The following is a 72,089-nucleotide window of genomic DNA, read 5'->3' as shown; positions in this document are numbered from 1 at the left end:
TGTGTCCCGGGGATGATTCATGAGGACCAGACGGGATTTGTGAAGGGTTGGCAGCTAAATACAAATGTACGGAGGCTCCTCAATGTGATTATGGTGCCCTCGGTGGAGGGGGAAGCGGAGGTAGTGGCAGCTATGGACGCGGAGAAGGCCTTTGATCGGGTGGAGTGGGAGTATCTTTGGGAAGTGTTGCGGAGGTTTGGGTTCGGGGAGAGGTTCATCAGTTGGGTCAGGCTGTTATATAGAGCCCCGGTGGCGACTGTGGCTATGAACCGGCGGAGGTCGGAGTACTTTCGGCTGTACCGGGGAACGAGGCAGGGGTGCCCCTTATCCCCCTTGTTGTGTGCACTGGCAATTGAGCCGCTGGCCATGGCACTGAGGGAGTCTAGGAAATGGGGGGGATTGGTTCGGGGGGGAGAGGAACACCGGGTGTCGTTGTATGCCGATGACCTGTTGTTGTATGTTGCGGATCCAGTGGAGGGGATGGCGGAGGTCATGCGGATCCTTAGGGAGTTTGGGGACTTTTCAGGGTATAAGTTCAACGTAGGGAAGAGTGAGCTCTTTGTGGTGCATTCAGGGGACCAGGGAAGGGGGATAGACGACCTACCGTTGAAGAGGGCGGAAAGGAGCTTTCGGTACTTAGGGATCCAAGTAGCTAGGAGTTGGGGGGCCCTGCACAAGCTCAATTTGACGCGGTTGGTGGAGCAGATGGAGGAGGATTTTAAAAGATGGGATATGCTGCCACTCTCACTACCGGGTAGGGTGCAGTCGGTCAAAATGACGGTCCTTCCGAGGTTTCTCTTTGTGTTCCAGTGCCTTCCCATTTTGATCCCTAAGGCCTTTTTCAAACGGGTAAGCAGGAGCATCATGGGATTTGTGTGCGAATAAGACCCTGAGGGTGAAGAGGGTGTTTCTGGAGCGTAGCAGGGACAGGGGGGTGCTGGCGCTGCCGAATTTGTATGGCTATTAATAGGCAACCAATGTGGCGATGATCCGTAAGTGGGTAATGGAGGGAGAGGGAGCGGCGTGGAAGAGGCTAGAGATGGCGTCCTGTGTGGGCACGAGCCTGAGGGCGCTGGTGACGGCACCGCTGCCGCTCTCGCCTACAAGGTACACCACAAGTCCGGTGGTGGCGGCGACGCTGAAGATCTGGGGGCAGTGGAGGCGACACAGGGGCGAGGTGGGAGCCTCTGTTTGGTCCCCGATTCTGGAAAACCATCGGTTCGTCCCGCGAAGGATGGATGGGAGGTTTCGGAGCTGGCATCGGGCAGGGATTAGAAGAATGGGGGACCTGTTCATCGATCGGACGTATGCGAGCCTAGGGGCGCTGGAGGAGAAGTTTGGGCTACCCCCGGGAAATGCTTTCAGGTACATGCAAGTGAGGGCGTTTGTGATGCGGCAGGTGAGGGAATTCCCGCTGCTTCCAGCACGTGGGGTTCAGGACAGGGAGATTTCGGGTGTATGGGTTGGAGAAGGCAAGGTTTCGGCGATTTACCAGCAGCTGCAGGAAGGCCTCGGTGGAGGGCTTAAAGGGCAAGTGGGAGGAGGAGCTTGGGAAGGAGATAGATGGGGGTCTGTGGGCTGATGCCCTGAGTTGGGTTAACTCTTCCTCCTCTTGCGCCAGGCTCAGCCTAATACAGTTCAAAGTTACTCACAGAGCGCATATGACAGGGGCGAGGTTGAGTAGGTTCTTTGGGGTGGAGGACAGATGTGGGAGGTGCTCGGGGAGCCCGGTAAATCACTTCCATATGTTCTGGTCGTGCCCGGCGCTGGATGGGTTTTGGAGGGGTTTTGCGAGGACTATGTCCAAGGTGGTGAATGCCCGGGTCAAGCCGAGCTGGGGATTGACATTATTTGGGGTATCGGACGAGCCGGGAGGGCATGAGGCGAAAGAGGCCGGTATTCTGGCCTTTGCGTCCCTGGTAGCCCGGCGGAGGATTTTGCTACTATGGAAAGATGCGAAGCCCCCTAGTGAGGAAGCTTGGATCAATGACATGGCAGGGTTCATCAAGCTGGAGAGGATAAAGTTTGCCTTGCGAGGCTCTGTGCAAGGGTTCCTCAGGCGGTGGCAACCTTTCCTAGATTATCTTGCGGAGCGTTAGGAGGAGGTCAGCAGCAGCAGCAGCCTAGGGGCGGAGGGGTGGGGGGGGCGGGGGCGGGGGGGGGGGGGAATGGGAGGGAGGGGGGGGGGGTTCTTTTGGGGGTGGCGCTTGGGTTAAGGTGGGGGGTTTTCCTTATTTGTGTTTTGTGTTATATGGGGGGTTATTGTACATGGGGGAAATCCAATGTATAATTTCTGCTTGTTGTGTTCTTGTTTCTTTCTTCTTGTTGTGGGGGGGGTTTGTTGAAAAATTTGAATAAATATATATATTTTTTTAAAAGATAAGAGTGGAACCGAGTAAGAACAGTCGTACTGAGTTGAACCACGAACAGGAGGAGGAATGTCTGGTGAACCATTGTCAAAGGACATGAGAAGGGATAATGTATCATGGTTAGAGTTCCTGAGGATGTCATTTATGACTTTGATCAGGATGATTTAAGTGCCATGACAGGCGAACGCACAATTAGAAAGATCCAAACATGGAACTATTGGTTTGTAAAGGCAGGAGGAGGGGACGCAATGAGGGGGAAACACTCACAGCTTGGCGGCCAGGAAGAGAAGTTGATTGGCCAGCAGCTCAGCGGGAAAGGGATTCAGGGGCCAGGAACGAGGTTGGCTTATAGAAGGCATGAGAGGCAAAAAAAGAGAAAGAGGTGGTAGGGGTGGGGGCGATCTGGGTCTAGGGCAGAGGAAAGCTGGAGGGCGAATGATTTAGTGAACAAGAGAAGGGGAGAAGCAGTGGAGGCAAGAAAATAGAAATCAACTCATTCCATATATTAAATGGAGAGTTCAGATTTAAACCCGGACTTCACTTTCAGTTTTAGTGACGCTTCAGAGATAAGCTGTTGCGCAAAGACCCAAGAGTTGTGTGCCTACTGAAATTCCATTTGACACCAATGGCTGCAGAGTCTAGTAACTGAGTCATTGCACAATTGTGGGCAACTATCCAATCAGGTGTTGTGTTTCACATCAGTTACTTACGTTTTCTTAGAATAGGTCTCAACTTCATTTCCAGGAAAGGATCAATGGGCGTTATTTCATTTCGCAATTCACATTCCAAAAGTTTTGTTTGTGTGGGCATATCTGTTTTTGTTTTTTTTTCATTTGTTTAGCCGGTGCACATGGCATTGTGCAACATAACCTGTTAGCCCCAAATCCTAAATTACTAATAGTAAAAATTAGATCTTGGTTCAAACTTTAGGGTCATCAAATATGCAATATTAGCGCAGATCCTGCACAAAGCTGGGAAAAGAAACAACAGGCAGCTTTGCAGTGAATGAAACATTCAACAATTTCTAACAGAGTCATCCTGGGATTGGCACTTGTTGCATTAGATCTTGTCAAAAGGGAGTGGGAGATTGCACATGCTGGCAACCATTAATGAGAAAAATCAAAGGGGAGTGTCATGATATGCAAACGTGCAGCTAATGAACACATAGAATAGGACACGACCAATGAACAGTAAGGACACTCAGGGGTGGTATCTCACTGTAAAAGAGATGAGGCACTCACACCCCGCCTCTTTCCACAGACCAATATCTACAGAGTGAGACAGGGTGTATCCTCAGCATCACACCCCAGCACGTGGCTTAGAGCAAAGCTGGTTCAGTTAGACTGAGTTACTACATTTAGATTAGCAGAGAGTCAAACTCATTGAGAACTGTGCTAATAGTTCAATAAAACACATTGAACTCACTTCAAAGGCTGGAGCGTCTTTTACTCAAAACTGCATCAAGTAGCAGCTTGTGTTATTCCAAATTACATTACACGACATGATACCAGGAGTCTGTTCAATCTAGATCAACTCAGCAAGATCCGTGACGACCAGCGAATGTATACCGGCACAATGGAAAAGATTCCGGCTCCTCACCAGCTCAGCACCTCCGGCAATCTCCGTGCCAACTGGCAGACATTCAAGCAGAAATTTCAGCTTTACGCTGAAGCATCAGACCTCAATGGTGCGTCTGATGCACGGAAGATAGCTCCTTTCCTCACCGCAGCGGGTGATCACGCCTTTGAAATATTCAACTCCTTTCACTTCGCCGAAGACCAGGACAAGACAAAGTTTCAGACTGTCCTGGACAAGTTTGACAGCCACTGTGAGGTGGACACCAACGAAATCTTCGAGCGCAACATATTTAAGCAGCGATTGCAAGGTAAAGACGAATCCTTCAACTCATATTTAACTAACCTTAGACTGCTAGCGCAATTCTGCAACTTCGGTGATATCACTGACTCCATGATCAGAGACCAAATGGTTTTTGGAGTTTACTCTGATCCTCTGAGAGAGCAGTTACTGAAGATCAAGCATATGACCCTGCCAGTCGCGATTGAAACATGCACAGTGCATGAGCACGCTAAAAATCGCTATTCCCAGGATAAAACGGCAGAAAATGATCGACTAGCCTCCCACGAGGTGAAGAGTGTGCAGGCCATCGCCCGGATGCAACGCCTCAACATTGACGAAAGCGGCCATTTCACGGGCTCTTCCCAGGGCCTAATGCATGCGCGATGCGAACGGGATAACGAAGCGGCCGAAACCCGCACTGCGCAGGTGCAGACGTCTGAGAACCGCACTGCGCATGTGCAACGACGCACGGAGCGTCAGGACGCCGCTGTCATGACGTGTTCGAACTGTGGCACTGCCCATTTAAAGAAACACTGCCCTGCAAGAGGCAGATGCTGTTTAAACTGCGGGAAGCCAGGCCACTATACTGCCCTGTGCAAATCTGCACCACCAGTCAGGGGCCAGCGCTCCCAATTCCGACGACGGCGCATCCGAAGTGTGCAACAACGCCTACAGGATTCTGACCCGGCAGTGCAACGGATCCAGATGATGAATGCCTGGATAACGCCTTCCGTGTGGGCATTATTACAACGTGTAAATATGCCACACGAGACTCATCGCAACTCCAGTCAATCCTAGCTGTGGATTCCGAGGACGAATGAAATGAAATGAAAATCGCTTATTGTCACAAGTAGGCTTCAAATGAAGTTACTGTGAAAAGCCCCTAGTCGCCACATTCCGGCGCCTGTTCGGGAAGGCTGGTACAGGAATTGAACCGTGCTGCTGGACTGCCTTGGTCTGCTTTAAAAGTCAGCGATTTAGCCCAGTGTGCTAAACCAGCCCGTGATGAAGGTCAACCACTGCCCCATCCAGTTCAAGCTGGACACAGGTGCCTCTGCCAACCTCCTCTCACAGGCAGACTTCAGACGCATTAAGAAGCCCCCCATGGTCCTTCCAGCTGCCTGCAAGCTCCTGGATTACAACGGGAATGCCATCACGGCACTGGGATCCTGCCATCTGCACGTATCCAACCGACACACACAAGCACAGTTACGCTTTGAAATTGTTAAGCCGGACAGGGCATCCCTACTAGGTGCGCACGCCTGCAAGCAGCTAAACCTCATTCAAAGGGTTTACACCACAATATCCTCCCATGTGGATCTTCAGGCCGGCATCGATGACATCCTCGCCCAGTATCCAGATGTGTTCAACGGGATGGGCACGCTGCCGTATCGATACAAGATTCTGCTACGACCTGATGCCAAGCCAGTGGTCCACGCACCAGGACGAGTCCCTGCTCCACTGAGAGAGAGCCTGAAGGCAGAGCTCAAGGATCTTCAGCAAAAAGGCATCATATCCAAGGTCACCGAACCGACTGACTGGGTCAGCTCGATGGTGTGCGTAAAGAAGCCTTCGGGGGACCTGCGCATCTGCATTGATCCCAAGGATCTCAATAAGAATATCATGCGGGAACACTACCCCATCCCGAAGCGGGAGGAACCCACGAGTGAGATGGCACACGCGCTTCTTCACCAAATTGTATGCATCACAGGGATTTTGGCAAATCCAGCTGGAAGAGTCCAGCAGAAAGCTCTGCACCTTCAACACACCTTTCGGCAGATACTGCTACAATCGCATGCCATTTGGCATCATCTCGGCATCGGAGATATTTCATCGCATCATGGAGCAGATGATGGAAGGCATTGAAGGGGTTCGTGTGTACATGGACGACATCATCATATGGTCCACGACCCCTGAAGAACGTATCCCATCTCCAGCAGGTATTCCGCCGTATACATGCCAATGGCCTAAAGTTAAACAGGTCCAAATGTTGTTTTGGCACATCGACGCTCAAGTTCCTCGGCGACCAGACCTCACAGCACGGTGTGCGCCCAGACACAGACAAATCAAGGCCATCGAGGCGATGAAGGTCCCTGAGGACAAAGAGGCGCTGCTGCGCTTCTTGGGTATGGTCAATTTTCTGGGCAAGTTAATTCCAAACATGACCACACACACCACGGCCCTACGCAACCTGGTGAAAAAGTCAACTGCCTTTGAGTGGAAGGCGGCACACCAGATAGACTGACTGGAGCTGAAAGCCAAGCTCACCACTGCACCAGTCCTGGCATTCGTCGACCTGGACCGGGAGACAAAGATATCCACAGATGCGAGTCAGGATGGCATCGGTGCGGTGTTGCTTCAATGAGATGACACGTCATCCTGGGCACCAGTAGCCTACACATCAAAGGCGATGACGCCCACTGAAACCAGATATGCACAGATTGAGAAGGAGTGCTTGGGTCTTCTCACCGGCATCCTCAAGTTTCATGATTATGTCTACGTCACTGTCGAGACGGATCATAGGCCTCTGGTCCACATCATCCACAAGGACCTGAACGACATGACGCCTCGGTTGCAGAGAATCCTGCTCAAACTTAGGAGGTATGACTTCAACTTGGTGTACACACCTGGCAAGGAGCCCAACATCGCTGATGCATTGTCCCGCTCCGTCACCTCGCCCAGTGAGCCGCTGGAGAACATCCAGCCCATCGAATCGCAGGTGCAGCTGTGTGCTAGCACTCTCCTGGCAACAGATGAGAAGGTAGTTCTCATCCGTGATGAGACAGCCAAAGACCCCCTCTTGCAGCGCGCCATCGACAACCTCACCAATGGCTGGCAGAAAGGGCAGTGCCCACAATTTAATAATGTGAAGGATGACCTGACGGTGATTGATGGTATCCTCCTCAAGTGCAAACGCAGAGCCGGGCACGCTGTCTACTGGCCTGGCATCAGCCAGGACATCACAAACATGGTCCTGAACTGTGCTACCTGTCAACAGTTCCAGCCAGCACAGAGCAAGGAGACGCTCCAACAGCATGACATAGTGACCTCTCCGTGGTCCAAGGTTGGCATCGACATCTTTCATGCGAATGGTCGCGTGTTGATCATCGACTATTTCTCGAATTACCCTGAGGTGCTGAAGCTCCCGGACCTCACCTCTCGGACAGTCATCAAAGCCTGCAAGGAGACGTTCTCAAGGTATGGCATTCCAATCACCGTCATTAGCGACAATGGCCCGTGCTTTAGCAGTCGAGAATGGTCCATGTTTGCTAGGTCATACAATTTCTAGCATGTCACCTCCAGTCCGCACTATCCGCAGTCCAATGGAAAAGTTGAGATAGGGGTGCACATTGTGAAACAGCTCATCTGCAAGGCCGCGGACTCTGCTTCCGACATACACCTTGCGCTGCTCGCGTACAGGGCGACTCCTTTGTCCACTGGCATGTCGAAGGCTCAACTCCTGATGAACAGGGACCTGCGGACGACGCTTCCAGCCATACACCTGCCCAACCTGGATCACCTCCCGGACAAGGTGCTGGAAGAAGGAGCAGAAGGCAATCCCTATCCACGATGTTCAGAGAGCATTCTCCTACTTGAACCTCACTGATGAACAATGTATGAAACATCTGCACTTCATCAAGGACATCCTCACTGTAATCTATCACTGGTTGCAGCCAGGTGAGCAACTTCAGAGCAGAGCAAGGACGACATTGCCAGCGGCTGTGAAGCTGACTGATGAACATCTATGTATCTCACCCCTTCCATGTTGGAGCTGGAAATAACTGCAAAGGCTTGAGGTTTGCTGCCCATTGTTACATAAGTGAAGTCACTGACACCATCTATTCACAAGCATTAAATAAATGTCATTCTTTCTTGCCGAAGGTAGCAAGTGGAGGAATTCCAGAGTGTCACTCAGATTGCAGGCTTCCTCAAGGCACAATTTACCATTGACTGCACACACAGGACGTTCTGGGTACAGCATGTCCACTTTGGCCTCTACCAGAGCCAAAATGGATTCCAGTCCCTCAACATCCACCTGATATGTGGCCATAGACAGTGAATCATGCAGACCAAGGTCCGGTATACTGGCTAAAGCCATGATGCCTTCATTCTATGGCGGCCCACTGTACCAGCTGTATTTGAGGCACTATGACAAGCCATAGAGTGCTTATTGACTAACAAGGGCTATCTGCTAATAACATGGCTGATATCTTGAGTGCCTAGCCCATGCACAGGTACGACCATAGTGGGCTGGATCTCGAATAACGATGAGTCCGAATACAGGCGGGAGATTGAGAACCTAGTGGAGTGGTGCAGCGACAACAATCTCTCCCTCAATGCCAGCAAAACTAAAGAGCTGGTCATTGACTTCAGGAAGCAAAGTACTGTACACACCCCTGTCAGCATCAACGGGGCTGAGGTGGAGATGGTTAGCAGTTTCAAATTCCTAGGGGTACACATCACCAAGAATCTGTCCTGGTCCACCCACGTCTACGCTACCACCAAGAAAGTACAACAGCGCCTATACTTCCTCAGGAGAATAAAGAAATTCAGCATGTCACATTAACTCTTACCAACTTTTACAGATGCACCATAGAAAGCATCCTATCTGGCTGCATCACAGCCTGGTATGGAAATTGCTCGGCTCAGGACCGCAAGAAACTTCAGAGAGTCGTGAACACAGCCCAGTCCATCACACAAACCTGCCACCCATCCATTGACTCCATCTACACCTCCCGCTGCCTGGGGAAAGCAGGCAGCATAATCAAAGACGCCTACCACCCGGCTTACTCACTCTTCCATCGGGCAGGTGATACAGAAGTCTGAGAACACACACGAACAGACTCAAAAACAGCTTCTTCCCCACTGTCACCAGACTCCTAAATGTCCCTCTTAAGGACTGACCTCATTAACACTACACCCGATGCTTCACCCGATGCCGGTGTTTATATAGTTACACGCAGGGGCTGTTTAGCACAGGGCTAAATCGCTGGCTTTGAAAGCAGACCAAGGCAGGCCAGCAGCACGGTTCAAACCCCGTAACAGGCTCCCTGAACAGGCGGTGGAATGTGGCAACTAGGGGCTTTTCACAGTAACTTCATTTGAAGCCTACTTGTGGCAATAAGCGATTTTCATTTCATTTCATATCACATTGTGTACCTTGTGTTGCCCTATTATGTATTTTCTTTTATTTCCTTTTCTATTCATGTACTGAATGATCTGTTGAGCTGCCTGCAGAAAAATACTTTTCACTGTACCTCGGTACACGTGAGAATAAACAAATCCTATCCAATCCAGGTGAGCAGTGTGCATACATTGAAAGCCATGCTGCCACATTGCCGTGCTGGGACAATACTTGCGTTGCCTAGACAGCTCTGAAGGAGCACTCGCCGTTTTTGGCAGAGCAGGTGTTAAGATTCATGGTGGTCTGCTTCATCTTGGACAGCCTCACCATCACAAGGGGTGACCCTGTCAGCAACTGTATGAAGGCCCAGCTGAGAAACAGGATCATGAGCTAAAGGAGGAGATGGAGGGACAAGAGATAACCTGGACAGCCCTTTCTAGGCTGGGGTGCCTGGGAAGAATCAATCCCAATACAATACCTGAAACGTCAATTCCAATTCCATGTTTATCAACAGTCCCACACTTATCTGACTTTCCTTCTGCCAATTAACAGTCAACTTGGTTAAAATACGAATATGAAAGCCACCATAAAATGACCATTCCAAACGCAATTTTTGAAATGAAATTATTCCTTGCCGCATTGCAAATATCATCTGGTGACCCTTTTGCAATCCCATAGTGGCTGTTCTAGTGCTGTTATGCAGTGCTACCTCACTGGCTGCCGCATAGCTGGTGGGAAGATGATATCATTCAGTGGCGGGGACTTCAGATATCCGGGGATATAACCTCCAGCATTTCTGCACCTAGAAAACCCACCTATGAACTGTACCCATCTCAGCATGGGTGGCACAGATTGGGCTGGCTGATCAGCAAGCAACAGCCCATCCAGTCTGCTCCACCATTCAATCATGGCTGACATGTTTCTGATCTCCATTCTCCAGCCTTTGCAAAGAGAAAAAATGTTTGGTGTACTGCAATTAACAGGGTAATAGCTTTCAGACGCCATGTGCTTAGAGATTTTATTTTCATTTCCCTTCACGCTTAAATGCATCTTAAGCACCGTGCTTTGAACCTAACGTCAATGTTTATAAACATCTCGCTAGGACTGGCAGCTATGACCACATCAAAAGCAGTTAAGTACTTTCTGCTGGGAAAAAGAGAAAGCGAAAGCACTTAACTCCTGGAAGTCAATTGACACCCATACACTGCCCCAGCTAACAATCTTCTTTGCTTTGATCTGGAGGTCAACACAGAAGCTGCAGCAGAATCTCTAGCACTTCTGAAGCTGCAGAAGATGAGGATGTCGTGTCTCCATATTCTCAGTAGTTCTTTCATTGCCCAATGTGTAGCAATCGCGGACATAGAGAGGACGATCCTCCTGAAAATCATTGGAAAATCAGGTCTTCCTCTTTTCATGACAGTAAGAAGTCTTACAAAACCAGGTTCAAGTCCAACAGGTTTGTTTCGAACACTAGCTTTCGGAGCACTGCTCCTTCCTCAGGTGAATGAAGCATTATGTTCCAGAAACATATATATAGACAAATTCAAAGATGCAAGACAATGCTTAGAATGCGAGCATTTGCAGGTAATTAAATCTTTACAGATCCAGAGATAGGGGTAACCCCAGGTTAAAGAGGTGTGAATTGTCTCAAGCCAGGACAGTTGGTAGGATTTCGCAAGCCTAGTCCAGATGGTGGGGGATGAATGTAATGCGACATGAATCCCAGGACCCGGTTGAGGCCGTATTCATGTGTACGGAACTTGGCTATAAGTTTCTGCTCGGCGATTCTGCGTTGTCGCGCGTCCTGAAGGCGGCCTTGGAGAATGCTTACCCGGAGATCAGAGGCTGATTGCCCTTGACTGCTGAAGTGTTCCTCGACTGGAAGGGAACATTCCTGCCTGGTGATTGTCACGCGATGTCCGTTCATTCGTTGTCGCAGCGTCTGCATGGTCTCGCCAATGTACCACGCTTCAGGACATCCTTTCCTGCAGTGTATGAGGTAGACAACATTTGTCTTTTCATGACACTCTTTTCATGACAATCTTAGAGGAAATTTGGTGTTCTTTCTTTCATCATTGTTTTACCATTCTATAAAGAGCGAAAGGATAGTTAAGGAAAAAGTGGGACCTACCAGAGATGAAGGGAACTTGTGTGAAGATGCAAATTGTTTGGCTCCATATTCACAAAGGAAAAGGAGGGTAAGGATATCGCAATCCAAGATGAGCGATGCGAAATATTGGACAAAACTATCAGAACGAGAGAGGAAGTGTTAGAGGAATTGGAATCCTTGAAAATGAATAACTCACCAGGGCCAGATGGATTGTTTCCTTGGATTTTGAAGCAGGTCAGGGAGGAAATAGCAGAGGATTATTTTCCAATTGTCACTAGACACAGGGGGGTTGCCAGAGGACTAGAGGAATGCAAATGTGGTTCCATTGTTTAAAAAGGGTATAAAAGAAATGGCAAACAATTATAGGCCGACGTGTCTTACTTCGGTGGTGGGCAAATTGTTAGAATCAATGCTGAGAGATCAGATGAACTCTCACTGAGAAAAGCATGGACGAGTCAGGGATAGTCAGCATGGCTTTGTTGAGGGAAAGTCATGCCTTACACATTTGTTTGAATTCTTTGAGGAAGTAGCAAGGAGGATTGATGAGGGTAGTGCAGTAGATGTTGTCTGCATGGAGTTTGGTAAGGCATTTGACAAGGTCCCACATGGTAGGCTTGTCAAAAAAAGTAAAAGCCCATGGGATTCAAGGTAATTTGGCAAATTGAATCCAAAGTTGGCTTTGTAACAGGAAGCAAAGGGTAATGGTCGATGGCTGCCTTGCGAATGGAAAGCTAATTCAAGAGCTGTTCCACAGGGCTTGGTGTTGAGACCCCTGCTGTTTGTTTTATATATTAATGGTTTGGACATGGGGGAATGATTGGGTAATTTGAAGATGACGCAAAAATTGGCCATGTAGTGGATGGTGTAGAGGATAGCTGTAGGTTCCAAAATGATATAGATGGGTTGGTGGAGTAGGCAGGAAAGTGGCAGATGGAGTTCAACTTTGATAAATGTTAGGTAATGCAGTCAAGGAAGTCAAACAATAAAGGGAGTACACATTAAATGAGAATATACTGAAAGTGGTAGATAAAATGAGACATCTTGGCGTGAAAGTGCACAGGTCCTTAAAGGTAGTGGTACAGGTAGATACGTTTGTAAAGATGGCATGTGGAATGCTCTCCTTCATTGGCAGAGGTATAGAACACAAAAGTAGGGATATAATGATGGAACTGTATAAGACACTGGTGAGGCCACAACTGGAGTATTGTGTGCAGTTCTGGTCACCACGTTACAGGAAGGACATAATTCCCCTGGAGAGAGTGCAGAGAGGATTTACTAGAATGTTGCCAGGGCTGGAGAATTGTTGCTATGAGGAGAGATTGGAAAGGTTGGGATTGTTTTCCTTGGAACAGAGAAGGCTGAGGGGGTGACATGATTAAAGTATACAAAATTGTGAGGGATACAGATAGAGTAAACAGAAGGAACCTGTTTCCCTTGGCAGAGAGTTCAAACACCAGAGATCATAGCTTGATGGTCAGTGGCAGAAGGATTAGAGGGGAAATTAGGAAAATCCTTTTTACATAGAGGTTGATGGGTGTCTGCAATTCACTGCCTGAGTTGGTGATTGAAGCAGAGATCCTAAATTCTTTTAACAGGTGCCTGGATCTGCACGTTAGGTGCTGTAAGCTTCATGGCTATGGGACCTATACAGGAAGAAGGGAAAGGACACCTGAGTATCTTTGGGTTAGCATGGACAAGGTGGGTTGAATGACACCCTTCTGTGCTGTATAATTTCCAGGGTTCAAGCATCTAAGTTCATTGAAGTCTCAGCTCTTCAATACCTTTTCAGACTTTGATACAACAGTAGATGATGCAGCCGTGATGGTCTTCCCAGGGTTTGAAGATCATTCCTCGACCGAACCTTCTTCCCAGAGTCCTTTGGGGAGTGGCAATTTCCTCAGAGTATCCTGACTTCTTCGCTTCCAGTCTCAGAGGGTAAAAAGATTGATTCCTTCTGTTTTCTCTTTTGAATCAGTCTTTTGATGAGAAGTCTTCATTGGCTTTCAGTTCAGTCATTCTGAAACCTACATTCAGCTTCCCAGCTACGCTGGACTTAGTCCTCAGCCTCCACCCCGAGTTCCCGAAAAGAAATACCACACGCGATCGTCGCCGTCGGGAACTCGGCCCATCAGGGGCGGAGCATCGAGGGGATGGCCTCAGATAACGTCCTGAGGCCGTCCCGATGGCGTGTGGCGTACTCCGAGAGTATGCCGTTTTGAAGGGGGTGGAGAATCGCAAATGCGGCACCGCCACCGATTTCCGGAGAGGTAAACAAAAGCGGAGATGGTGGACACCCCTTTCTTGTACACCTGTTCAACAAAAAATTCCCGAGCTCAAGGCCTTAGTGCGGATACCAGTCAAGGGGGCTTTATACATAATCAAACTGACAAAATTAATATTTTGCCTCAAACTGAACCTCCCAAGGATCTCAAACAGATACCCCACTCCACCCTATCAAACACTTTCTCATTATTTGTTGGCAGGGCAGTGGATTGTTTTTTTTTACAGTTGGGCAAGTGGGATTTTTGGATGCAACCTATACTGTTGGTTGTCCTTTTATACTGTAACTTGCAGCATCCGGTTTTATATGGTCATATTGTTAAATATGTAAATCCTTCAATAAAAGTATATATGTTCAAAAGTTGGATAGCATATTTTGGGGCGGGGGGGTGGTACCAGGTTATGTCCACCGTCTGCCTAAGAACCAAGTCTCACACCTGCGCCGGGATTCTCCCAGAATCGGCCGGGCGGCCCGTACCTGCGCGAAGAGCGACGTGAACCATTTCGGCGCGGGCCGCCCGGAAGTTGTGGAATCCTCAGCACTTCCGGGGGCTAGGCCGACGCTGGAGAGGTTGGTGCCCCGCCAACTGTCGCCGAAGGGCCTCCGCCGGCCGGAGCGAGTTGGCACATGCGCAGAACCGCTGCCGTGTTTCCTGCACATGTGCAGGGGGTTTCTTCCCTGTGCCGGCCATGGCGGTGCCTTACACAGGCCGGCGCGGAGGGAAAGAGTGCCCCCACGGCACAGGTCCCTCCCGCAGATCGGTGGGCCCCGATCGCGGGCTAGATCCCCCGCGACTCCCCGAGGATCCCGCTAGACGACCAACAAGCCAGGTCCTGCCGGTATGGACCATGTCTAATCCACTCCGCTCGGCCCATCGGGGCCCGGAGAATTGGCGGGGGGGGGGCACTGCCAACGGCCCCCAACCGGTGCGGCGCGATCCCCGCCCCCGCCCGAAAACCGGCACCGGAGAATTCAGCAGCCGGCGTCGGAGCGGCGGGGCGGCGGGGCGGGTTCACGCCGCCCCCCCCGGCGATTCTCCGACCCGGCGGGGGGTCGTAGAATCCCGCCCCTGGAGTCTAAGACAGAAGCAATCTCAGAACATCCGTGTTTTGGGGTGTGTATGCATCTCGCAAATAAAGGATTGGATTCAGCTATGATGACCTTTATTCGGCACACTCAATATGATGACTCACACATGAAGAATGGCTGTACCTCATTATGAATTGACACCTTCTATAAGGAGGAAAACTGTCAACTTATTATCCACTGAAGTAGTACAATGGAATTTGATTAAATGAAGGAATATACTCGTTTACTGTTTTGTTTTAAGCTTTGTGTTTTGCAATGGGAACTAGTTATGTGAGAACAAAGTTATCTACACAAATCATTAGTAACAGCTCATAATGTGTAATCTGGAAAAAGCAAATACCTCAACCAGGATATATCTTTGATAAAAGGACAGATTTGGCGTATATTATTCCAGTCTAATCCCATGATAATAAAGCTATTGTTACGGAAAGACCTGTATTTCTGATCAAAGAACATTACTGTGCCAGTGAGAAGTTACAAAAGCTGGTTGTTCCATTATATTTTCTATCTTTTAACATCGTGGGAGGGATATTCCAGTCCTCCAGCTGTGTGTTTCTTGGTGGCGCAGTGCTTGCCGGCAGAGGGATTCTCTATTCCCACCACTTGTCAATGGGATTTCCCATTCAGGCCACTCACGCTGCTGGGAAACCCACGATCGGGGGGGCACTGCCGGCAAGAATAAGGAATCCCAGTGACCGGAAATTTGCGGCCCATATTATGTCAAGGCAGTTAAAGATCTTTCATAAGATTAGAAACAAATACACAAACTAACCATACATTTCACAATTTCTGTTACTCCCCCCTGGGCTAGTGCGGGGTGATTTCCAGCCCCACTTTTCCCGGTGGACAACACAATTGAATTAACCAATAATGCTTAGAAAAACACACAAAGTCCTTGGCCCTGAGCTGCCCAGTAACTACAGTCAGCAGGTTTGTAAATTTGAGCACAATTAAGTTTATTAATAACAGTAAGTATAATAAAAATGCAGCAAATGCAACAAATTAATTCTTATCTAATTCCTACCCCGCCCCCCCCCCCCCAAACTTGAACTCATCCCACCCTCTATACACACACACAAGGCAGACACAAACAGAAGGACTGAGAGTAAAAATATGACAATGATAGTACAAGATAAGAGTCTTTGGGGTGGATTCTCCATTTCTGCAGCTAAGTGCCGGCACCAATGGGGACAATTGGCTTAAATTCCTCACCGATTCCGGTGAGGGGCTAACACCGGTGCCGCATGGAGCGCACGAAGATCACGCAGAAAGCAGCCAGAGAATCGGCAGGCCTCGGGTCGTGCCTGCGCAAGGCTGACAATCTGTAGCCGTGCCCGCCTACGCCCCTACCGGACGCACAGGGAAACATGGCGCCGGCCATGCCGGACAATGTACCCGCTCACCCTGACCCCACACCGCACTCCCTTGCCATCCCCCACCACTAGCAGAAGCCTCCCTCGGCCAGCACCATGGATCCCGGCCGAGTGTAATGGCGCTGGACACTGTCTGCAGCCGGCACGCCAGGTTCCCGACCACTGGGACCACACATGGCCCGCGCCGTCGGGAGCTCAGCCCATCAGGGGCGGAGCATCGTGGGTGCGTCGGCTGATGATGCGCCAACGGCGTTGCAATCGCGCGCAGCCCAATGTTTTTCCATGGCCAATCCACCTAACCTGCACATCTTTGGACGGTGGGCCGAAACCGGATCACCCGAAGGAAACCCACACAGACACGGTGAGAAAGTGCAAATTCCACACAGACAATATCCCGAGATTGTAATCGAACCCGGTTCCCTAGCGCTGTGAGACAGCAGTGCTAACCACTGTGCCGCATGGTTCAAGGTTTTCCCTGCAAATTCATCCAGATTCTGTGTACAGCTATACAGATCTTCTGGGAGAGAGAGAGAAAAAGAGAGAACAGGTCCTTGTCTTTCAGTGTCCAGATCTCCAACTTGTCCCCTTGGCTCTCAGAAATGGGCAGGATCCAATCATCGCCTGTTGCCAGGTAGAATACGGCATTTTTCCAATCCATTGGCTACCAACCAACCAATCGAACTAAATCCCTCTCATCTTTCCCAGGTGCCACAAAGTCTGAGTTCTGCTGCCCGAAGGCTAGCATAGTGTACTCTTTTGTAACTTGTGAATTCCTTTCTTTCCCTGTTTGCCTTTTAGGCATATGTACATTAAGCATCCATGGATTATGATAATGGCAAAAATAAAGAAAGGGGTGAAAAAAAGGAATCAACAGGAAGGAGCCTTACATTTCTGACAGTTCCGACCTTCTTTGTTGAGACTCTATCTAAAATGTTCACCACCGCAAGGCTATAATTTGAATTATACAGCTAAAATAATGAAACATCCCTTTTTTCTTGTGATCTATTCTGCCTAGTTAATGTTCAACTCTTATTGATGTTAGTGGAAGCAGAGGAAGCCTAAATGTCATGCCTGAATCGAACGTAAACTGATGTTGAACATTTCAAAAGATTGAAGATGATCATTTCAAAATAGTGTTAATTCTCCAAACCCTGATTAGGGTTTCAAACACTTTTAATACTTTTGATTCAGGACGTGCCTTGAAATAACCTTTTCCGATCACCCCCGATATTTGAGATAGATTTCACTATCACTTGCTTCTTGCGCCCTTTCCTGCACGTCAGTGCTGAACAATTCTGAGTTTGACTGTATTTCTCGAATAAGTAATTCCTTTGTAATAATGAGATTTTCTTGTGCATAAAGGGGATTTTCTGTGACCTGAAATAACATCAAGAAATATTTCTCCTCTTTCAAAAGGTTGTGATTGTCCTTTTACGTAAAAGAACTTACCGCTGAAACCTTCATCTCTGCTCTGTAGCCTCGAGCCTTGAATTTTCTAAATCTCTCCTGGCCAGCCTCCATAAACTTGAGAGCATCCAAGGCTCTGCTGTCTGTATTTTAACTTGCACCAAGTCGTGTCTACCCATCAATCATTTGCTCACGGGGCCTCATCCGTACCCCTCCCCCCCCGCCGCCCCCCCCCCCCCCCCCCCCACCCCCCCCCCCCCCCCCACCCCAGCCCCAAGTCTGGCAACACTTCGATTTCATAATTCTCGTCCTTATTTGTGAATGCCCTCCATGGCCTCACCCCTCCCGATCTCCAAAATCGGCTCCAGCCGACAAACCGGACAAGTTCTCTGCGCCCCTCCAATTCTGACTTCTTGCCATTCCTGTCGATTTCTTAAATTCATTTGCGGGATGTGGACGTCGCTGGTTAGGCCAGCATTTATTGCCCATCCCTATTGCCCTTCAGAAGGTGGTGGTGAGTTGCCCCCTTTGAACCGGTGCAGTTCTTGAGGTGTAGGTACACCCACAGTGCTGTTAGGGAGGGAATTCCAGGATGTTGCCCCAGCGACAGTGAAGGAACGGCGATATATTTCCAAGTTAGGGTGGTGAGCGACTTGGAGGTGAACCTCCAGGTGGTGGTGTTCCCAGGTATCTGCTGCTCTTGTCTTTCTAGGTGGTAATGTTTGTGGGTTTGGAAAGTGCTGACTGAGAAACCTTGGTGAGTCACTACAGTGCATCTTGAAGATGGTACACATGGCTTCCTCTGTTTGTTGGTGGTGGAGGGTTTGAATGTTTGGGGAAGGGGGAGCAATCAAGCGGGCTGCTTTGTCCTGGATGGTGTTGAGCTTCACCACTGGCAGCCGAGACTCCAGCTGCCGAGACCCGAGGTCCTCAGAGTTTCCTCCTTAAACCCCTGAGCCTCTCAATCTCTCCCACCTCCATTCCATGCTTGTTAAAACCTAACTCTTTGGGGGCGGATGTTTGAGGGCAAATCAACATCTGACATGTGGGAGGCTTTCAAGTGTCAGTTGAAAGGAATTCAGGACCGGCATGTTCCTGTGAGGAAGAAGGATAAATACGGCAATTTTCGGGAACCTTGGATAACGAGAGATATTGTAGGCCTCGTCAAAAAGAAAAAGGAGGCATTTGTCAGGGCTAAAAGGCTGGGAACAGACGAAGCCTGCGTGGAATATAAAGAAAGTAGGAAGGAACTTAAGCAAGGAGTCAGGAGGGCTAGAAGGGGTTACGAAAAGTCATTGGCAAATAGGGTTAAGGAAAATCCCAAGGCTTTTTACACGTACATAAAAAGCAAGAGGGTAGCCAGGGAAAGGGTTGGCCCACTGAAGGATAGGCAAGGGAATCTGTGTGTGGAGCCAGAGGAAATGGGCGAGGTACTAAATGAATACTTTGCATCAGTATTCACCAAAGAGAAGGAATTGGTAGATGTTGAGTCTGGAGAAGGGTGTGTAGATAGCCTGGGTCACATTGAGATCCAAAAAGACGAGGTGTTGGGTGTCTTAAAAAATATTAAGGTAGATAAGTCCCAAGGGCCTGATGGGATCTATCCCAGAATACTGAAGGAGGCTGGAGAGGAAATTGCTGAGGCCTTGACAGAAATCTTTGGATCCTCACTGTCTTCAGGGGATGTCCCGGAGGACTGGAGAATAGCCAATGTTGTTCCTCTGTTTAAGAAGGGTAGCAAGGATAATCCAGGGAACTACAGGCCGGTGAGCCTTACTTCAGTGGTAGGGAAATTACTGGAGAGAGTTCTTCGAGACAGGATCTACTCCCATTTGGAAGCAAATGGACGTATTAGTGAGAGGCAGCATGGTTTTGTGAAGGGGAGGTCGTGTCTCACTAACTTGATAGAGTTTTTCGAGGAGGTCACTAAGATGATTGATGCAGGTAGGGCAGTGGATGTTGTCAATATGGACTTCAGTAAGGCCTTTGACAAGGTCCCTCATGGTAGACTAGTACAAAAGGTGAAGTCACACGGGATCAGGGGTTAGCTGGCAAGGTGGATACAGAACTGGCTAGGTCATAGAAGGCAGAGAGTAGCAATGGAAGGATGCTTTTCTAATTGGAGGGCTGTGACCAGTGGTGTTCCACAGGGATCAGTGTTGGGATCTTTGTTCTTTGTAGTATATATAAATGATTTGGAGGAAAATGTAACTGGTCTGATTAGTAAGTTTGCAGACGACACAAAGGTTGGTGGAATTGCGGATAGCGATGAGGACTGTCAGAGGATACAGCAGGATTTAGATTGTTTGGAGACTTGGGCGGAGAGATGGCAGATGGAGTTTAATCCGGACAAAGGTGAGGTAATGCATTTTGGAAGGTCTAATGCAGGTAGGGAATATACAGTGAATGGTAGAACCCTCAAGAGTATTGAAAGTCAAAGAGATCCAGGAGTACAGGTCCACAGGTCATTGAAAGGGGTAACACAGGTGGAGAAGGTAGTCAAGAAGGCATACGGCATGCTTGCCTTCATTGGCTGGGGCATTGAGTATAAGAATTGGCAAGTCATGTTGCAGCTGTATAGAACCTTAGTTAGGCCATACTTGGAGTATAGTGTTCAATTCTGGTCGCCACACTACCAGAAGGATGTGGAGGCTTTAGAGAGGGTGCAGAAGAGATTTACCAGAATGTTGCCTGGTATGGAGGGCATTAGCTATGAGGAGCGGTTGAATAAACTCGGTTTGTTCTCACTGGAACGAAGGAGGTTGAGGGGAGACCTGATAGAGGTATACAAAATTATGAGGGGCATAGACAGAGTGGATAGTCAGAGGCTTTTCCCCAGGGTAGAGGGGTCAATTACTAGGGGGCATAGGTTTAAGGTGAGAGGGGCAAGGTTGAGAGTAGATGTACGAGGCAAGTTTTTTACGCAGAGGGTAGTGGGTGCCTGGAACTCGCTACCGGAGGAGGTGGTGGAAGCAGGGACGATAGTGACATTTAAGGGGCATCTTGACAAATACATGAATAGGATGGGAATAGAGGGATACGGACCCAGGAAGTGTAGAAGATTGTAGTTTAGTCGGGCAGCATGGTCGGCATGGGCTTGGAGGGCCGAAGGGCCTGTTCCTGTGCTGTACATTTCTTTGTTCTTTGTTCTTTAATATCCCCCCTTGCAGTTCAATGTAAAACTTTGTTCGCAACGCTCCTGAGAAGAGCCTTGGGATGTTTTACTCCATTAAGGTTGCTACACAAATGGAAATCCTTTCTGTTGGATGACTTGCTGTAAAATATAAAAAGTTGTTTTTATCTAACTAGATTATTTAAATGTAGTTCTAGTCTCAATAAGCCAGTTATGTCCTCTATCAGGTAGTCCCATATAGCTGATTAGTTCACAAGCTTAGAAGGAAAATTGGCTGGGGAGCTGGGCAAGAAGCAATTGTTGACTTGCAAGGCCAGATCAGACTACATTGCCATTATGTCTATGTCAGGATTTACATGTATGACATTACAAGGCTCGAAGGCTCCCTTTCCTCGAATAAACTAGAGATCCTTTTGGCATTTTACAACAGTCACGAAACTGTTATTGTCATTTAAGATTTAGTGCATTCACTTTCCTAACTAGCCAGAGGTGGGATTCAAACCCTCAATGATGCAGTGACATAATGTATGGACAGGATTTTCCACTCCCCCCTCAGGCAGGTATCAAAGTGGGCTGGAGCGGAAAATATCACAAGTGCATGAAAATCCATTTTATGTCGACAGGAAAACAGGGCCCAATTGTCCATTCCCGAGTTCAATGGCAGACCGCGTCTCCCCACACGCAATGTTGGGAAGGCAATTTGGATATATTTAACTGTTACGGATATCTATTATAAATCCTGCTTACTGGTATCGCGACCAGGGGATTTTCACAGTAAATTTGTTGCAGTGTAATGTAAGCCTACTTGTGACACTAATAAAGATTATTTTCATCCGCCAAGCTGGGTCAAGAGGTCACATGGCATCTAATTAGCCTGGTGTGTTTCGCAATAAGTGGGGTGCACCTGGCAAGCTGCATTTCGCTCGTGAGTTGGAGGGTTGTTTAGCTGCACTTTATCATGCGGCGCTCGCGGACTCAGCGCCAGGCTTTCTAAGCAGCACTACATCATTCGCAGGGGGGTATCACAGGCAAGGCTCTACCTACCAGACAAACCATCAGGTGGGGTGCTGTGGGAGAGGCCACAGAGCAAGGCCTCCACCGACAAGGGGGCAAAAGTGGGCAGAGGTTGCGCAAAGAGTTGCGATGAAAGTGGCAAAGGTGCACGTCAACACATGACTGGGGTGCTAGCATTGCGAATTGCGGACTGTGTGCCGGGAGTGATGGGAAGGACCAGGCGGGATTTGTGAAGGGAAGGCAGTTGTCGACAAATGTGCAGAGGCTAGTTAATCTAATTATGATGCCCTCAGAGGGGCAGGAGGCAGAAGTAGTGGTGGTGATGGACGCGGATAAGGCTTTTGATCGGGTGGAGTGGGCGTACTTGTTGGAGGTGCTGGGGTGGTTTAGGTTTGGGCAAGGGTTTGTGGATTGGGTCCGGCTGCTATACAGGGTGCCAGTGGAGAGCGTTCGAACAAATTGGCCAAGTTTGGGGTACTTTGGGTTACATCGTGTGACGAGACGGGGGGGTGCGCTCTCCCCATTGCTATTTGCTTTGGCAATAGAGCCATTGGCAATGGTGCTTTGGGCGTCAAGGGATTGGACAGTGATTGAGTGGTGGGGGAGTGGGGGAAATTCCAAGCATAGGGTTTCGCTATACGCAGATGATTTGGTATTATAAATCTTGGACTCGGTGGGTTGCATTGGAGGGATTATGGAGATTTTGGGGGACATTGGCCGGTTTTCGAGGTATAAATTAAACATGGGAAGGAGCAAGGTGTTCCCGATCAATGCCAGAGGGCAAGAGAGGAGATTAGGGCAGCTGTCGTTTAGGGTGATGGGGCGAGCTTTAGGTATTTAGGAATGCAGATGGCACGGAGCTGGGCCCAGTTAGATAGTTAGATAGATTGAACTTGGCACAATTGGTGGAGGGAATGAAGTCGGATTTTAAGAGGTGGGACGAGTTGCGGCTGTCCACTTCCTGGGCAGGTGGTGAAAATGAGGGTGCTGCCGAGGTTCTAGTTTGTGTTCCAGAACCTTCTTATCTTTGTTCCCAAGTGCTTTTTTAGGAAGGTTAACGGGATAATTTCAGGGTTTGTGTGGCGGGGATGACCCTGTGGGTGAGGCAGGTGTTCTTGGAGTGGGGGAGAGGGTGGTGGGGAGAGGGGGGGGGGGGGGGGGGGGGCGGCTGGCGTTGCCGAATTTGATAAATTACTATTGGGTGGTAAATATTGCTATGGTGAGGAAATGGGCTGTGGAGGAGAGGTCGATCTGGGGGCGGGTGGAGGTGGAGTTGTGTCGGGGGACATGCTTGAGGGCTCTGTTGTTGGCACCGTTTCCGTTCTCACCGGCCAGGTACTCCTTGAGCCCAGCGGTGGTGTCGGTGTTAAGGGTATGGAGACAGTGCAGGCAACATTTTGGCCCGGAGGGCAAGTCGTTGTGGACACCGATATGTGAGAACGATAAGTTTGTGCCGGCTGGACGCGGGGTTTCGGGGCTGGCAGCAGGTGGGGCTCGAGTATCTCAGGTACATGTTTATAGGAGGCAAATTCGCAGGGCTGGAGGAGTTGGAGGAATGATATGAGTTGCCCAAAGGGAATGGCTTTAGGTACCTGCAGGCGAGGGACTTCGAGAGGAGAGAGGTGTTGTCCTTCCCGGGGCTGCCACCTCCAGTGTTGCAAGATAGGCTACTGTTGGATGATGAAATAGGGGAGGGGAGGGTGTCGGATATATGAGGAATTGATGGAGAGGGAGGACGCTCCGGTGGAGGTGATAAAGCGCAAGTGGAAGGAGGAGCTGGGAGGAGAGATGCGGGCCAGGACGTGGGTGGAGACCTTGCGGAGGGTGAACGTGTCCTCGTCGTGTGTGAGGTTAAGCCTCATCCAGTTTAAAGTGACGCCCACATGACGGTGGCGAGGCTGAGCAGGTACTTTGCGGAGGTGGAAAGAGTGGCGCGCGGGAGGGCCTGTAAATCACTTCCACATGTTCTGGGCGTGTGTAAGACTGAGGGAGTTCTGACAGGGGTTCTCGGGTATTCTGTCCGAAGTTCTGGGTGTGGGTGAATGACCTGGCAGAATTCCTGAGCTTGGAGAAAATCAAGTTGGCTTCGTGGAGGTTGGTAGACGGGCTCACCCAGAGGTAGAAACCCTTCAGTGATTTCTTCAAGGAGGATTGAGGGGTCAGCAAAGTTGTGGGGGGGGGGGGCAAAGGGGGGCAAAGGGGGATAAAATTGGGAAGCGGTGGGGTGTTGGTATCAGGGGAGGATGGGGAATCTGTGGTTGTTGTTTAGGTTCATGTGTCGTTCTTCTGATGTTTTGTGTATATATGTAAAAAGCTTGAATCAAAATATATATTTTGATTAAGCGCCTCAGTCCAGTGGAATTCTGGCTCAATAATGGGCCAGGGTTGGCACACACACAGTCCAGGTGGGGGCTGTAGATGGTTTAAAGGAACAGTAGGGCCATTCAAAGATTTCATACGGGTTGGGTGGGGGTGGCACTGAAAAGCTCGCTACACAATAGGGCTCAAGGAGCGGTGGGCCAATCTGCCAATGGGACAGAGGCACACATCTGCCTCAGTGCCTTCAGGGGTTACACGCGGGATCTTCCACAATCAAAATGGCAGAAAGCTTTGGGGGGGGTAGGCGGAAGGCTTGAAAAGGGAGGGATACCGGAGCACAATGCACCCCCAGGGCTAAGGCAGGGATTGCCACATTCAGGGTATGGTAGACTAAGCACCCCATCTTGCAACCTGAAGGGATAATGCAGCACAGAATTGCTCTCAGGAATAGCTCACCTGGTTAGGACTCTGACAGCCATTTGAGGACTGGTGCACTACACTGAGGGGTCACCTGAAGCGTCACACAACTGAATTGTGCATTGCCTAATGAGGGTAGACGCACACCTGAGCCTCCTCAGGAGCCTTTCAATGATAATGCAGGGAATCAGGAGTCGAAACAATGAAGCGCATTCAGGTGAGATTTGTCATAATATACACACAAGTATATGATGGTGCACAGACAGACAGTGAGTGACACAAAGGATGACCAATGAACATACAGAACACAGCAGCCAATCACCAGACAGGACACAGCCACTATATAACCAGGGGGCACTAGTTTTCCCGCTCTCTCGGGATGCTGCCGCTGAGACAGTCAGAGCCTGTGAGCAACAACTAGAACATCCACCATGTGGTAGTAAGATAGTCTGGTCAGGTTAGCCTCAGGTCTCCAGTCAACTCAGCATAGTGTCAACCCACAGTTCAAGCATGCTTAATAGTTAAGAGTTTAATAAAATAGAGTTGCATTTCTTCAAGTGTTGGAAGCCTGTCTCTCTCTCTGCTACAGTAAACGCAGTCCTCGCAAACCCAGCTTACCCAACACATCAAGATTAATGGCCAATCATGGCAGTAATAGAACCCCTTGTTCTTCACGTGCTAATTGTCTGCAGTGATAACGGGGTCTGGACCATTTAGGCGACTGGGAAAACTCCAGATGCGTTTTTTAAGCAGGAGCTCAGTCTTGGCACTGACAACCTCACAGATGAGAAGTCTCAGAGCCACCTCCAATAGTAAATAGTTCCTCAATGAACATTAGACTCATGATAATCACAAAAAGTGTAGTGTGGCAGTGCAGTGATTGAGGATCCCAGCGCCTGACCAAACCAATCACAGAGCAGCTGATTATGTCGGTGGGAGGGGCATGGGGGAAGTGTTCCATCAAACGTTCCTGGCGCTGGCTAGGACCTCAATGTCGACTAGGTGCTGCCACTGGATCCAAGCGCTTGAACTCACAGTCACATGCCAGAAACATACAGAAACTGGAGCTTTGCAGGCTCATTCTGACTCCTTTTTTTTCCTCATTGATGCCACAAAGAGAGAAACATTAGGAAGATTGAGGCCAGATTAGTTTGCTGCATGCATTCTCGCATACAGTCAGGAGAGAGGGTCGAGGTGATTACGATTGTGGCGCTTGGCTCACTAGAGGGAGGAGCTAAACCCTCAAAAGCACGGGGCAGCAGTGCCCCCTCCGGACGCAGAGGATGAGGCTAACAGAATCGTGGAGCTTAGGTGTCACTCGAGACCAAGGGTGTACAGTCCTTGCATGTCTTATCTGCAGATGAGCGAGACACAGTGTCACCAATGCATGAACGGGGACACCGACACCCTGTTTTTTGAAGACCCACAATTATGTGCACTTCACAAGAGATTAAGAGGCAGGCGAGAGCAGCTTTGCTGAGATTGCTGAATTCCCACATGTGCAGAGTGCTATTGATGGCACTCCTCTGACTATCAAAGCTCATTAGCGGGAAAGGACTCCACTCACTCAGTATTCAGCTGGTCTGTGACCATAAGAAGAAAATAATGGGCGAAATTCTCCGGAATCGGCGCGATGTCCACAGACTGGCGCCCAAAACGGCGCAAATCAGTCGGGCATCGCGCCGCCCCAAAGGTGCGGAATGCTCCGCACCTTGGGGGGCCGAGCCCTAACCTTAAGGGGCTAGGCCCGCGTCGGACAAATTTCCGCCCCGCCAGCTGGCGGAAAAGGCCTTTGGTGCCCCGCCAGCTGACGCGGAAATGACATCTCCGGGCGGCGCATGCGCGGGAGCGTCAGCAGCCGCCCACGGCATTCCCGTGCATGCTCAGTGGAGGGAGTCTCTTCTGCCTCCGCCATGGTGGAGACCGTGGCGGAGGCGGAAGGAAAAGAGTGCCCCCACGGCACAGGCCCGCCCGCAGATCGGTGGGCCCGATCACGGGCCAGGCCACCGTGGGGGCACCCCCCGGGGCCAGATCGCCCCGCGCCCACCCCCCCCAGGACCCCGGAGCCCGCCCGCGCCGCCTTGTCCTGCTGGTAAGGTAGGTGGTTTAATCTATGCCGGCGGGACAGGCATTTTAGCGGCGGGACTTCGGCCCATCCGGGCCGGAGAATCGCTGAGGGAGGGGGGGGGGCCCGCCAACCAGCGCGGCGCGATTCCCGCCCCCGCCGAATATGTGGTGCCGGAGAATTCGGCAACCGGCGGGGGCGGGATTCACGTCAGCCCCCGGCGATTCTCCGACCCGGCGGGAGGTCGGAGAATCTCGCCCAATGTGTGTGAGATTCCCAGGAAGCTACCACGACTCATACATCTTGAGTAGATTGCAGATCTTCGGTAGACTAAACAGAATTCAGGGTTGGATCCTCGGTGACAAAGGATATCCACAAAGGACCTGGCTGATGGTGACTATGCAGCAACCACAAAATTCTAGAGAGAGAAAGTGCACAATGCTCATATCACTACACAAACATGGCACAATGAAGACTTGGTTGGATGCATCAACATATCTGGTAAAGCACTCCAGTGCATTCCCCAGAGGACCATCACCATCTGCTGCAGATTTGCCCACCTGGCGTCAAAGGGGTTGTGGGGCGTGGCCGTGCCATGAAGGGGCTGCACACCTTGTCCGATGAGGAGGACATTGAAGGGGATGGGCGCAAAGACTTTGAGAAAGCTGAGGCTGAAGGGTACGAGACTATAGCATAGGCCAGACGAGGTAGACATGCACCTGAGGCCCTCATAGCCACCAGATTCCAAGAGGGGGTTGGCAAGTAGTCATCCGCATCCTCTGGGACAAATGTCTTTTTACATGGGCCCACATAGATACCAGCATTCTTAACCCTCTCCTTGCAATCACGCACTCCAATCTGAGAATGAATTCTAAATAATTTGCCAACCATTGTGCTGGTCCTTGGAAGGACGATGAAGGGTGAGTAACATGTGTCCCTGTTGAGAGGAGGTCCAGCCTGGACAAGGGCATTCTGTGATCATATGTCAGAATGCACAGCCTCTTGTAACATCTCTGCAGCATCGCAGTCACCACGGAAGCCTAGAAGAGGCAGGAGTAGCTACACAATTCTCAGTGCCATTGTAGCTGTATACCTTCAGTCTGTCAAAGTCCCTCAAGGAGATTCAAAATAGCACAATGTTTCTGTGCCATCTCAATGGTGTATCAGAGAGCTCACACTTGGGCTGAGGCAGCGAGGGATGTTACACAGGTCCAACTCCGTTTTGACATCACCTAGTCCTTTGCCCACTCCCCCTTCTCCTTTTTCTCTATCACATTGACATCTGTCAATCTCAGTTAGGGACGCGGGAGTGCATTCACGCTGACCTTTCCATGGATTCAGAGCATCTAAGGATCGAAAGATTCACAGTCAGTCTGCCCTCATGGCCAGCCCTGGGCCTCGCCAGCTGCAAAATGCAAAGATACCATGGAGCACTCAAGATAATGCTTGTTTGATAATAAAAATTCATTACATTCTGGGTTGCTTCCCACTGGTATTCAAAAGTGTCAAAATCTACCATACATGTTTCCAGAGCATGCTCCATACATGTTTCCAGAGCATGCTCCATACATGTGTCCAGAGCATGCTCCATACATGTGTCCAGAGCATGCTCCATACATGTTTCCAGAGTATACTCCAAGGCTGCTTTGATCACACCACATGACCGTTTGTATTTATCATCAATGACCTCGGCAAGGGTATATGTGAGGGGAAGCTACTCGGAGATGCGCAAGGCAAACAGGATCACACAAATCTGAGTCAGGTCTCATTGATAGGGACTCCAGCCAGATGTCAGTAAGTCAATGAAGTGTGAGGATCTATCATCATTCTCCATGCATTTGGACACATCTCGGTGGACGCAACACCTTCACCTTACAATAATGCAGGTCAGACAGGTGAACAACATAGCCTCAACCTTAAAAGGAATGAATGAAGAATACATCAAGAAGCACATCATGTGAACAAGGATTCTTACATGAACAGACTTGACATTAAGAACAAAGCTTCATTGATATTGGAAATCATATGAATGCGCACACACTGTGGTTGTGTGGATTCATAGAAGGAGACCATTTGGCCTATCGAGCCTGCATGACCCTCTGAAAGAACACCCTACCTAGGCCCAATCCCCATCCACTCCCCGTAACCCCACCTAACCTTTCGACAATAAGGGCAATTTAGCTTAGCCAATCCATCTCACCTGCGCATCTTTGGACTGCGGGAGGAAACCAGAGCACCCGGAGGAAACCAGATACGGGAGAATGTGTAAACTCCACATAAATAGTTGCTCGAGGTCGGAATTGTACCCGGGTCCCTGGCGCTGTGAAGCAGCAGTGCTAACCACTGTGCCACCGTGCTGCCCTTAACATCGTCCTGGGCTCCTGGTGTCAACTTCTGCAATAAGCTGTTTAGGGAGCTTTTGTGTCACACCTGATGGTCAACAACACAGGTGATCATAAAGAGGACGCATACACCGAAGTTGTGAAATAGCTGGTATGCTCGTCACAGTAGTGCAAAGTATACAACATGTGGTTCACATGTGTGCCACCATTGTGCTCCTAGTATTTCATAATTTTCCTAATCCTACCGCTACGTCTTGATTCATCCCCAACATCCGCAGCTGAGGTGGAGGCAGCCTGCTGACTGCTACACCCTGTTGACTGAAGACTTTGGCAGGGGTCCTCTGGAGGGCCAGGACCTGGAGGGCCCCAGCCAACTTTGGGCGTCCTGCAGTGGGGCAGATGCACCCTCCTCGGCCTGTGGAGCTGGAGGTGATGGGGGTCACAGGAAGAGGAGACTGAGATTGGCTGAACTCTCTCAAAGTCAGCCGAGTGGATGGTTCCGGATTTTCAGATTCTGGCCACCCTCTCTCTGGGTGCCCAAGATCTCCTGGCTGACTCTGTGAGGAGAAGGGTAAGCGGGAGTAAGATCAAGTTGCCCTGAACCCCCCTTGCATAGCATCTGATGGATACGATCAGTGTCTTCACTGATGCTCCTGGCACAGTGCAGGACCTGTGTTCTGGACCAAGGCCTCCCTCCATGCTGGTGGTATAATCTCTGACTGGTTGCAGATGGACTCATCCAATGTCTGTTGTAATCTGTGCAAAATAGCTGACAGCCCTTCCTGATATTCCCAAGACTGTCTCTGAAGCTCCAACAACAAAGTTAGAACTGGGTCCAGAAGCTCACCATCAGACCGGGATCCTAGCCTCCAGCAGTCCTCCAAGCACTGGCTACCTTGATGCCCCTGCACCCATCTATTGTGCACCAGATTGTGTGCTGTGCTCACCAGATTCTGACCCCGAGTCTGCTCCACAGCTAGACCCCGCCAATGTGTTTGTCTCTGCGCTGGTGGAGAGTGTGGGTGAGTGCTGGATTGGGTCTTTAACGGTGCCATCCTCAGGCTTCTCATCTAAGCTGTGGCTGGGGCTCAAACTGGGGGCCTGGTTGGTTGAGGGCCTCGGGTGCTTGCCAGAGGTTCCTATGGAAGAAAGTATCGATGATTAGTGCGTGGCAGGCAACTCAAAAAACAGTCACTGAACTCACAATATGGTTGCCTAACGGATGAGCTGGTGCGAGATCCTCACTTGGGTGACTATCGCTGATCTCACACTGCCGCCACAGGATCAGTCCACACCCTCTCCGGTCAGCGTGATAGCTCAGTGCTCATAGAGAGTGAGGACTTTGATCTCTGTCACTCCAGTCTCCGGTCGGGACTCTCCCTCCGATCGTGGGCAAGCTTGTCCTATACAAAGACAAATGGAGAGAGTGTGAACAGGATGCTTGGCATGTTTGGGTGCTGAGTGGAGCCATGGATGGGAGGAGGACCTCTTTAGAGGGTATGAGGCCAGATGGAGATGTGAAGATGCGTGTGAAAGAGTGAGTGGTGAGGTCCATTAAACTGGCAGTCTGTTAGATGCCATTGAATGTCTGACAGGCTGTGAGCATGCAAGTTGAGAGTTTTCAAGTAATTGACTTACCCTGGCCTAATGGATGAGACAATTCATCCTCTTTCTATGCTGGATGACTAAACCCCTCTTTGCAACATTGGCACTGACCACCTCTGCCAGTGCCTTCCAAACCAGAGTGGTGTTGTTGATGGACCCCCTGCAGCCAGAGCAGGAGGAGAGGACATCATAGCGAATCTCCACAGCATCCAGTAGGTGGCCCATGGAGGGGTCAATGTACTTGGGGACTGCCACCTTCTTGCCTTTCAGGACCGTGTCTTCAATGAAGTAGTCTTGCGTTTTATGCAGTGCGACAGCGGGGTGCCCTGAGTGATATACCAGTGAGCTCACAGCGGGGCAGGCGAATCAGAGGCCATCCGCCCACAATCCGATATTTTCTCATGAGTGCATAATTGTTGGGGAGTGTAGCGGATGATCCGGCATTTCGACCCCCATTGCAACCAGCGGGAAAAACTCTGATTATTGCACTTACAGCATGGACGGGAAAATCCAGCAGGAAAAAATAGTTAGAACGTTTCAATTGAAAGAGGGAGAGAGACCAAACTGAAGGCTGAGAGATTAAATAGAATGAAGAAAATGACATCTGGGATTGGAAAGTTGTTGCTTTCTGAAGGTTTTACGGAGGATATGTGGTAAGGTCGCAGAATAGCCATGATCTCATTGAATGGATGAAGAAACTCAAGCGGCTAAATGGCCTATTTCTGTTCCCAGGCTCGTCAGCTCCTGTTTTAATCAAACTGAAAATAATTGAAATGTGCCAGAATTTGAAATCTAACATACCTGGAGAGAGAACGATATGGTGTCAAGGCATCTGTGAAACAGTTCGCAAATATGGCACTAAAAACCGAGATAATGCTTTTTTGTAAATCTGCCTGTTTTCCTTGTTTGGCATCTATACTTTCACAATTAATGTGCTGAAATGCAGACTGGAGAACTGAATAGGTCTGTGGCATAAACCGATTCAAAATAAATATATTTAAGTCGCACCACTTCACTCGCCTCAAAACAGAAGTCTGACAACATCTATGGTTCCCAGTATCACGTAACACCCAATATTCTCTCTGCCACCCTGGCAGCAAGTTGTTGATCTAAGACACAAACAGCGCTACAATATTTTGTAAATATTGGTCACATGATCAGTGTTTGTGCATTAAAGATCTGATTTTCTGAGGCTCCTGTTAGGAGCAAGAGTATGTAATTTACCCCACTGAGCCGGCCCATCATTCAATGAGATCATGGTCAATCTGTACCTTGACACTATCCACTGGCTTTGACACAGTGGGCGGGATTCTCCAACAATGGGACCATGTCCCCACGCTCCTGTTTATTAAGTTCCTTCAATCTTTTACAGCCATTGGAAAATGAAAAGGACCACTTAGCTCTCCAACCATCCCATATAGGAATATAAGAACAGGAGTAGGCCATTCAGCCCCTCGAGCATGTTGCGCCATTCAATTAAATCATAGCTGACCTTTGGCCTAACACCACAGTAACTTCATTTGAAGCCTACTTGTGACAATAAGCGATTTTCATTTTTTCATTTCATACCTGCCTTTAGCCCATCTCTTAATATCTTTGCTGAACAAAAATCTATCTCAGATCTAAAATTAACAATTGTTCTAACTTCAACTGCTGTTTGTGGGAGAGAGTTCCAAACCTCTATCGCCGTCTGAGTGAAGGAGTTCTTTTCAATTTCATTTACGGGATGTGGGTGTTGCTGGTTAGGTCAGCATTTATTGACCATCCCAAGTTGCCCTTCAGAAGTCGGTGGTGAGTTGCCTTCTTGAACCACTGCAGTCCCTGAGGTGTAGGCACACCCACTGTGCTGTTAGGGAGAGAATTCCAGGATTTTGCCCCAGCGACAGTGAAGGAACGGCATATATTTCCAAGTCAAGGTGGTGAGTGATTTGGAGGGGAACCTCCAGCTGGTGGGGTTCCCAGGTATCTGCTGCTCTTGTCCTTCTAGATGGTAGTGGTCATGGGTTTGGAGTGCTACCTCTCCTGTATGGTCTGGTCCTAATATTTCGACTATGCCCCCGAGTTTTAGAATCTCCAACCAGTGGAAATAGTTTATCTTCATCTACCCTGTCTTTTCATGTTAGCATCTTGATCAGATCACCCCTTATCCTTCTAAATTCTAGCGAAAACAGGCTTAATTTGTGTAATCTCTCCTTGTAACTTAACCCCTATAGTCCAGGTACCAGGCAAGAAGCAACCCAACTTATTCTGTAACACCCCCACCCCATGAGTAACACTTACCCCCAACTAAACACTCTGCCCAGCCCCCATCACCAACATCCCACACCCCTCCCTGCACCCGCCACTAAAAAACAGCAGCAATCTTCTCTTTTAACTATAATGCGCAGCACGGTAGCCTTGTGGATAGCACAATTGCTTCACAGCTCCAGGGTCCCAGGTTCGATTCCGGCTTGGGTCACTGTCTGTGCGGAGTCTGCACATCCTCCCCGTGTGTGCGTGGGTTTCCTCCGGGTGCTCCGGTTTCCTCCCACAGTCCAAAGATGTGCAGGTTAGGTGGATTGGCCATGATAAATTGCCCTTAGTGTCCAAAATTGCCATTAGTGTTGGGTGGGGTTACTGGGTTATGGGGATAGGGTAGAGGTGTGGACCTCGGATAGGGTGCTCTTTCCAAGAGCCGGCGCAGACTCGATGGGCCGAATGGCCTCCTTCTGCACTGTAAATTCTATGAAATCTATAAGCTTCAATACCTGACCTCTCTTGCGCTAAATTCCACCCCACCCATCATCACCATCCATTGCATCTCTTTGCAAATGAACATCAACACCAAATACCCACTGTGTAATGACATCCAATAGTCTATTCACCCCCACTGAGCAACATCCCTCATCCCCAATTCACTGCCACTCCCATCGTAGGAACATATATTGGAAATATAAAGAAGTGCCTAGCTACACACTCTATTCCAATCATCTCACACCTTTTAATGCCACTTAGCACATAATGACTCCTGCTGCTAACTCTCGGGAGTGCAAACTTATGGTGGATTGGTGACAGGTACCTTACAGAAATACTAAATTAATGCAAGCCTCTTTCTAAGGTTCAAAAGATTTACATTTCCTGAAAAAGCTCTAAAACACATCAAATACTTCAATCAGCCACTGAAACCTTTTTTGTTACCTCAAGTTATCAAGCAAATTGGAAAATAAAACAATCCACCAGAAATCTTGCAGTGTAAAGTTGCATCTGCACGAATCCTAGGACTGGGTTTTATCATTAGCATCAGAGAAACTTTCAACAATTCATGGACAACACTCTTTCTTGCAACACCAACTGCAGAACATGCTATTTGGTTATGTGGGTAAGAGAAACAGCAGCTGTTTGATTTTTTTTTTAATTTAGGGAAGTAGCATGCATTGGAAATGTCCTCCCTTCCCACAGATTTTTCCTGATGCGCGATCGGTGTTTATCATGTGACCAGCTCATGACCTTCATAGACCAAGCTTTGGTTTGAGACCCAACAGATTTTCACCATGTTATGCAATTTTTTATTTCCTTTTAAAACTGTCAAGTTCATTACGTTTTCTTTTTTTATACATTTCATTGCCAGCCGAACCACATTCTCTGTGGCTCACATCTGCACGTCGTCGATTGAAAACCAATGGCTTTGTCAACGGACTCATCCACATTTGTTGCACTTTTACTGTAGCATTTACTTAACAGTTTGCACTATATTTACACCTGAAGGTGCCAGTGACAAATGTACAGTTTGTAACGAAAATTACCTTGGTTATTTTACATCATTACTTTTCTTATTTATAACCATTAGCATTTGCTGTTGAACACAATCTCTCTCATTGCTAACCCTGTATTAACCAGTATATTTTGGTGAAACATCAATATAATAATAATAATCGCTTATTGTCACAAGTAGGCTTCAATGAAGTTACTGTGAAAAGCCCCTAGTCGCCACATTCCAGCACCTGTTCAGGGAGGCCGGTACCGGAATTGAGCCCGCGCTGCCGCCTTGTTCTGCATTGCAAGCCAGCTATTTAACCCACTGTGCTAAACCAGCCCCTAATAGTCCTAACAGCCCCACAATATTCCAATCGTGTACCTTCAAAGCCTGAGGAGGGCATTTTTTTTCTCTGAGAACATTAAGTGCAGGAGTAGGCCATTCAGCCCCTCTGATTTTCTCCAGCTCAGTGAGATCATGGCTGAGCCAATCTTCAGATCTGCACGAGTGATTCAGACTAGCCTTTAATGTTGAATTTTAGATGAAGAATGTTTTTATGCCGAGATCTGCAGCATTGAATGGTAGGAAGAAAATAAGTGGGTTAAAGATGTAACAAAGCTGAAATAAATAAGTTAACATTACTAGTGAAGTAGAGAGTGGAGGAATTTTTAGAGACCCACATTAAGCAATTGTTCATGATTACTCTCGTATCTTAATTTCTTACTTCCTCCATTTCTGGCAGATTTCACACGATGTATTTTTCCTACACATCATTTAGCATTATAGCACTTACAATAGGTGGATTTCACACCATGAAATGATTCATTACTCACTTATGCATTATTTGTCAACTGTTGTTTCTCTTACTCTTCTTTTACTTCCACTTTGTTGGCTTGCAGTTTGAGGCTCTTGTGTGAAACCCCATTCCAGGTTTGCATATTCATTTTAGTCCTCTCAAATCTATTGGAGCCCAAGGGGGTAAATTAGCCACTCTGCTGAATAATTGTTGTCTTGTTATCCGTTCAATCTGTATAGTTACCCATCACAATTTTCCACTTGCCATTGTCCTTCCCCAATTTATGGGATGTGGGGGCCGCTGGCTCGGCCAGCATATATTGTCCATTCCCCGAGAGCATTTAAAAGTCAATCACATTGCTGTGAATCTGGAGTTACATGCAGGGAGGAAAGATTTCCTTCCCGAAAGGACGTTTGTGAACCAGATGGATTTTTTATCACAATGGGAAATGGTTTCATGGCCACCATTAGATTTTTATTTAGTTCAACTTTTACCATCTGACATGGTGGGATTTGAACCTGGGTCCTCCGAGCAGACTAGTCACTGGATTACTAGTCCAGTGACAATACCACTGAGCCACTGCCTCCCCTCCGCCTATTATCCTTTGGTAACATAGGGCAGTATGGATGCATATTCATTCCCAGTCATACAGCCTGGTTCTTATCGGACTGTTAAATGCACTTTATTCACTCAGGTTAATTTTCATGTCCCTGGTGTCCCACTTGCACCTGTGAACAGGGTGGGGATTTTTTTCTGTCAGCAGACGTGGGCATCGCTGGCAAGGCCAGCATTTGTTACCCATCCCCAATTGCCCTTGCACTGAGAGGGGAGTTAAGAGGCAACCATATTGCTATGGGTCTGGAATCACATGTAGGCCAGACCAGGTAAGGACGGCAGATTTCCTTCCCTCAAGGACATTAGTGAACCTGATGGGTTTTTGCACCATCGATGATAGTTTCATCATCACCATTACTGAGACAAGCTTTGTATTCCAGATTTGTCAACTGAACTCCAATTCCATCCGCTGCAGTGGTGCGCGTCCCCAGAGCATATTCCCCAAACAAATTCCCATCCATGTTCCCAGAGACCCTGGATGTAGTATCTGATAAGAATGTGAGAACAGAGATAATGAGACCCAGGTGACTGCAAGAATTTTAATAGAGGAGAACATGGGTAATTTGAAGATTGTCTGAATAAAACTGGTGGATCTTTGCATTGTTAACCAACAAATGTGTCTGAGATCCTCACAGCTGGTTGCATCCAACACGATGGCCCAAATCTTCTGGACTGCAGATCATCAGAGACCGGACGTTCAACTGCACGAAACTCCAAGGGAATTGCCCAGAAAAGTTTAACTTCCGATGGGCAATTTTCCTGTTCCCCAGGACCCTCCTCCGATAGCTCCGACTTTGAGCTGGAGCTGGAGACTTGGGACAGTTCTACAGTCCTTACCTGGGTAGTTACTCAGGAAATGTTAGACAGATTAAATCCTAGTCTAACACATGGATAACTACACAACTGACATCCCCCCATCAGTCACATTGACCGCCGGTTAGTCACTCTGACCTCCTCCCTGACTACCCTCTGACCTCCCGACAACCTTCGACCCCCCCCCGACTATCCTTTCAACCACCCGACTACCCTGTTGACCACCTGACCACCCCCCGATCATCCAACTTCATCCCCGAGCCAACAAACCCCATTTACCACTTTCCCACTACCCACCCTACCCACCGACCCGGTTCCCTACCTCACCCACCTACCCATCCTACACATTTATCCAGCGCACACACACTACCTAACTAACCCACCTACCTTACCCACTATACCACCACGCCCATTCATTCATTCATCCACTCACCCATTCACTAATATTCAAACTGGACATTTAAGCTTACCTTACAGCAGCTGGTGCCTTAAAAAAGGTGCGTGCCTGGTTTGGTTCTGTTCCGTCGGAGCTCTCTGAGGGATGCTGCATTCCACATATCTGGAAAAGTGGGGCTTGAGTGGTCCCAGAAGAAATGCAGAGCAGCACCAATTCGGGGGGAATTTTAGGACAAAGTGGCAGTCCAACAATGATTGGACAATATCACTAAAGAAAGAGTTGTACTGTCTAACGTCAGAGGGAATGCTGATGGTTAGGAATATGATGGAGATGGTCCTTCATCCCCACACTAAGGTGAGTGTGTACAGGAAGACAAAGTGATGGAGCAATAAAGTCTGAATAAGCCAGGAAAAGGAACAAGCAACAGCTCACTGAGAGCTTTCAGTGAATTAAGGTTATGAAACAGAACTGCAGAACCATTGACCGACTCATGGCTGGAGTATGGGGGCAATTAGGGGCAGCACGGTAGCACAAGTGGATAGCACTGTGGCTTCACAGCGCCAGGGTCCCAGGTTCGTTCCCCGCTGGGTCACTGTCTGTGCGGAGTCTGCACATTCTCCCCGTGTCTGTATGGGTTTCCTCCGGGTGCTCCGGTTTCCTCCCACAGTCCAAAGATGTGCAGATTAGGTGGATTGGCCATGATAAATTGCCCTTAGTGATCAAAAAGGTTAGGAGGAGTTATTGGGTTACGGGGATAGGGTGGAAGTGAGGGCTTAAGTGGGTCGGTGCAGACTCGATGGGCCTAATGGCCTCCTTCTGCACTGTATGTTCTATTTTCCATGAAACCTCTAGGAATACATTTAATCACAGTTGGCAACCTTAATACTCATGTGTCGGTGTCCAAGTTTACTAAGTTGCAAATATCAATATAATGAATTCTAAATGCTCTATGTGGTCAAATAATTCTTATTTTCCAGAAGAAAAGTCAACAACAGGTTCCAAGAATTTCCTGCAATCTAACTGAGGCTATTCCTAACCACAATATTCACCTGTCATATCAACTAACTTGTTCTAACTGCTAATCTACTAATTCTGACACCATGCTCCATGGATGATTTTGTGGCCACAGAGGAGTTCGCAACGAGAAGAATAAAGAAATATATTTTATTATAACGTAACTATATACACAGTACACACCAAGTTCCAGCGGGACTACTCATACTAGGCTCTCATCTGGGGCGGCTCTTATGCTAAAGCCCATTACTCCGCTGATGGGTCCTTCCCCTCAGCGGGGGCTCTCATATTCTACGAGGCACATGGGGAGGCTAATTGGTCCATCCCTGTAGGTCTCGTGCGGGTTATAACAGATGGTAAAAGTTATGGAGATTGATGGCTTTGAAGATCTATCAGGAATCTTAACAAATGGGATGATTCTTGTCTCAATGAAGTTGCTCCTGCTTGCCATTTTCTTGGTCCAGGTTTGAAGCTTCCTCAGATACTGACATTGGACGGGGTCATAAAGAAGTGGCTGGACTACCACTAATTTCACAGTAGCATCCTGCATCTTCCTGCAGGGCACAATCTCAGATATGCTACTCATTGGTATCAATAGATACCAACTCGTCCCAGTCAAGCTTTTTCCTCACATGAACTCAAAGTTCTTGAGATTGGTTTCTCTCTTGCAGGTAACCTGGTTGTGAGCTACCTTCTCCTTTGCAGCGTGAGGGCCATAAACAATTCCACTCCAATCCAACAAATCCAATCGAAGTATCGGTATCCATGTGAGCCAACTCTCAAAACGCCTATTAAAGCAATGCTCTGACTTTGGAAGCAATTCGTGTGGGCAGAATGTCCGCCTGATGGCTCACCACCAAAGACATTTCTTGGATTGTTCCTGTTTTTAGAGTGTTTTTCATGCCACATGAAAATTACTGGAATATGGTGTAGATCCATGTGGTGGGATCTCCTCACCTTACCATCATCTCAACCATGTGCAATAAAACCATCTTCACTGCAGCGTAAGGGCCATAAAAGAATATGGCTGACAAAGACACACCTTAAAGGCCGTAATAGCATGAAGATAATTATTATCCGACTTGTCAGTGCAGTTTCCTGTGAAAAACCATGGACGTTTTCTATGGGAAAGCCCTGACAATCTGGGATCGCCCTTCCTCAGAGCTTTTCTGTATTTTAGAGGAGATGTTAAACAAAGCTTCATCTGCCTCCCCAAGTGGGTGCAAAAGACCCAAAGGCACTATTTCAGAGAAGACCAGAGAGTACTGTCTGGTATCCTAGCCAATATTGATACCACAAACAACATCACTAAAAATCATTATCCAGTCATGTTTGTGTCAACTTGCTCTACACAAATGTACCTTGGTGTTTCCTACATTACAACAGTAGCTAGACTTCAAAGACACTTCATTGGCTGTACAATGAGACCTCCTGAAGTAATGAAGGGTGCTACATAGATGCAAGACTTTCTTTCTGTCCAGAGGTTTCGGCAGATGCTTGGCAGAAAGTCCAATTGCAATAATTAGACAACTTTCATCAATGTGGCAGCACATGAGCAGAAGAACGCTAAGGAGTTTCATCTTTGAGGTGTTTAAAACATGTTTCTTATGGGATGTGGGCTTCGTTGGCAATACCAGAATTTGTTGCCCATCTCTAATTGCCCCTTGAGAAAGTGGTGGTGAGCCCCATGTGGAACCGCTGCTGTCCATGTGGTGCAAGTACTCCCTTAGCGCTGCTAGGAATGGAGCAACAGTATTTTGATCCAATGACAGTGTCAGAATGGTGAAAAGTTTCAAATTCCCAGGACGGTATCTGGCTCCAAAGGCCACTTGCAGGTTGTCGTGTTGGGTGCTCTGCTACACAGATGAACCAACACGGTTGCGGATGGTACAACTCAGTTTTATTACTAACAATATTAACAATGGTAAACTGGTTACTGTGGTTCATTCATTACCCTTGAACTTGTGGACCTAGCCCTAACACTATCTTGGTGAAGCACTCAGCACATGGTGAATATCTGAGTCGCTTGCTGTGAGCTCTGTGCCCTGAGCTGTCTCCTGCTGGAATGAGCGGGAAGTGTCGTGTTCCCCGTTTTATAGTGTGTGTGCTCTTGCCTGTGATTGGCTGTGATGTTGTGTGTGTATTGATTGGTCCGTTGATCTGTCCATCAGTGTGTATGTATGTTTGCACCATGATGTTTACCTGAATATCATGACACAGGTGATGGTGTTACCACGTGTCTGCTGCCCTCTCTTTCTAAGTACGAAGTCTTACAACACCAGGTTAAAGTCCAACAGGTTTGTTTCGATGTCACTAGCTTTCGGAGCTATCGAAAGTGACATCGAAACAAACCTGTTGGACTTTAACCTGGTGTTGTAAGACTTCGTACTGTGCTCACCCCAGTCCAACGCCGGCATCTCCACATCATGGCTCTCTTTCTAAGTAAGAGGTCTTACAACACCAGGTTTTTTTCGAATCACTAGCTTTCGGAGCACAGCTCCTTCGTCAGGTGTCTTTCTAAGTGATGGAGATCCATGGGTTTGGAAAATGTGTCGAAGGACCCATGGTAAGTTGCTGCAGTGTATCTTAAGGATTGCACATATCCATGCCACTGTGCATCGGTGGTGGAGGGAGTGAATATTTAAGCTGGTGGATCGGGTGCCAAGCAAGCAGACTGTTTTGTCCTGAATAGTGCATATTCCACCACATTCCTGATCTGTGCCTTGCAGGTGGTGGACAGGCTTCAGGGAGTCAGGAGATGAGTTATCCGCCTCTGGTTTCCCAGCCTCTGGCCTGTTCTTGTAGCTACAGTATTTCTGTGGCTGGTCCAGTTTGATTTTTGGTCCATGGTAAGCCCCACACTATTAATAGAGAGGAATTCAGAGATGGTAACACCAGTGAATTTCAAGACAAAATGATTAGATTCTCTCTTGCTGCAGAGGGTCATTGCCTGCCACTTGTGTGGTGTAATTGTTGCACTTGTCAGCTCAAGCCTGAATGCTGTCCAGGTCTTTCTTCACATGGGCATGGACTGCTTCAGTGTCCGCGGAGTCATAAATGATGCTGAACATTGTGCAATGATCAGTGAACATCGCCACTTCTGACCTTCTGCTTCTGCTTTAGTTGTGTTGGTATCACAGACAAATATCTCTATTCCATGAACATTTATCTGGGTAACGCTAGCTAAACCAAGCATGACCGGCTGAAATGATCGTCCTGATAATGAAAACGTTTAAATGGAAATAATCTAAAAATGGGCCTTGAAGATTTCCAGTGACGGGACTGTGCCTGTTTCCTTTGTCAGCTTGTTCCACTGTCCTTGGGGAGGTGATTATTGATACACTGTCCTGGAAACAAACAGTCTTTGTAGTTTGTGTGGATGACTACCTCGCGTTGCCAGAGGACACCAGTTATATATTTCTGCATGAAGCAAGACAAGATCATTGATGAAGTGTCTGAAGATAGTTGGGCCAAGGACAACCAGTCCTTTGCATAGCTTTCTCTATTGTTATGTGTCAAGTGACAATGTATTACAAATAAAACAAAAACAGTTCCAAATGGCTTTCCTTCGGAGGAACCGACCTTATGCATAAATGGTGAACTTTATAAATTCCAGATGATGGCAGTGCAATTGTCTATTACCAGCATTTCCTGTTGCTAGTTTGGGCCCCGGTTTGAAAACATTTTAAAAAATATATTTTTTTATAACTTTGTGACACCAGGGATTATTTTCAACAGCCTGTTACTAATCTGAAAAACAGACTGCCCGCAGTGGAGAATTTGAGGGTGAAGAGAGGTAGACTGTAGATGACCCCAATGCAATGTTCAGGTGTGCCTGTGAATGGCCTATCAGTTTCGGGCAGGATCCAACAGCATTGCAATTGCCTGAGAGAATAATGACCACACTGAGCAGAAACAGTAACATTCACAGGTACTTTCACAACAATCCAAAGTTGGTTCCGCACAAAATTAGAGGAGAGATTAATACAACCCAGCAAAGATTAGTGAAGTTGTGGAGGTGGTTTGGGTTATTAGTACGAGTAAGAGCATGTTGAGATGAACCAAGTTATGGTAAGTCTTGGCAGATTACTCAAAATTCTTATCTGAATGACATTTTTGGTATTTGTAACCACCTCATTTTCATTCCAAGTATCACTGTGCACCAGAATCTGTCACTATATTGAGTGCCCACAGCAAATAACAGTGCTTGAAAATGAGAAGGCATTCCAAATATTAACGTTCTTGACCAGGGATATTCTGAAGGATAAGGTATCATTCTCACGACAATCGGAGTAGTTATTCACATTAGAATATTAAAAACTGTTATTGTTTTATATTTTAATACCATGGGGCGAAATTCTCCCCCAACGGCGCGATGTCCGCCGACTGGTGCCAATGACGGCACCAATCAGACGGGCATCGCGCCGGCCCAAAGGTGCGGAATGCTCCGCATCTTTGGCGGCCTAGCCCCAACATTGAGGGGCTAGGCCGACGCCGGAGGGATTACCGCCCCGCCAGCTGGCGGAAATGGCGTTTGTTGCCCCGCCAGCTGGCGCGGAAATGCGGCGCATGCGCGGGAGCGTCAGCGGCCGCTGACAATTTCCCGCCGCATGCGCGGGAGCGTCAGCGGCCGCTGAAAGTTTCCCGCGCATGCGCAGTGGGGAGAGTCTCTTCCGCCTCTGCCATGGTGGAGGCCGTGGCGGAGGCGGAAGGGAAAGAGTGCTCCCACGGCACAGGCCCGCCCACGGATCGGTGGGCCCCGATCGCGGGCCAGGCCACCCCCCCCCCCAGGACCCCGGAGCCCGCCCATGCCGCCTGGTCCCGCCGGTAAATACCAGGTTTGATTTACGCCGGCGGGACAGGCAATTTCTAGGCGGGACTTCGGCCCATCCGGGCCGGAGAATTGAACGGGGGGTCCCGCCAACCGGCGCGGCCCGATTCCCGCCCCGGCCCAATCTCCGGTACCGGAGACTTCGGCGGGGACGGGATTCACGGCGGCCAACGGCCATTCTCCGACCCGGCGGGGGGTCGGAGAATGACGCCCCACATTAGAGTTACTTCAGTGAAGTGTGGACCATTACGTCAGGAAATGGCCCACTCTAATGAAAATCCGTCAATGGCATTAGGTCACAAAGGCAATGCATTAATGTGTTCACAAATGAATTTCTGCTCTTCTTAATCCAGTGCTTGAAGACGTGCATTTTTGCATAAAGAGATTTTCCTTCGTGCATGTATTATATCAATGGCTTGTTTACAAAGAGAAATTGCAAATGCTGGAAATCTCAAGAAAAATGCGAACAGTTTGAAATTCACATCAACCCTGTCAGCATCTAAAAGGGAGGGATGGTTTACCGTTTTGATTGGGGTGATTTACCAATCCTGCTAAAGTCTTATTTATATCTTTGCTTTTTCAGATGCTGACCGACCTGCTTTGTATTTCTAGAATTGCCCAATTTTAATCTAATATAACAGTAATAATAATCTTTATTGTCACAAGTAGGCTTACATTAACATTGCAATGAAGTTACAGTGAAAATCCCCTAGTCGCCACATTTCGGCACCTGTTCGGGTACACAGAGGGAGAATTCAGAATGTCCAAATTACCTAACAAGCACGTCTTTCAGGACATGTAGGAGGAAACCGGGGCACCCGGAGGAAACCCACGCAGACACAGAGAAAACGTGAGACCCTGGCGCTGTGAAGCAACAGTGCTAACTACTGTGCTACTGTGCCGCCCTATGATTTGGCATGTTGATAGGAGGAGATGAAGTAAATTGGGAAGAGCCTCATCTAATCATAAGCACTGGCATAGACCAAATGCTGGACAGTGGAACCTGCGGCTGTGCTATAAATTGTAGGTCATTCCATGATTTAACTTGGTTTGCAAAACCCTTGTGTATTGATTCCTGACACCAAACAGCAGAGGATAATTAGTCACTAGATGAGCCAATACTTCAACGTAAGATTGTGTTATTCTGTACCTTGGAAGGCACAGAACAAACGCCCGTTAATGTGGGATTCTTTTCTTGCCCAGTAACAAGATCATTTGTGACTATTATTATTTCAGCTTACAGCATTCCAAACTGTGATAGAGGCACTTTATTTTGAGGAAGTGGTTTAAGACTAAAATACCATATTTTCTCCTTTGTTCTAAAATGTCCAAAACTTAATTAACCCTTGGATTTTTGTTTGCTAACTATTGACAAATGTGTATGTGCAAGGAAGTATACATTGAGAAGCCAATTAAAAATTTGAACATAGAGGAGACTTTTCTTTGGCATGGACTTGCAGAGTTACTAGACCGTTCATATGTTTGTAATCTCATTAAATCTGAATAATGTGACCTTGGTCGAGTTGAAGGCATTCTCAATTTGAAATTCAAGTTACAGCCCGATACCTGAACTGACGCTCCAGTGCAGCATTGAGTTGCTGCTGTGTTGGTGGGAGAGCTAGCCTTGTGATGAGACATTGGAACGTGAACCTTTTTGGTGGACACTAAAGACCCCATGGCATAATTTGAACATGAACAAGAAGTGGGACGAGCTGGAGATCTTCCCAGTGCACTGACCACTAAGCTTCCTTCAACCAGAACCAGCAAAACAAGTCAACTGTTGTGGGATTTTGCTATGTGCAAAGTTCTTGCTATGTTGGCCTACATAATAACAGCCCCTGCCAATGAAGAATAATCCATTATATAACAAAGTGTTTTGAGAGAGCTGCCGTAAGGTATGACTGCAAATCTCTTTTCCATTATTGCATCTAGTCTCATTTGGAAGCACAAATAAAGAAAACGTGTTTCTTCATTTTATTTTCTGACTTTTTTTAAACTTCTCTCAGTTTTGAATGGAAAGGAATAACTGCAGCAATTGGTAGATGACTAATTGATCCCAAGGCTCCATTTTAACTTTCCGTCGCTTGCATCTGTCTTCTATTTTAACTGGTAATGAAGGAATTTCTAACCGTTAAGATTACACAACATCATCTGGGAAACGGAATCTACCTCAAGTTTACAGAAGGGACGGTCAACACAACTGCAGCTGAGTGAAGGAAAGCACAGATGGATAACAAAAGACATGTGTTTTTATATAGAATCATTTGCTTCAATAAGAGTGGGGAAAATATGGATAGTCTTGAAGCTATGTGAAGCAATGTTAACAGACAGGCCATTAAAGTAAGTAAGTATTTGAATTTTGATTTTGATTTGTTTATTGTCACGTGTATGTGTCAGGCACCGGAGAATTCAGCAGCTGATCTGCGCATTCGCGGGACCGCGGCGGCCCTTCAGCGCCAGTTGGCATGGCGCCAACCCCTCTGGTGCCAGCCTAGCCCCCGGAGATGCGGAGACTCCGCAACTTCCGGATGGCCCGACGCTGGAGTGGTTCACGCCGCTCTTGGAGCCGGCGTCGGGCCATCGCGCCAAGCGCGGGAGAATCCCGCACTAGATTTATATTCTAAATTTCTTTAATTCAATCTGAATTTGGTGGGATTTGAACTCATGTCGAGAGATGGTTTGACTAGTCGTGGCACAGTACAGTACCAGAACCACAATGCTATCACAAATCTTCCTCAAGACTTGGAAACAGCAACAACTGGAAACAACAAAAACTGTGCAAAGCTAGCTTGGAGAATCAAAGCAGCTCCACTTTATCTGTTTCTGTGGAACTTAGTCCAATCAGGCTCTCTTGGTAAAGGAATACCGCAGGAATTCAATTCTATGCAAGTGACATATAAAATCATGGAGTCATAGAGGCCTACAGCACAGAAAAGGCCCTTCAGCCCTGTGGTATTATAGGTATTACGGTACCTGAGAGGCTAAAGTACCATTGGTAGAACCTGTATGCTTGCTATTGGCTGGAGTGTATAATAGCTCCGCAGGGTATAAGAACCCGTACTGCCCCAGCAGCCCTCATTATGTACCTGAGCTGCTGGGGGAAACATCTAGCTTATTAAAGCCTTCAGTTGGACTACAACCTCGCTTTAGTGGTCGTTGATCGTACATCAAGCCCATCATCGTCTGCGCTGGTCAGAAACAACTACCTAACTATTCAAATCCCATTTTCCAACACTTTGCCCATAGCCTTGAATGCCTTGGCATCGCCAGTGCACATCTAAACATTTCTCAAATGTTATGAGGGTCTCTGCCTCCGCTACACTTTCCAGCGAGTTCCAGACTCCCACCACCCTCTGGGTGAAAAGGTTTTTCCTCACATCCCCTCCAAAGCTACTGCCCCTCATCTTAAATCTATGCCCCCTGGTCATTGATCCCTGCACCGAGAGGAAATGTTTCTTCCTGTATATTTTATCTATGCTCCTCATAATTAAAAACGTTTCAATCATGTTCCCCCTCAGTCTCCTCTGCTCCAAGAAAAACAACCCCGGTCTATCCAATCTCTCTTCATAGCTATAACCTTCCAGCCCAGGCATCATCCTGGTAAATATCCTTTGAACCCTTTCCAGTATAATCACATCCATCCTGTGGTGTGGACTCCAAAGCTGTACACAATACTCCAGCTGCGGCTTAACAAACGTTTAACCTCCCTGCTCTTAAACTCTATGCCTCGGTTAATAAAGACATGTATACCATATACCTTCTTAACCACTGTATCTACCTGCTACCTTAAGGGACGGGTGTACATGCACACCAAGGTCCCTCTGATCCTCAGTGCTTCAGTTTGCAACGGGGATTGTTTTGAAAGGATTTACATTTGTCAATATATTTCAGTGCCAATTGGGAATTTTATCTGCACACTACTCAGATACTAAAAGAAATGTTCCTATAAACCTTTCATCAATTCAAAAATAAATGGGTTTTCTAGATTTCTGAGCAAATGCATGAATAAAGGACAAAAAAAAGTACAGCACAGGAACAGGCCCTTCGGCCCTCCAAGCCTGCATCGATCTTGCTGGCCGTCTAAACTGAAATCTTCTACACTTCCGGGGTCCATAGCCCTCTATTCCCATCCTATTCATGTATTTGTCAAGATGCACCTTAAATGTCACTATTGTCCCTGCTTCCACCACCTCCTCCGGCAGCGAGTTCCAGGCACCCACTACCCTCTGTGTAAAGAACTTGCCTCGTACATCTACTCTAAACCTTGCCCCACTTGGCACAATAATAGGCTGTCCTTTAAATGATGCATTATGTCCTTGGATTAACATTGTATCTATGACTAATACTTATTCCTTTAACATAGCAGTAACTCTGTTAAAGCCACTCTGCTGGCTTCAAATATTACTTAAAGGTGTAGGTCCTCGATTGTGAAACACATGGGGCACTCGAAACATGAGTTGTTTCTATATTTAATCGCACTAGTTAAAGGTCTGAAATTAGACACTGGTACACGTTATGCAATGCTTTGTGCATTTCACCCATACTGTGTGCAGATGTTAAATCTGAAATCACATTGTGCAACCAATCAATAGAATGCTGTCAAATTCAGTAAGGGAGAAGATTTTCAGTTGGGCCTTTCTATGAACACCAGGCAACAAGCACAAAATCTGAAGGAACCATTCAAATCTAAAAGTTTGCCCTTATAAGTAATGTTCAAGTTTAAAACTTGAACGGCCTGAGTTTTGGGGCACTTTTCCAACCCAGAAGAGGGCAAAATCACATGAGAGGACGTCAAGCGTTTGTCCCAACGTCAGCACACGATATTTTGGTGGGCGCACGCGGTAGTCAGAAGCACGCCTGCTGACAATCAGTAAACTTGTTAAGGCCATTAAAGGTGCAAACGATTAGAATATTATACTGCCTGCGTGATTTTTAGGTCAGTGCACGGGCAGGGAGCCACCCTGTTTTTTCACTTTTGTCATTCACGGGCAGGGTTAAAGGGGACTACTGCATTGGCTGTATGAGCTGTTAGGAGTTCAGGAAAGAGTTTGCAGTTTGATTTAGTCTTGAGATATCTGTCCTTTTCGTTTGGTTTATTCTGAAGTATTTGCTTTGTTAGCCTTTGTGGTAGTCACCACTGTTGTATTGTATATACTGCATACGAGGGGTGTTACGGTAAGGCCCCTGTACTACAGGTACGGGGGTAGATCGCTGCCTGCTGGCTCCGCCCCGGAGACGGAGTATAAATGTGTGTGCTCTCCGAACTGCAGGCATTTCGGCAGCAGCTGTAGGAGGCCACACATCTCTGTGTAATAAAGCCTCGATTACTCTCTACTCTTGTCTCGTCGTAATTGATAGTGCATCAATTTATGACACAGAGATTTTACAACGATGGATCTCCGCATCAAGCCTGATCGCCTGCAGCTGCACCCTCAAGCAGACAATGCCAAGTCGGCCTTCGCACATTGGCTAGCTTGCTTTGAAGCCTACATCGGATCTGCGACAGACCCACCCTCAGAGGCACAGAAGCTCCAGATCCTTTACACGCAGCTGAGCTCCGATATCTTTCCCCTCATCCGGGACGCACTGACCTCCGCTGAGGCCATGGCGCTACTGAAGGAGAACTACACTCAGCAGACCAACAAAATCTACACCAGGCACCTCCTGTCCACGAGGCATCAACTCCCCAGTGAGTCTGTGGAAGATTTCTGTGAGAGACTGCGAGTGCCAGGCCATTTCGGCCGTTGAACATTCTGACCTGCTAGTTAGAGACGCGTTCGTTACAGGCATAGGGTCGGCCTACATCCGCCAGCGCCTCTTAGAAGGGGCTACCCTCGACTTCGCAGCGATAGCGATATCCCTCACAGTCGCCTCATGCAATGTACAGGCGTGTGCCCCCAACCGCACGGCCCACCCATCCTGGGCATCGTGGTTCCTGCCAGCGAACACCCCATCGTGGACTCCATCAGCGACCGCCCCCAGCCAACCCCAGGCCTGCGCCGCGCGGCAGCCAACCAACCCTGGGGGATCCAAGTGCTACTTCTGCGGACAGACAAAACACCCCCGGCAGCGCTGCACGGCGCGGAGCCCGCTCTGCAAGGCCTGCGGGAAGAAAGGACATTTCGCTACTCCCAGGCCCGCTCGATCGCCGCTATGGTCCCTGCACCCCCCACGTGCGACCCATGGGTGCCGCCATCTTCCTCGCCTCAGACCACGTGAGGCCTGTGGGCGCCGCCATCTTGCTCGCCTCAATAACGTGTGGCCCGTGGGCGTCCCCATCTTGCTCGGCATCTTGCTCGCCTCACAACACGTGCGGCCCATGGGCACCGCCATCTTCCCTGCCTCAGGACCCCTGCTCGTCGGCCACCTCATCGGGCCACTCATCGCCTGCAACCACCGCCGACCAGCCGCGTCTCGCCTCCATCACGATCGACCAGTCCCGACTGCACAACCTCACAACCACGTCGACGACAGTGAAGGTTGACAAGATATCCTTCTGGACTCCGGGAGCACTGAGAGCTTCATCCAACCTGATACGGTAAGGCGCTGCTCTCTCACAGTACACCCCATTAACCAGAAAATCTACCTCGCCTCTGGATCCCATTCCATGGCGATCAGGGGGTACTGCACCGCTGGCCTCACTATCCAGGGCGTAGAGTTCAGCGGCTTCCGGCTATACCTCCCCCCCGACCTCTGCGCTGCCTTGCTACTCGGCCTGGACTTCCAGTGCAACCTCCAGAGCCTAACCCTGAAATTTGGCGGGCCCCTACCACCCCTTACTGTCTGCGGTCTCACAACCCTTAAGGTCGATCCGCCTTCTCTGTTTGTAAACCTCACCCCGGATTGCAAACCCGTCGCCAACAGGAACAGACAGTACAGCGCCCAGGACAGGACCTTCATCAGGTCAGAAGTCCAGCGGCTGCTACGGGAAAGTATTATCGAGGCCAGCAACAGCCCCTGGAGAGCCCATGTGGTAGTTGTGAAAACTGGGGAGAAAAACGGGATGGTCATTGACTACAGTCAGACCATCAATCGGTACACGCAGCTCGGCGCGTAACCCCTCCCACACATATCTGATATGGTCAATCAGATTGCACAGTACCGGGTCTTCTCGACAGTGGACCTGAAATCTGCCTACCACCAGATCCCCATTCGGAAGGCGGACCACCCATACACCGCGTTTGAAGCGGACAGTCACCTTTACCACTTCCTTAGGGTTCCCTTTGGCATCAGTAACGGGGTCTCGGTCTTCCAACGGGAGATGGACCGAATGGTTGACCGGTACGGACTGCGGGCCGCCTTCCCGTACCTGGATAACGTCACCATCTGCGGCCACGACCAGCAGGGCCACAACGCTAATTTCATTTCATTTCAAATTCCTCCACACCGCTAAACTCCTCAATCTAACCTACAGCAAGGAGAAGTGCGTGTTCAGCACGAACCGATTAGCCATCCTCGGCTATGTGGTCCAGAAGGGAGTGCTTGGGCCCGACCCCGATCGCATGCGCCCCCTCATGGAACTCCCCCTTCCCCACTGCCCCAAGGCCCTCAAACGATGTCTGGGCTTCTTCTTGTACTACGCCCAGTGGGTCCCTAACTATGCGGACAAGGCCCGCCCACTCATTCAGTCCACCGTTTTCCCCCTGATGGCCGAGGCCCACCAGACTTTCAACCGTATCAAGGCCGACATCGCCAAGGCCGCGATGCACGCGGTCGACGAGACGCTCCACTTCCAAGTCGAGAGCGATACATCAGACGTCGCTCTGGCCGCCACCCTCAACCAGGCAGGCAGGCCCGTGACATTCTTTTCCTGCACCCTCCACGCCTCCGAAATTCGGCACTCCTCCGTCGAAAAGGAGGCTCAAGCTATCGTTGAAGCTGTGTGGCACTGGAGGCATTACCTGGCCGGCAGGAGATTCACTCTCCTCACTGACCAACGGTCGGTTGCCTTCATGTTCAACAACACACAGCGGGGTAAGATCAAAAATGATAAGATCTTGAGGTGGAGGATCGAGCTCTCCACCTACAATTACGAGATTTTTTATCGCCCCGGTAAGCTCAACGAGCCCCCCGATGCCCTATCCCGAGGTACTTGTGCCGGCGCACAAGTGGACCGACTCCGGACCCTGCACGATGATCTCTGTCACCCAGGAGTCACCCGCTTTTACCACTTCATTACGGCCTGCAATCTGCCCTACTCCATCGAGGAAGTCAGGGCTATCACCAGGGACTACCAGGTCTGCGCGGAGCGTAAACCGCACTTCTATCGGCCAGACCGAGCACATCTGGTGAAGGCCTCCCGCCCCTTTGAACGCCTCAGCGTGGACTTCAAAGGGCCCCTCCCCTCCACCGACTGAAACACGTACTTTCTTAATGTGGTTGACGAATATTCCAGATTCCCCTTCGCCGTCCCATGCCCCGATATGACGTCTGCCACCGTCATCAAAGCCCTCAACACCAACTTCGCTCTGTTCGGTTTCCCCGCCTACGTCCACAGCGACCGGGGTCCTAATTTATGAGCGATGAGCTGCGCCAGTACCAGTTCAACAGGGGCATTGCCTTGAGCCGGATGACCAGCTACAACCCCCGGGGAAACGGGCAGGTGGAGCGGGAGAATGGGACGGTCTGAAGACCGTCCAGCTGGCCCTAAGGTCAGACATCTCTCGGCCTCCCGCTAGCGGGAAGTCCTCCCCGACGCCTTCACTCCATCCGGTCGCTCCTTTGCACTGCGACTAACAAAACTCCCCATGAACGTCTCTTTGCCTTCCCCAGGAAGTCCACCTCCGGGGCTTCGCTCTCAACGTGGCTGGCAGCTCCAGGACCCGTCCTCCTCCGCAAGCACGTGCGGCTGCACAAGGCGGACCTGTTGGTTGAGAGGGTACAGCTACTTCCCGCGAACCCGCAGTACGCCAACGTAGCGTACCACGACGTCCGCCAAGACACAATCTCCCTCAGGGACCTGGCACCAGCTGGGTCCCCCCCCCCTCTGCCCCGGCGCCACCCTCCCTCCCCCCAGCGCACCCCACCTCCAGGATGATCCGTCCTCCCCTTGGTCCCACCCGGGGATGAAGATGAGGCCGACACACTCCCGGAGTCACCGACGACCGAACCGATGCTGAAATCACCCCCAGAACTGCGGCGCTCGCAACGACGGATCAAGGCGCCCGATCGTCTGAATTTGTAAACTTTTCCTTAAAATGTTAAACACCTGAATGTAAATAGTTTTCCACCAGTCCCACTGGACTCTTTTTGAACAGTGGGTGAATGTGGTAGTCACCACTGCTGTATTGTATATACCGCATACGAGGGGTATTATGGTAAGGCCCATGTACTCGAGGTACGGGGGTAGATCCCTGCCTGCTGGCTCCGCCCAGTAGGTGGAGTATAAATGTGTGTGCTCTCCGAGCTGCAGCCATTTCGGCTGCAGCTGTAGGAGGCTACACATCTCTGCATAATAAAGCCTTGATTACACTCTACTCTCGTCTCGTCGTAATTGATAGTGCATCAGCCTTGTTCTGAGGCATCGGTTTTTTTGCCAACTCTGTTGGAGCATTTCTGCCCGTATACGACTGCAGGACCCGGGTTCTTCAAATCTGTACCCAGGCAGCTCTCATAATGCATACATTCTCCAACACTCCCAGGTGCCAGTGTGTCTGTGACTCCAGCTCAGCTGGATGATTGGTTGCTGGGTGACAAAGGGTATCCATTGAAAAGATGGCTCATTAGGGCTAGTCCAGCAACCTAGGGCAGAGTGTTAGGAAAACTACAGAGAATCGCCGCGACCGGCGCGAATCGTGCCATGCCGCCCCGACGCCGGGACGCGATTCTCCGGAGAGCGGAGAATCAGCGCCATTGGCGCCGCCGCTCTACGGGGCCACCCCCCCCCCCCGGCGATTCTCCGCCCGGGATGGGCCGAGCGGCCGTACAAAAAAACCCGAGTCCCGCTGGCTCCGTTCTAACCTGGTCTTACCCGGCAGGACCTTGGCATGGATGGATCTGGGGGCGGCCTGGTGGGGGGGGGGAGGGTAGGAGGGGTCCGACCCCAGGGGGGGCCTCCGCTGTGGCCTGGCCCACGATCGGGGCCTACCGGTCGGTGGCCGGCCTCTCAGGCTGGGGGCCCCCTATGTTTTGCACTGGTCCCTGTAGCCCTATGCGATGTTGCCACCGCGCATGTTTCTGTGCATGGAAGGGTAAAACCTGTAATTAGGTTCATGCTGGACAAAGGTGTTTGTATGTGTGTGGTTGGTTAAGTTCCAACTGGGTTTCTAATGTGCTCAGAGAGGGCTACAGTGTGGCCTATGCATAGCAACTGGAAGCCCTTGTAAGATAGAAATCTTTTAAGTTTTAGTTTACGTAATTTGAGAACAGTTGGTACCAGACCACTGAGGAGTGAACAGCTCTTAACTTTGCCAAGAGAGGGGCAGTACGGTGACACAGTGGGTTAGTCCTGCTGCCCACTATGAGTTGGCCAATCTCCCCGACTTCTCATGCCAACTCAGTACTCATCCTTGCCGAGCACAGAAGGTCATTGAACCTTTTCCATCTGCAGCGCATTATGTCATACCCGCTGATCTCGGCTGTCACCTCTACCCAGGCCTTCTTGGATTGGTGGGGTGACTTGGGCGGCACAGTAGCACAGTGGGTAGCACTGTTGCTTCACAGCGTCAGGGTCCCACACTCGATTCCCGCTTGGGTCACTGTGTATGCGGAGTCCGTACGTTCTTCCCGTGTCTGCCTGGGTTTCCTCCGGATGCTCCAGTTTCCTCCAACAAGTCCCGAAAGACGTATTTGTTAGATGAATTGGACATTCTGAATTCTCTGAACAGGTGCCGGAGTGCGGTGACTGGGGGATTTTCACAGTAACTTCATTGCAGTATTAATGTAAGCCTACTTGTCACAATAAAGATTATTATTATTATTATTCCTCTTGCCATCCCAAGGCATAAGTATGTCCCAGACACGCACTGCCTCCAGGAGAGTGTGCAGACAGTTGTGCAGACAGTTGTGAGAAACCAAGAGGAGGGGGTGCTGAGTCCCCTCCTGCCTGGCATGTTTCCCAAGTGCTGCTGCCATGGTTTCTGGAGAGCACCTATGTATCCTCCAATGACTTCCGCGGTCTGACATAGCCGCCTTTAAGACTCCCGCCGGGTCACCATTGGACCCACCACCACCACGTTTCCACCCCCGCTGGCTTCGCTGCACCAATGCGCATGCGTGTTTCATGCCAATCAGCCTTAATTGGCCAACCAGCGTGGTAACACATTTTGTTTCTAAATCTTGGGCAAAAGGGGAAAATGCCACCCCCTTCCGGTCCTGCCAGTTTGGGGCATTCGGCATCAACAAAATTCAGGTCAATGATCAGGGATCAGACATGATACATGAAAGTTGAGCACGTCATTCAGGCCGACGCTTCAGTGCAGCATTGAGGGAGTGCTGCAATGTTGGAGATGTTAACCCAAGGACAGATCTGCCCTCCCAAATGGATGTAAACTGTCACATCACACCACTTGAAGAAGAGCAATGAAGTATTCCAGTGTGCTGGGCAATCGTTACCCCTCAATCAACATCACTGTAACAGATCATCCGGTCGTGACCTCATTGCTACTAATGGGATCTTGCTGTGGCATTTTTTACATTGCAACAATGGCCACTCTTCAAAAGTACTTCATTGGCTGTAAAGTGCTCTGGGGTGACCTGAGGTTGCGAAAAGCTCAAGACAAATGCAAGGGCAGCACAGTAGCACAGTGGTTAGCACTGTCGCTTCACAGCTCCAGGGTCCCAGGTTCGATTCCCGGCTTGGGTCACTGTCTGTGCGGAGTCTGCATGTTCACCCAGTGTCTGCGTGGGCTTCCTCCGGATGCTCCAGTTTCCTACCATAGTCCAAAGATGTGCAGGTTAGGTGGATTGACCATGCTTAAAAACAAAGTTGCCCAAAATTGCCCAAAAGTGTTACGGGGATTGGGAGGAGGTGGGGGGTTTAAGTAGGGTGCTCTTTCCAAGGGCCGGTGCAGACTCAATGAGCCGAATGGCCTCCTTCTGCACTAAATTCTATGATTCGATTCTATGATTCTTTACTACCTTCTTTGCAGGTGAATAATAAAACCTTCTTCTGCCCATCTGCACAGAATTGAATCATTATGAAAATGTGATTGGGTTTAGTTTCAAACTGCAGCTCAGGCCTAAAGTTGCCTTTGGGGTGCATTGTGCCTGACAAAAACCACCCAATTTTCATTGCCGCAATAGAACTAGAGCAATATAATGTCAACGTCAAATTAAAAGGTCAAAAGGTCTACTCCTGTTCCAATATTCCTGTAATGTAATGTCAGTTTTCTTAACTTGAGGAGTTAGTCTCACCACAATACCCAACTCACATTGCAGTTATTTCAGATGACCAGTTTCCACAAGATGCGCTTCCATGTGGGTGGGTGGTGGGGGGTGGGGGGGGGGTGGTGGGGGGGGGGGGGTGCCCTGTGGTCATGTTACTGGACCGATAATCCAGAGGCTCGCACCTTGCTCCAGAGACAAGGGTTCAAATTTCATCGTAGCAGCTGGGAAGGGAATTCAAATTCAATGAATTAATAAGTCTGGAATAAAACACCAGTCGTCGTTAATAATGTTCATGAAAATACTGGATTAACAAAAAACCCATCTGCTTCTGTGATGCCTTCACATGTTCTCGCCTACATGTGACTCGAGAGCCCCAGCAATGGACTTGACTCTTAACTGTTCTTTGCAATGGCTCAGCAAGCTACTTCGCTGTATCAAACCGTGACAGAAATGAACATTGCTTGTTACTTTTATACTACGCGGCCTTCAACAGTTCAAGTAGGTGGCTTGCCAGCATCTTCTCAAAGGCAATTAGTGATGGGCAATAAAGGCTGTCCTTGTCTCCAATGCTCACATCACAAGAATGGAACAAAAAAAATTGCAAAGATAAAAGGAACACAACAACAATGGACTTACAAAGATAATAAGAAAGGTCTTGCAAAAATTAAGGTGCATGACATTAAAGTAAATGTTACCAACTGGAGAGAATGATGGTTCTGGATTGGCAATATTGGGTAGTGGTATGCTAGAATCTCCTTGCTGTCATTTAAATAAATAGTTTGGGCATTAACACAGTAGGAATGCGATCAAAATTTGCTAGCGATACTAAATTAAAATGATTTGTAAACTCAAAAAGAAGGTAAAAGGCCTGGGGGATGACATTGGCAGTTGTGGAAGGTGAGCAGAAGGTTAACACATACAGATCAATGCAGAGATATATGCTGTTGTTTCAATTCCTGCACCTAGCGGTGCACAAGGCAGACTCCCTTAGTAAGGTTTTTCCTAGGGTCACTAGTCTGTCGCCAGAGATTTACAGCTTGAGGGAAGCCACTCCGCATCAAGCATGGCTGTCCAGCAGTCTCCCCGCTCTTACCGCCTGCCATTGGCATGTTGGAAGGATTTTGCAGATTGATACTCAACCTGTTTGGCCACATCGTGAACTCACCTTCCTTGGCCATCAAGATCGCTGTATGTCCAATACATTTTGCTAAGTGCTTTCAGTGAACAACTGGAAAACTAAAGCCCTCTTCCAGCCAGCTCCAACAGCACAAAACCCCCTCTTGTTGATTATGATCAACAACAAGATCCTGGAAAATGTGAACCATTTTCCATATTTTGGTAGATTTCTTCTGACAAAGGCAGGCAAAATTTGTCATTGCCTCCAATGTGCCAGCTCATCCAATGACTGAGAAAAAGAGTATTTGAGGACCAGGATCTCAAACCTAAAACTTACAGCACGCTCCCCTCAGCACTGGAGAAGTATCACCAGCGGTGCCTTCGCAAGATCCTCCAAATTCGGTGACCAGAATGCTGATGCAACAGCTGCGGCCTCGTCCGAGCCAACTTGCCCAGCATCGAGGCGCTTATCACTGAAAACTGGTTCCGCTGAGCGGGACATGTCGATTGGATGTCTGGTACTAGATTCCCAAAGCAACTGTTCTACTCGGAAATTGGAAGTAGCCGGAGAATGCCAGGAGGACAATGAAAATGCTTTAACAATGTCCTCAAAGTATCCCTGAAGAGGTTAAACATCCCTGTCACTTCAACGAGACTCCCTGACCCGTGGAGTACCAAAATGGACAAGTCACTGAACACATTGAGAACTTGGATGGCAACGGCATTGGAGGGAGGTATTGGAGGGAGGCATTGGAGGGAGGCATTGGAGGGAGGCATTGGAGGGAGGCATTCAGAGGGAGGCATTGGATGCAGGTATTGGAGGGAGGCATTCAGAGGGAGGCATTGGATGCAGATATTGGAGGGAGGCATTCAGAGGGAGGCATTGGAGGGGGCGCACAAACCTCCAATCAACCCACTTGCCTAATCCTTCAAGCGCCACCTACCCCGTATGTGGCAGAGTCCACCAATCATGCATTAGAAGTCATCAAATCAAGGTGACATCCTCGACCCAGAGGGACTGTCAAAGAGGAAGCTGAAGAAAAACACCCTCCATGAAATTGATTTAGGTTGGCTGAATCCCGTTCCCAAATGGTACAGACTTAAAGTGCAAAAGTCATCACTAATTTTGCACAAAATTGACACTCCTCACTTAGAATGACCACAGGCGTGCAATATGGAAAGATGTCACAATGATGTTCCCTTAAGGCTGGGGCTGAGGCATGTTGTGCAGCAAAGTAGAGGGAGGTAAACCATGCCCCTTAATTGGAAACATTTTTGAAAAACTATGCATCATTCCGCATTGGATCCAGAAAATATTTGGGAAAAGAAAGGTAAAAGGGAGAGCCCTCTAAATAATAGGATTATCAACAACAGGAGGGAGAGAGATAGCTTGAAGTGCAGACCCATGGATACTTAACGGTTGGAGGGCAGGTACAAATGGCCACATAAAGGCAAATAGGAATCTAGATTCCACACACAGGGATACTGAATACAAAAAGAGTATTGAATTTGTAGAACATATTGGTTGAGCCATAGTTGGAGAATGATATGTGGGTTTGGCAAACTGTGAGAGGAGGTTCACTGGAAGAATCCCAAGAATGAGAGGTAATATAATGTAGATTTGGTTCGTAATCGCTTTTTTCATTGGAGCAGAGAAAATTAAACAAATCAACTTGAAAGTGTTCAAAATTATATAAAATTTTGAGAGAGTAAGTAACAAACGTTTAAGAAGGCTTTTTTATTTAACACAGCTGATGATGGGAATATGAAATGCTTCACCACAAATATGCCAAGAGGCAGAAACTCTAACATAAGTTAAAAGGCAACTTAATAAGTATTTCAAAAGGATTTATATGTATATTTGTACATTTCCATTGTCCATGCTGTTTAAAATGAATGGGATAGTTCCACCTCAAGGAAATCTACCCACAGAAACAGTTGATCAGAATGTTACAATCAACGGTTTGGTTGAAGAGATTTTACATCACAGCACTACATTACACAGACAGACATTACACATATATTATAATATAGATACAAGGCTTTTAAGACGATGAAAGCACAGTAATGTAGAGGTTAACACACCAGAGTAGTTATTGTGATCTATGAGTTCAAATCCCACTGTGTGAAATTGAATTCAGTTAACCTGATAACTTGTGGATTGACATGAAATAGATATTAGAAGCTACGAAATTGTCATTAAAAAACCACCAAGGGCTCACGTGAAGGATGGACTCCATGGTCTGGCTGGCACATGGCTCCTGCCCACCTGAGGCAGGTGTTATAAAACGGAGCACTTTCACTGGGCATCGGGTGCTTACATCAAGCACTTCTGGATCCAATGTGGAATGATGCATAGTTTTTCAAAAATGTTTCCAATTTAGGGGCATGGTTAACCTCCCTCGACTTTGCTGCACAACATGCCTCAGCCCCAGCCTTAAGGGAACATCATTGTGACATCTTTCCATATTGCACGCCTGTGGCCATTCTAAGTGAGGGGTGCCAATTTTGTGCAAAATTAGTGATGACTTTTGCACTTTAGGTCTGTACCATTTGGGAACGGGATTCAGCCAACCAAAATCAATTTCATGGAGGGTGCTTGCACCCAACAGGCAGGAAAGACTTTTATCTCATTCCGTGGATTGAAATTAAACCCAGAAGTGAAAAGCCTGTGATTAACCTTTTGCCTCATTCTATCATTCCCTACTTTCCTGCCTCATTAATAATGAAGTTCAGGATTAAACACGAGAGACGCACTGAGTAAATCTAACAAGAAATGTTATATTCCCTTTGGGATTTACATTTGACTTTTTGAGGTTTTTTTGTCTGTTCCTCAAAAGATGTAAATTTAGTGGTGAAAATAATCCAATTGTACTTAAAATTAAGAAAACAGAGTAGAAAGTGCAGCTGGAATGTATTGTCAAGCCATTCTCATGCCAAAAGCCTCATAACAGAGAGAAATAAAGCATAAATGATTTTGACACACTTTATTTATGTAACATTTTGATGCTGGATGGCTATGTTTTGCGCACGTGACATGCAATGAAACATTCCTCCATGAATCATAGATCATAGATAGTAGAATTTACAGTGCAGAAGGAGGCCATTCGGCCCATCGAGTCTACACCGGCTCTTTGGAAAGAGCACCCTACCCAAGCCCACACCTCCACCCTATCCCCATAAACCAGTAACCCCACCCGGCACTAAGGGCAATTTTGGACACTAAGGGCAATTTAGCATGGCCAATTCACCTAACCTGCACATCTTTGGACTGTGGGAGGAAACCGGAGCACCCGGAGGAAACACACGCACACACGGGGAGAACGTGCAGACTCCGCACAGACAGTGACCCAAGCCGGGAATCGAACCTGGGACCCTGGAGCTGTGAAGCAATTGTGCTAACCACTATGCTACCGTGCTGCCCCATGGATTGGGGACTGGCCATGCTAAATTGCCCCTCAGTGTCCAAAAGGTTAGGTGGGGTTATGAGGAAAGGTGGGGTTACAGGGCCTAGTAAAGGTGCTCTTTCAGAGGGTCGGTGTAGAGTCAATGGGTTGAATGGCTTCCTTCTGCAATGTCAAGATTCTATGGTTGAATTAAGACTTTTGTGGAGAACACTGACATAGATGCGTTCATTGGGCTAGTCTGTTGCTGTGCTGTAAATTCTACGTACTACAAAATATTTATGTGTGCTTATACGCTTGCACATAATATTGCATGCTGGCCTTTAGAAATTACAGGGCAAAATTTAGAGAAATTCCATTGGTGGACAGGGGTCGAATCTTTGACGGGTGAGGCAGTGAGAGCTCCAGGTTACCCCCTCTGGGAATGGCCCTACAGCATTAAATGCCAGTCAGGCACTCAAATGGCCAACAGCACGCTTTCCCTGGGATCAAGGATCCCAGAGGGTGAAATCCCACCTCCCGAGATCTATTCAGAGAATCCACAGAATCCCTACAATGCTGAAGGAGGCCATTCGGCCCATCCAGTCGGCACTGACCCTCTGGAAGAGCACCCTACCTGGGCCCATTACCTGCCCCATCCCTGTAACCGCCCCCAATCTTTGGACACTAAGGAGCAATTTAACGTGGGCAATCCATCTAACCTGCACATCCTTGGACTGTGGGAGGAACCTGGAGGAAACCCACACAGACACAGGAAGGATGTGCGAACTCCGCACATTTACCAAAGGCCAGAATTAAACCCAGGTCTCTGGCACTGTGAGGCAGCAGTGCTAACCACTGTGCGACCATGCCACCCACAGGCTTGTGCCAAAGGACAGAGTGAAATAGCAAGTTCTGATTTTTTTAAGGTGCAGACACATGCCTTGACAGGTCTTTTGACAGATCCCTTTGACAGTTCCAATCAGCTTAACAGTTCCAACGGGCATTTATGCACTTTTTGCACATATTCCTGTCTACCACTAACAATCCTAAAAGGCAGCTTGCTTCTCCCATGTACACCTGACCACTCCCAAAGGTGTCCTGGGATCATATCTGAAAGCATACGTTATCTCTCCAAAAGGATACCTTACTTCTTCAAGGAATTTTGGTGAGCTTAGATGTTCTCCGACCCGTTTTAAATCATGTTTTGGAAATCCTACTCATAAAAAGCAGACATGATTGAGACCACTGCATTTTAAAACATGTGCAGTTACCTCCATGAACCACGGATGTCTAATTTAGAACTGCCTCCCATTCCCCACTTCCCACCAGCTCCCCCCACCACCCCACTCCCTCCATCTACCCCTCGGGTAAATGGGAAAATGGTGGGGCCTTGGTTCATGGGTGGCACTTCCAGATTTGTGCCTCCAGAGCCATTTTTGGTAAAACGGGGATTTGTGTGAAAATTCACACTGAAGTTACAGGAAGACAGAAACACAATGGGTGGAATTTTGTCCCCTTTAATAATAAATGCAGGGCCAGGATCATTTCCTGGTTGTGTCCCGGTACATGATGGCAACGCACCCGCCTCTGAGGTCTTCCCAGAGGCAGTCAATCAAGAGGCTTTGCCCTCGAGGGGCATTCAATTCAGGAAGATGGGCGGACTTCCTATGGCTGCAGGCCCAATCAGAGAGCCTGCAGCCTTGGACGGACAGCAGACACTACTGCCGAGGACTGCGAGGTTGCCAACATCTTGAGGTACCATGAGCAGGCAGAGACCTCCATTGTTTAATTGTTGTGGTGCAAAAGGAGGCCATGCAACCAATCATGTCCGCACCGACTCTCCAAATGGAAATTATGACTTAGTGCCATTCCCCTACCTTTTTTCTGCACCTTTTTGCATTGTTTCTATTCAAATATCATTTCATGCCCTCTTGAATGCCTCGACTGAACCCCACACCACCACCCTTCCAGACCCGAACCCACTCGCTGTGCAAAAAGACGCTGGGCGGGATTCTCCGGTCCGCCAGCCACGTGTTGCTCAGCCGCAAGTCGTTCGCTGCCAGTGGAATTCTATCTTCCCACCGGATGTCAATGGCCAAAGCAATCAGAAATCAGAAGACTCTCATTGCTGCCAATGGGAGGGCAGTGGTAACTGCCAGCAAAACACCCACTAAAGGCCCAGGATTGGTGAGGGATCCAGGCCACAGGTGAGTGAGGACGTGATGGGGGTTGTGGTGAAGGGCTCATGGTATGGAAGAAATGACAGAGCGTTGCTCTCAGTGGGGGCCCCTGCTTCCCAATGCTACGACCCTCAATCAGGCACTGAGTGCTTTTGTGCAAGGGACAGTACTACACCCACCGCACCATACCAGCTCCAACTTCCAGCAACTTCTGCAGTTTGTTTACTTTTCTCTGAGTGAACACCCAGGCTTAACTAATCAAATACAGTGAGCATCAATAGTAAACAGACTCACAGCATCAAACATGGAACAATTGAATATTGCAGTAGGGAGCAGAGGATAATGTTGGACCTCAGTCACATGTACCTGCAGTTGGAACAGGATGAAGAGTCCCAAATGTTTGCCACGATAAGGGCCAATTTCAGTACATGAGGTGACCTGTTGGCATTTTCTTTGCCTGCGCTATTTTCCGGCGTAGCATGGAAAACCTTCTTAGAGATATTAAATGGGTTCAGACATGCAGGGGTGCACGTTAAATGTGAGAAATGCACCTTCCAAGCCACATAAGTCACGTACTTGGGGTTTCATACGAGAGGTCCCATCACCCAGGAATGTAGCCACACTGAAATCATTTCTGGGAATGGTGAAATATTATGGTAGGTGGCAGGTTCCAAACCTTGTCATGACATTGGCACCACTACACCAGTTGCTAAGGAAGCAACAAACCCTGCAACCTTAAAAACCTTTTAGTTCACTTTAACCCAGGGAAGCCAATTCTATCACAAGCGCTGCTCACTATATGGGATAGGGACCTCAAGGACTGTTATGTATCAGAGTAACACTATTGGCTGGTGTAATGTCACGTGTTACGCAATGGCAGCATTGGAGAGTTTCGCAAGCTTTTGCGGCGTTCACAATTGTTTGAGCAAAGGACCCTCCACCAGGGTGCAATGAGGGGATTCCTCTTACAAGAATTACACAGCGCCAACCCGGGCCAAACAAAGGCGAAGATGCTGACTCGCAGTTATATCTGGTGGCCGGAAACTGATGAAGCTATCGAGAAAGTGATATGGCAGTGTACTCCCTGCCAGACACAACAATCAGTACCTCCTTCGGCCAATCTCTATCGCTGGAAGTCGCCCAAGTGCACATCGACTATGCATTCCCTTGCTTGGGCAAGATGTTTCTTGTGTTGATGAACACCCATTGCAAATGGCTATCCATATAAGAGAAGGGAACTATGACTTTGGTGAATACTGTGGACACCTTATGCCAGGTATTTACCGTTCATGGTCTACCAGAAGCCATTGTGTCTAATAATGGTGTCCCTTTTACTGGGGACGATTTCCCAATACTTCGGTCAGACAAATGCAACCCAGTATACCAGGATGGCCCCATATCACCGTGCATCCAATAGGTTGGCAGAAAGGGCCGTACAGACTTCTAAAAATGCTATGAGGAAGCAAACAGCTCGGCAATTGCGCCATCGGCTGGCCAACTTCCTATTGTCCTACAATACGACCTACCACACCACCACAGGGTCACGCCAGCTGACTTGCTCATGGGCCATCATCTCAGAACTCGTTTGGGTCAGAGCTGGCATCGGGCAGGGATAAGAAGAATGGGGGACCTGTTCATCGATGGGATGTTTGCGAGCCGAGGGGCGCTGGAGAAGTTTGGGCTACCCCCGGGAAACACTTTCAGGTACATGCAAGTGAGGGCGTTTGTGAGGCGGCAGGTGAGGGAATTCCCGCTGCTTCCGGCACGTGGGATTCAGGAGTGGGTGATTTCGGGTGTATGGGTTGGAGAAGGCAAGGTTTCGGCGATTTACCAGGAGCTGCAGGAAGGGGAGGAGGCCTCGGTGGAGGAGTTAACGGGCAAGTGGGAGGAGGAGCTTGGGGAGGAGATAGATGGGGGTCTGTGGGCTGATGCCCTGAGTTGGGTTAACTCTTCCTCCTCTTGCGCCAGGCTCAGCCTAATACAGTTTAAAGTTACTCACAGAGCGCATATGACAGGGGCGAGGCTGAGTAGGTTCTTTGGGGTGGAGGACAGATGTGGGAGGTGCTCGGGGAGCCCAGCAAATCACGTCCATATGTTCTGGTCATGCCCGGCGCTGGATGGGTTTTGGAGGGGTTTTGCGAGGACTATGTCTAAGGTGGTGAACGCCCGGGTGAAGCCGAGCTGGGGATTAGCATTATTTGGGGTATCGGACGAGCCGGGAGGGCAGGAGGCGAAAGAGGTCGGTATTCTGACCTTTGCGTCCCTGGTAGCACGGCGGAAAGATGCGAAGCCCCCTAGTGTGGAAGCTTGGATCAATGACATGGCAGGGTTCATCAAGCTGGAGAGGATAAAGTTTGCCTTGCGAGGGTCTGTGCAAGGGTTTTCCAGGTGGTGGCAACCGTTCCCAGACTACCTCGCGGAGCGTTAGGAGGAGGTCAGCAGCAGCAACTCAGGGTGGGGGGGGGGGGGGGGGTTCGTTTGAGGTGGCACTTGGGTTAAGGTGGGGGTGGGGGGGTCCTTATTTGTGTTTTCTACTGTTATATGGGGGTTTATTGTATTTGGGGGAAATTCAATGTATAATTTCTGATTGTTGTGTTTTTGTTTCTTTTTCTTGTTTGCGGGGGGGGGGTTTGTTGAAAATTTGTTGAAAAATTTGAATAAATATATTTTCAACAAAAAAAAAAGTTGTTTGGGCTTTGTGTTTCCAACTTTGGCAGGGAAGGTGGAGGCACATCAAGCCTCCCAGAGAAATCAACATACTTCACAGATTGGTGACAGATCATTCCAGATGGGTGACCCAGTTGTAGTTTGGAATTTCGCCGAGGGCCCAATCTGGTTAGCTGGTCGGATCGTGTCCCAATCTGTACCTGTATCGTATGTGGTGAATGTCAATGGTAGGAGTGTGCAGAAGCATGACGACCACGTGAGGAACCGGGGGACGATAACCCCCATTCAAGGTCAGATAGTTTCAACCAGTGCTTCCGGTGCTCCTGTGACTGTTCCAGAGTGGAGGGACCCGGGAATTCCAGAGGCAGCGCCACCTGCTGTCCAGGTGGAAACTGGCGATGCAATCAGCCCGACACAAAAAAAATGGCTTATTGCCACAAGTAGGCTTCAATGAAGTTACTGTGAAAAGCCCCTAGTCGCCACATTCCGGCGCCTGTTCGGGGAGGCTGGTACGGGAATTGAACCGTGCTGCTGGCCAGCCTTGGTCTGCTTTAAAAGCCAGCGATTTAACCCTGTGGAATTATCTGAGACATCTTATTCTGCAGACAACAAGACTACCTCAGCGACCGGGGAGCCGACTGGGGCAGCACATTACACAGTGGTTAGCACAGTTGCTTCACAGCTCCAGGGCCCCAGGTTCGATTCCCCGCTGGGTCACTGTCTGTGCGGAGTCTGCACGTTCTCCCCGTGTCTGCGTGAGTTTCCTCTGGGTGCTCCGGTTTCCTCCCACAGTCCAAAGATGTGCAGGTTAGGTGGATTGGCCATGATAAATTGCCCTTAGTGTCCAAAAATGGTTGGGTGGGGTTACTGGGTTACGGTAATAGGTTGGAGGCATGGTCTTATGTGGGGTGCTCTTTCCAAGGGCCGGTGCACTCGATGGGCCAAATGGCCTCCTTCTGCACTGTAAATTCTATGACAAAGGAGGACCCTGGAAAGACTGAATCTGTAATGAAAACTTTTCCCTTCTGTCTCTTGACCTTGTATATATCACTTCTACATATCTTGACGTAAATTATAATGACGGATTTGAGGGGGGGAGGGATGTGGTAGCACGGTCCCTTTAAGGGACGGGCTTTGCAGTTCATGTGACCAGCTCAGGATCAATCACATGGGAGCCTGTGAACTGCGGCCAATAGAGAGAAAGCGCAGAACCCGGGGAGCAAGGCCTGGGCAGTGTGAACCCCAGAGCTGGAGGGTTCAGATCCATCCAGCATTGCTTTTTGCCTGTATATCGTTGCCTTTCCTACTGTTAATAAATCCCTTCATTGTTACTGAAAGTGTCCAGTGTTATTGGCTCAAGCAACCACACCAGGTATGGAGGGATTTTCTTAGGAAGAGAGGTGAGTAGGTTGGGGCTGTACTCATTGGAGTTTAGAAGAATGAGAGGCGACCTTGTTGAGACATATAAGATTCTCAGGGGTAGATGCTGAGAGGTTGTCTCGGAGCAGAGGGCATAAACTCAGAGTAAGGGGTCATCCATTTAAGACAGAGATGAGGAGGAATTTCTTCTTTCAGAGGGTAGTGAATCTGTGGAAATCTTTGCCACAAAGAGCTGTAGAAGCTGGGTCGTTAAAGTATGTTCAAGGGTGAGATAGTCAGATTTTTTTTTAATCAGTAGGGGAATCAAGGGTTGTGAAAATAGGATGGAAAAGTGAAGTTGAGGATTATCATATCATATCAATCATGATTTCATTGAGTGGTGGTGCAGACTCGATGGGCCGAATGGCCTACTTCTGCTCCCACGTCTTATTAGTACTCTAACCAGCCAGTAATGAACAAGTGAGTGATTCTTAGGGGCTTTCTTACATTGCTTCTTCCATTGAAATTAAGGTGAAGCTCAAACTGACATCCCTGATTATAGCAAAGCAACATTAATTTATGTCAGATTATCGCTGGTTCTTCTGAGTTCCCAACACTTCCCTTCCCATCGGCTCTGTCACAACATTAAAAAATACCCCAACGGCGAAGAAAAGTTATATATTTAGCATGACCTTTGTTCACAACTAATTGTAATCTGCCTTTCACATGTTCTCAGCATTGATCAAATCACACTGAGAGCCTCCGAAGAGCATTTTGCTATCCTGAGGTAGAGAAGGGACGCAGACATGGTATATCTAATTACTTTAATTCATAAGCTAAATACCAGCTGAGAGTCAGCAGTAGGGAGATAGAAAACAGCAGCCGGGATTAGCAAATCATAGAATCATAGAATTTACAGTGCAGAAGGAGGCCATTTGGCCCATCGAGTCTGCACCGGCTCTTGGAAAGAGCACCCTACCCAACCCCACACCCCTACCCTATCCCCATAACCCAGTAACCCCATCCAACACTGAGGGCAATTTGGACACTAACGGCAATTTTAGAATGGCCAATCCACCTAACCTGCACATCTTTGGACTGTGGGAGGAAACCGGAGCACCCGGAGGAAACCCACGCACACACGGGGAGAACGTGCAGACTCCGCACAGACAGTGACCCAAGCCGGGAATCGAACCTGGGACCCTGGAGCTGTGAAGCAATTGTGCTAACCACTATGCTACCGTGCTGGCCATAATTTAAAAAGAAATTGAGGGGCTGAGAAATGTAAATAAATATTCAGAAAAAGTCAGGCGAAACCAGATTTTCCCAACTCTACAAAGTTCCTCCCTGACCCCGCTGCACAAGCAACCCATAGCGAGGGAGGCAGACTCACTTTTGCAGCCGTCCCTTTGGTGGAGCTGAGCGCAGAGTGGAATAGGGTGCAAGCAAATTGAGTCAGCGCCGTGCTCAGCCACAGGAAAAGCAGGAACTTTCAGAGAGGGCTTGAACAACTTCAGAAAAAATGAAATGGTTACAAAGAAAAACAAAAGTAAAAAGGAACTCCCTCTTTTAAATGTAATGCTTGCAAGAGAGCTGTGACAATTATTGAGACTTGGTGCAGTAATGCCTGCCCGTTAGTCCTCGGCTAGAAAGTGATTTTGTTTTTCGAAACCCTGCGTTAATATAGAAGTAGCAGCAGTCAGCACTTTGCCGTCACTATAAAAAAACATGGGGACATCAGACCACTCATGGACTCTTCCAAGTTGTTGTCTTCCTAAAAATTACCCAATAGGTCAATCAGCTGACTTTGTTTAACTGTTACTCAAGATGTGTAATTTAGCCCAGTTAGCACATTTCTACTGTTATAAATTCAGCATCCAAGTGTGAAGAAAGAAAAACTCTGAGCTACCAAGAGGTCAGAGTTTCAAATGGTAAAACTTTGACTCTATCACATAAATGGAACCAAAAATGTGTAACCAAAGCTGTACCTAGAGCCATGCTACCCCTCTGGATGGTTCAATAACCAGTGAAGTGTTAAAAAGGACACATTTTTGTGTGGGCGAGCAAGATTCCGCGGGTAAGGAGGGGGTTCTTGGAGTGTAGCAGAGATAGAGGAGGGTTGGCGTTGCCGAATTTGGGTGGTTACTATTGGGCTGCCAACGTGGCAATGATCCGTAAGTGGGTGATGGAGGGAGAGGGGGAGGCGTGGAAGAGGTTGGAGATGGCGTCCTGCAAAGGAACGAGCCTGGGGGCGCTGGTGATGGCACCGCTGCCGCTCTCACCGACAAGGTACACCATGAGCCCGGTGGTGGCGGCAACGCTAAAGATCTGGGGGCAGTGGAGACGGCACAGGGGTGCGACGGGAGACTCGGTGTGGTCCCCGATCAGAGACAATTATCGGTTTGTCCCAGGAAGGATGGACGGGGGGTTTCAGAGCTGGCATCGGGCTGGGATTAGAAAAATGGGGGACCTGTTCATTGACGGGACGTTTGCGAGCTTAGGGGCGCTGGAGGAGAAGTTTGGGCTACCCCCGGGAAACGCTTTCAGGTACATGCAAGTGAGAGCGTTTGCGAGGCGGCAGGTGAGGGAATTTCCGCTACTGCCGGCACAGGGGATTCAAGATAGGGTGATTTCAGGTGTATGGGTCGGAGAGGGCAAGGTGTCGGCGATATACCAGGAGATGAAAGAAGAGGGGGAGGCTTTGGTAGAGGAGCTGAAGGGTAAATGGGAAGAGGAGTTGGGGGAGGAGATTGAGGAGAGGCTATGGGCTGATGCCCTAAGTAGGGTTAATTCCTCTTCCTCGTGTGCCAGGCTTAGCCTGATACAATTTAAGGTGGTTCATAGAGCGCATATGACGGGGGCGAGGCTGAGTAGGTTCTTTGGGGTGGAGGACAGATGTGGGAGGTGCTCAGGAAGTCCGGCGAACCATGTCCATATGTTTTGGTCATGCCCGGCACTGGAGGGGTTCTGGAGGGGAGTTGCGGGAACAGTATCTAAGGTGGTGAAAGTCCGGGTCAAGCCAAGCTGGGGGCTAGCACTATTTGGAGTAGTGCACGAGCCGGGAGTGCAGGAGGCGAAAGAGGCCGGCATTCTGGCCTTTGCGTCCCTAGTAGCCCGGCGAAGGACCTTGCGTAGGAGGCGAAGCCCCCCAGCGTGGTGGCCTGGATAAATGATACGGCTGGGTTCATAAAGTTGGAGAGGATAAAGTTTGCCTTGAGAGGGTCTGCGCAGGGGTTCTACAGGCGGTGGCAACCGTTCCTAGACCATCTCGCAGAGCGTTAGATGAAGGTTGGACAGTAGCAACAGCAACCCAGGTGGGGAGGAGTGAGGGGGGGACATCGTTCGTGGGGGGGGGGGAGAGGAGGGGGGGAGGGGGGTTTCTCTGGGGGGCATTTGAGCAAGAAAACAGAATGGTCTGGAAACTGGCATGTACGGGAAGAATCCAATGTACAAAGTTCTGTATCTTATTGACTTGCCATGTTCATGTCTTGCCACGCAAGTTCTTTTTCTTTTCTTTGTTACGGGGGGGCGCGGAGTTTGTTTGTAAGGTGGAAAATATTGTTGAAAAATTCTTAATAAAAACATTTTTTTTAAAAAAGGACACATTTTATAGATTACTACGGAAGTCGGATGAAGTACATCCAGCTGGTTTATTCATCACAAAATTATTAATTTCTAATCTGACGTAGCATTTGGAGTTGATTGACTTTGCAAATGCAAAGAGCAGTGTAATTGTTGCCTAAGCTTTGTTTGCCTTAGTGGACACATGGACCATTTATCATTGAATGGTATCATTCAGACAGTTCTACCAAGATGACTGCTGTAGGGTGTTGGATATCGTATAATAGGTATCAATGACACCTCCATAGTCTTAAGTAGGTTAACTGTACATAGTTACTAACTATAATAGCTATGTACACATATGCAGTAAAAGATTCAAGCTAAGGGTTGTCTCCATGCTTGCTTGTACACACAGCTCTGTCCAACACGAGACTGACCCTTACGTACAGGTTATGTGTTCTCTTACTCACTGTGTGGGTGGTACTGTACTCAGTCCCAAGTTAACCTTAAATGTGCCAGACAGTGACAATCAGTATAGAAATCTGGAATACAAATTATGCTTAGCGCAGTTGACTGGCAGCGCCACAATTTTGGCACTTAAATGGGCGGCCGGAACACTTGCCTGTTTTGGGAAAGAAACCGCTTGTAATATGTATGTGGGGAAGTGTTATGGCGATAATAGGAGCCCAATTGCAATTTTGAAGTAGAAATGGATACATGCCTGCTACTATGCACCTTAGATAATGACCCATAAACAGTTTATTCATCTTTGTGGCTCCCCCAGGGCTGAAAAGAAAACCTCTGACTGTTGCCATCAAAAGGACGTTTTAGCTCTGAGTTTATTTAATCCAATATATTTTATCAAATGTGTGTACAGTGCTGTTAACTGTGTCTTTAAGTGTTATTTTCTTATTTCTTTATCTTTAATAAATGTTTAGCTTTAATATTTAAAATCATCACCAGTGGACTGGAGTTCACTTATCGCTACTTCAGATAACTCCTCATAATATACAAATTGCAAACCGTTGTGGCAGCCTGTCCTTTGGGATTTGCAGCCTGGTACTTACACCTGACGTGCCATGACAGTGCACACCAATCCACAGGAAGGTGTGGCCATGTTCTTCTGTTCTCAGTTACTGACTCACAGGTACAACTCAGCAAGCAGGACCTTCATGTCACGTTTGATCACTAATTATTATGGTTGATATAAGCCAATGCTATAAAACTGACGTCAGTAAAATGGGAACCCAACTTATTGGAATCAATGGATATGGTGATGGAGTGGGAAAGGGCCATTGAGATAGAAGAGCAGCCACTGTCTTATTGAATGACTGAGCATAGTTTACTCCTGTTCCTATCCCTTACGTTCCTGTGCTCTGAAAGAGGAAAGATTTGCGGTATTGCAGTTAGGGAAATTCTGCTGAAGCTGGGGGCTAAGATTGGTTGTTGGGCACAGGAGAAAATGAGACTTACTGCTAGCTGTGGTTGACGCTGACATCGAGTGACAAAATGGAACAAAAGTGTTCCGCTCCTCAGCACCAACATCCTTCACCTTGATGAGTGCAAAATTTACCCACAAAAGGAGAAGTGGATTTGCATTATCAGCAAATGGAATCCCATGGGAGTGTGGCTCTCTTCTTGTGACTGTGCGTGGATGTAGACGCGTATGTGTGTGTGTATGTGGGGGAGTGGATGTTTTTCTCAGCTTTGATGAAGTTTTGCTGAACACAGGTATTGCAACTATTTATTTTTTGGGGTAAAAAATGTTTTAAAGATACGGAGTGCATCACAACTAAGGGGTTATTTTTTTTGTATTTAGGATTATTAAAGATAATTGTCATTTGTCAAAGGGATAATTTGGCTTTCAGTGAGGAGCTTGTGTTTACAGGGAGCTGAACTCGAAGAATTGAGTGTGCATGGTTGAAGCCCTATCTCCCTGCTATTGCAGCTTCGTACTGGTGAGCAAGGAGTTTCCCCATTAAATTGTTCACTTTGTAACAACTTGAGAATCAGTGTTTAGTGCCTGAATTTCATGTCAGCTTGTCACTTTAATGTGGCATGGATAGAGCTGTTAAAGAATAAGACCAATTGAGAATTTGCAGATGGAACGTGCACACCATCAACTCAATAGCTTTAGCATAAGGAACCGAGTGGATACTGCGCTATCTCATCTTACTCAGTTTGTTATTGCAAACACACAGGCCATTATTCATTTGCAAGGATGCTTTGAGCCAACCTGTGTTGTCCTTCTTAATCGATGAAATGTCTGCCAGCAAAGATTATTATTATTATTCTTTCTCCTGTATTGGCAGTGAGAATCTGGGTATGTTATTCCAAGGTATGTGCCATTCAGGACCTGAACTGACTGTGCCAGCTCCTCACAAATTTTAATCCTGTCTTTTTCCTACAGATTCTCATCTGTTTTCTTTGTGTTCTCAAAGCACCAAATTTGCCACGAACATTAAACAACTGACCACACTTCATTTGTTCCGATGGTGTTGCTGAATACTACAATAATATAAAAAACAGAAAGTGCTGTGAAAACGTGCTGGAGAGAGAAAATACAGTTAATGTTTCGGATCCGTATCATGGCCGGGATTCCCGGTAGGCCGACGCCAAAAATGTGATCGGCGATCGGGCGGAGAATGGATTCCGATGCCAGAATCGGGGCCGATGCCAGTTTGGCGCCAGTCCGCCATGCTCTGCCCCCTCCAGACCAGCGCCATCATGACGCGCGCCACGCGCCGTTTCAACACCGTTGCCGCGCCATCGGCCGGCCCACCCACGA

This window comes from Scyliorhinus torazame, chromosome 10 (assembly GCF_047496885.1).
Source record: "Scyliorhinus torazame isolate Kashiwa2021f chromosome 10, sScyTor2.1, whole genome shotgun sequence".
Classification (NCBI taxonomy): Eukaryota; Metazoa; Chordata; class Chondrichthyes; order Carcharhiniformes; family Scyliorhinidae; genus Scyliorhinus; species Scyliorhinus torazame.
Note: the sequence above shows the minus strand (reverse complement) of the source record.